The sequence below is a fragment of the Chiloscyllium plagiosum genome, unplaced genomic scaffold, assembly GCF_037043375.1.
Source record: "Chiloscyllium plagiosum isolate Xiang-an unplaced genomic scaffold, Cpla_swu_hap1 HiC_scaffold_39, whole genome shotgun sequence".
Classification (NCBI taxonomy): domain Eukaryota; kingdom Metazoa; phylum Chordata; class Chondrichthyes; order Orectolobiformes; family Hemiscylliidae; genus Chiloscyllium; species Chiloscyllium plagiosum.
Window position 1 is genome coordinate 37,055,686 of NW_028270177.1, and position 72,089 is coordinate 37,127,774.

General features: G+C 46.2%; 1 protein-coding gene and 3 pseudogenes across 1 annotated transcript; all 4 read right to left on the reverse strand.

Moving 5' to 3' along the window:
• Nucleotides 1–9,585: 9,585 nt before the first annotated feature.
• On the reverse strand, nucleotides 9,586–22,703 carry LOC148138662 (zona pellucida sperm-binding protein 3-like; annotated as a pseudogene).
• Nucleotides 22,704–29,834: 7,131 nt separating this feature from the next.
• Nucleotides 29,835–32,321, reverse strand: LOC148138663 (zona pellucida sperm-binding protein 3-like). The gene is made up of 5 exons (XM_087981224.1): nucleotides 31,920–32,321; nucleotides 30,522–30,637; nucleotides 30,329–30,432; nucleotides 30,063–30,240; nucleotides 29,835–29,979 (listed from the first exon to the last, which is right to left on the reverse strand). The coding sequence occupies exons 1-5, from the start codon at nucleotides 32,319–32,321 to the stop codon at nucleotides 29,835–29,837; spliced, it is 945 nt and encodes a 314-aa protein (XP_087837350.1).
• Nucleotides 32,322–52,238: 19,917 nt separating this feature from the next.
• LOC148138664 (zona pellucida sperm-binding protein 3-like) lies at nucleotides 52,239–54,548 on the reverse strand (annotated as a pseudogene).
• A 12,262-nt stretch (nucleotides 54,549–66,810) lies between these two features.
• Nucleotides 66,811–68,976, reverse strand: LOC122545706 (zona pellucida sperm-binding protein 3-like; annotated as a pseudogene).
• Nucleotides 68,977–72,089: the final 3,113 nt, after the last annotated feature.

Sequence of the window (72,089 nt, forward strand, 5' to 3'; positions counted from 1 at the left end):
CTGGAGATCACAGTCAAAGTGTGTGGCCCTGGAAAAGCACAGCAGGTCATGCAGCATCTGAGGAGCAGGAGAGTCGGTTTCGGGTATAAGCCCTTCATCAGGATTGTGGATTGGGAAAGGGGGCTTAGAGATAAATAGAAGGTTAGGGGTGGGGGCAAGGAAGCTCGGATTGTGATAGATAGATGCCTTGGGGATGGGGGCAAGGCAGCTGGGTTGGTGATAGGCAGATGCAGGTGCGGGGTGTTCAGAGAATTTTACATTCACTCTAAAAGGGAAGATGGGGCAGCATGGTGGCACATTGGTTAGCAGTGCACCAGGGACATGGGTTCCATTCCAGTCTCGGGCGACTCTCCGTGTGGAGTTTGCACACTCTCCTTGTGTCTGTGTGGGATTACTCTGGGTGCTCTGGTTTCCTGCCGCTGTCTAAAGATGTGCAGGTTCGGTGGATTGGCCATGCAAACTTTCCTCAGGGATATGTAAGTTAGATGCATTAGTGCGGGGACATGTAGAGTAATAGGGGAGTAGCGGAGTAGGGGAGTAGGAGAAGGGAATGAGTCTGGGTGGGTTATCTTTCAGAAGGTCAGTGGAGTTGTTGGGCCAAATGGCCTGTTTCCATTTTGTAGGGATTGTATGATTCTAGATAAAGATGGATAAATCCCTAGGAGCTAATCAGGTATCCCTTCGATCTCGGAGAAGCTAGGGAAATGGTTACTGGTCCCCTTACTGAGATATTTCTATCATTGATAGTTGCAGGTGAGGTACTGGAAGATTGGAGGTTGGCTAACACGTTGTCATGATTTAAGAAAGTTGCTAAGGAAAATCAGGGAATATAGACCGGTGAGCCTGACATCAGTGGTGGGCAAGTTGTTGGAGGGAATTACGAGGGACAGGATTCACATGTATTTGGTAAGCCAAAGACTGATTATGGATAGTTAGCATGGCTTTGTGCATGGGAAATCATGTCTCATGTACTTGATTGAGTTATTTGAAGAAGTAACAAAGAGGATTGATGAGGGCAGAGTAGTGGGCATGATTGATATGAATTTCAGTAAGGCATTCAACAAGGTTCCTCATGGATGACTGGTCAGCAAGGTTAGATCTCATAGAATACAGAGATTTGGATACAGAACTGGCTGGAAAGTAGAAAACATAGGGTAGTGGTGGAGGATGGCTTTTCAGAGTGGAGGTCTGTGACCAATGGTGTGCCATAAGGATCGGTGCTGGGTCCACTACTTTTCATCATTTGTATAGATGATTTGAATGTGAACATAGGAAGTATTGTTAGTAAGTTTGCAGATGACACCAAAATTGGTGGTGTAGTGGAGAGCGAAGGAGGTGACCATGATCCAATGTGATTGGGCCATGTCGATTTCACCAGTTTCCTCATTTCCCCTCCTCCCAGCTCTACCCCATCCCATTTATCTTGAGGGCATCCCCTCATTCCTGATGAAGAGCTTGTGCATGAAGCATTGTCTCTCTTGTTCCTCAGATGCTGCCTGACCGGCTGTACCTTTCCAGCAACTCACTTTCTGACTCTGATCTCCAGCATCTGCAGTCCTCACTTTCTCCCAACTGAGCACGTGCACCGAGAAATTGCAAATGGAGTTCAATGTAGATCAGTATGAGGTGTTACGTATTGGGAAGTCACATCAAGGTAGGAGTTTCATGATGAATGTTCGGGCCTTAAGGAGTGTAGTGGAACAGAGGGACCTTGGAGTTCAGGTGTATGGTTCTCTGAAAGTGGAGTCACGGGTAGACAGGGCAGTGAAGGCAGCTTTTGACACACTGGCCTTCATCAGTCAGGGCATTGAGTAGAGACGTTGGGAAGTTATGTTGCAATTATACAGAATGGTGACGAGGCCTGCACTTGGAGTATTGTGTTCAGTTTCGGTCACCTTGCTGTAGGAAAGATGTTATTAAACAGGATAGAGTGCAGAAGGAACTTACAAGGATGTTGCCAGGACTCAGGGTCTGAGTTGGAGGGAGAGGTTGCACAAGCTCAGACGTTTTTCTTTAGAGCAAAGGAGCCTGGGGTGGGAATCTTATGGAAGTGTAAAAGATCAAGAAAGGCAGGGATGGGATGAATGTGCTCAGTCTTTTTCCCGGGGTTGAGGAGTCAAGGACTAGAGGGCACCAGTTTAAGGTTAGAGGGGAGAGAATGAAAGGGAATTGAGGGGCAATGATTTCACACAGAGGGAGGTCCGCATATGGAATAGGAAGCCAGCAGAGGTGGTTGAGGCAGGTACATAAACAACGTTCAAAGTGCATTTGGACAAATTCATGGATAGGAAAGGATTAGAAGGCTGTGGGCCATGTACAGGGAAATGGGGTTACTGGGGATGGACATTTTCATAGGCAAGGACCAATTTGCCAAGGGGAGGAGGTTCCACAATTTCCCCACCCTCAATGATGGGGGAACCCAGCACAAAGGATAAAGCTGAAGCATTTGCAACAACCTGCAGCCAGTAATCTCCAAAGGGACAATCCATTGTCGTCCCCTGCATCACCGATACCTGTCTTCAGTCAGTACTATTGACTCCATGTGACAGAGAAACAGCTGCAGACATTGGATACTGTGAAGCCAATGCACCCTGACTAACATTGTGGGAATAGGGTGAAAGAGCTGTGATCCTGAACGTGCCGAGTCCCTATCCATTCTGTTCCAGTACAGCTACAACTGCAGCATCTACCTGGAAAAGGAGAAAATTGCCAAGTAGTGTCCTGTTGACAAAATGTGGGATAAATCCAACCTTGCCAATTACTCCCCTATCAATCCACTCTCAATCACAAGCGAAGTGTTGGAAAGTTTTGTCAACAGTGTTATCAAGGCACATGTCCTCCACACTAAACTGTTCACTGATGCTCAGTCTGTGTTCCACCAGGGCTACCCAGCTCCTGATCTCAGTACAGCTTGGTCCAAATGAGTAAAAGAGCTGAACTTAAGAGGGGAAGTGAGGGTGACTGCTTGAAGACCAAGGCAGAATTTGATTGAACAATTTACCAAGGAGTCCTCGGAAAATTGGACTCAGTGGGATTAGAAAAAGCTCTTTGCTGGTTGGAGTCCTGCCCTACACAAAGAAAGATGGTTCAATCACCACATTCCCAGGACATCTCTGCCAGAGTTCCTCAAGGTACTCTCTTAGACACAACCATGTCAACTGCTCCATCAAAGACCTTCCCTCCATCAGAATGTCAGAAGTGGGGATGTTTGCTCATGATTGCCCATTGTTCAGCCCCATTGACAACGTCACAGATACTGAAACAGTCCCTGTTCAAATGCAGCAAGACCTGAACAACATTCTCATTCAGAACACACAACTGTCAGGCAATGACTGTCTCCAACAAGGGAAAATCTCACTGTCATACCATGACAGTCTCCATGACATTCCCATTGCTCAATCCCTCACTATTAACATCCTGTGGCTTCTCTGCCTCGGCTGGGATTTGTTGCCTGTCCCTAATTGCCCTTGATTTGATTGGTTTACTCAGCTATTTCAGAATCAGCGATATTGCTGTGGGTCTGGAGTCACATTTCGGCCAGACCAGGTCAAGATGGTAGATTCCCTTCCCTAATGGGAATTGTGAATGATAAAAGATCAGTTTCACAGTCACAATTACTAAGATTAGATATTCGCAAAAAAGATAGAACACAAAATTCCATCAGTGACTACAATCAGATTGGAGACCCCAGCCTCAGATGATTAACCTGACTCACTGAATTCCTGTCTCAGTAACACTACCATTATGTCACTTGTTCCACCCACCTGTAGACAGAAGCCTGAGCCTGAGACAGATAGCTCAGTGATAGGCGTTAATTAACATAGAATCCCTGCAGTGTGGAAACAGGCCGTTCAGTCCAACAAGTCCATACTGACCCTCTGAAAAGTAAGCCACCCAGACCCATCCCCTTACTTTACATATACCCCTGACTAATGCACCTAACCTAATCATCCCTGAACACAATGGTTCATTTAGCATAGCCAGTTAACTTAACCTGCACATAGAGCCATAGAGATGTACAGCTTGGAAACAGATCCTTCGGTCCAACTCATCCATGCTGAACAGATATCCCAACCCAATCTAGTCCCACCTGCCAGCACCCAGCCCATATCCCTCCAAACCCTTCTTATTTATATACACATCCAAATGCCTTTTAAATGTTACAATTGTACCAGTCTCCACCACTTCCTCTGGCAGCTCATTCCATACATGTACTACCCTCTGCATGGAAACGTTGTCGCTAGGGTCTCCTTTATATCTTTCTCATCTCACCTTAAACCTATGCCCTCTAGTTCTGGACTCCCCACCCCAGGGAAAAGACTTTGTCTATTTACCCTATCCATGCCCCTCATGATTTTATAAACTTCTATAAGGTCGCTCCAGGGAAAACAGTCCCATCCTATTCAGCCTCTCCCTGTCGCTCAAATCCACCAAAGCTGGCAACATCCTTGTAAATCTTTTCTGAACCCTTTCAAGTTTCACAACATCTTTGCGGTAGGAAGGAGACCAGAATTGCACGCAATATTCCAACAGTGGTCTAACCAATGTCCTGTACAGCCGCAACATGATCTCCCAACTCCTGTACTCAATACTCTGACCAATAAAGGAAAGCATATCAAATGCCTTCTTCACTATCCTATTCTACCAAAGACTCCACTTTCAAGGAGCTATAAACCTGCACTCCAAGGTCTCTGTTCAGCAACAATCCCTAGGACCTTACCATTAAGTGTCTAAGTCCTGTTAAAATGTGCTTTGCCAAAATGCATCACCTCACATTTATCTAAATTAAACTCCATCTGCCACTTCTCAGCCCATTGGCCCATCTGATCAAGATCCAGTTGTAATCTGAGGTAACCCTCTTTGCTGTCCACTACACCTCTAATTTTGGAGTCATTAGCAAACTTACTAACTATACCTTGTATGCTCATATTCAAATCATTTATATAAATGACAAAAAGTAGAGGACCCACCACCGATCCTTGTGGCACTCCACTGGTCACAGGCCTCCAGTCTGAAAAACAACCCTCCACCACCCTCTGTCTTCTACCTTTGAGCCAGTTCTGTATCCAAATGGTGAGTTCTCCCTGTATTCCATGAAATCTAACTTTGCTAACCAGTCTCCCATGGGGAATCTTGTCAAACACCTCACTGAAGTCCATCTCAATCACATCTACTGCTCTGCCCTCATCAATCCTCTTTGTTACTTCTTCAAAAAACTCAATCAAGTTTGTGAGACATGATTTCCCACGCACAAAGCCATGTTGACTATTCCTAATCAGTCCTTGCCTTTCCAAATACATGTACGTCCTGTCCCTTAGGATTCCCTTCAACAACTTGCCTACCACCAATGTCAGGCTCACTGGTCTATAGTTCCTTGGCTGGTCCTTACCACCCTTCTTAAACAGTGGCACCACGTTAGCCAACCTTCAGTCTTCCAGCAACTCACCTGTGACTATTGAGGTTACAAGGTGTCCTGCAATCACTTCCCTAGCTTCCCACAAAATTCTGGGGAACACCTGATCAGGTCCTGGTGATTTATCCATTTCAAGACATCCAGCACTTCTTCCTCTGTAATATGGACATTTTTCAAGTTGTCACCATCTATTTCCCTACATTCTATATCATCCAAGTCCTTTTCCACAGTACATACTGATGCAAAATATTAGTTTAGTATCTCCCCGGTCTCCTGCGGCTCCACACAAAGGTCGCCTTGCTGATCTTTGAGGGGCCCAGTTCTCTCCCGAGATACCCTTTTGTTCTTTATGTATTTGTAAAAACCCTTTGGATTCTCCTTAATTCTATTTGCCAAAGCTAGCTCATGTCCCCTTTTTGCCCTTCTGATTTCTCTCTTAAGTATATTCCTACCACCTTTATACTCTTCTAAGGATTCATTGATCTATCCTATCTATTCCTGACATATGTTTCCTTCTTTTTCTTAACCAAACCTTCAATTTCTTTAGTCATCCAGCATTCCCTACACCTACCAGCCTCCCTTTCACCCTGACAGGAATATACTTTCTCTGGATTCTTGTTATCTCATTTCGGAAGGCTTCCCATTTTCCAGCCGACCCTTTACCTGCAAACATCTGCCCCCAATCGGCTTTTGAAAGTTCTTGCCTAATACCGTCAAAATTGGCCTTTCTCCAATTCAAAACTTCAACATTTAGATATGGTCTATCCTTTTCCATCACTATTAAAAACTTAATAGAATTATGGTCACTGACCCCAAAATGCTCCCCCACTGACACCTCAGTCACCTGCCCTGCCTTATTTCCCAAGAGTAGTCACGTTTTGTAACTTCTCTAGTCGGTTTATCGACATAATGAATCAACAAATTTTCTTGTACACACTTCAAAAATTTCTCTCCATCTAAACCCTTAACACTATGACAGTCTCAGTCTATGTTTGGCAAGTTAAAATCCCCTACCATAACTACCCTATTATTCTTACAGATAACTCAGATCTCCTTACAAGTTTGTTTCTCAATTTCCCTCTGACTATTGGGGGGTCTATAATACAATCCCAATGAGGTGATCATCCCTTTCTTATTTCTCAGTTCAACCCAAACAACTTCCCTGGATGTATTCCCAAGAATACCCTCCCAGAGTACAGCTGCAATGATATCCCTCGTCAAAAACATCACTTCCCCCCCCTCCTCTCTTGCCTCCCTTCCTGTCACGTTTGTATTGTGGAACTTCAAGCTGCCAGTCCAATCTATCACTGAGGCAGGTTTCTGTAATTGCTATGGTATCACAGTCCCATGTTCCTAACCACACCCTGAGGTCATCGGCTTTCCTGTTGTTAGTTGTTGTATTGTGGGAGGAAACCCACACAGATGGAGGGAGAACTCCACACAGATCATTGGCCAATGCTGGGATCAAACCCAGGTCCCTGGTGCGATGATGCAGTAATGCTAACCACTGCACAACTATGCCGCCAGCGAGAATGCAAGAGAAATCTTCGCAGAGTGTGTGGAAACACAGTTCATGTTTTGTGTTGAGTGTGACTTTTGAAAGGTTTGCAGTATCTCTCCTCCAATGCTGCCAGACCATGTTGTTTTTCCCCAGGATTGTGTGGTTTGCTTCAGATTTCCAGGCTGCGCAGTATCTTGCTTTTAGTCCAGAGGGTAAATTCCTTCCAGAGTCTTCAGCATGTGACAGTACTGTCAATGTAAGAATTATATTTTGTCCTGGTTTTTGAAAAGAAACTTGGAGGCAAAGGCAGGTAACTGTCTATTAGTAACCAGTGAAGGAAACAGCTTATGAGGCCTTGGGGTTTGTTTAAGAAATTGGAATAAAAGCAGCAGCCTGAACAGGTGCAGTCCAGCTCTCAGAACCAGAATTAGTAGAGTTAGCTTTCAGTGGTTGTTTTGGAGCCTTGAAATGGAACTTATTTACCCCCCCTCTCCAGGTTTATGCCATTATGACTACTGGTCTCGAGTCAAACCATGTGGTGCTGGAAAAAGTTCAGCCAGTCAGGCAGCATCTGAGGAAAAGGGGAGTCAACATTTCAAGAATAAGCTCAGCATCAGGAATGTGGAAGGAGACTCCAAGGCAACAGACAAATGAGAGGGAGGGAGTGGGGCTGGGTGAAAGGTAGCTGGGAATACAACAGGGAGATGAAGGTGGGGGCAGCTGGTGATAGCTGGGAAAGATAGACATGGACAGTTCAGAAAGGACTGTGCTGAGTTAGCAAGTTGGATCTGGGATGGGAGGGGAAGAACACGAGATCAGAACTGGCAAAGTCCACATTGATCTCATCAGGTTGGAGGGTCTGAAAGATCCTAAAGGTGGAAGATGAGGTGTCCTTCCCCCAGTTGTGGGTGGCTAGAATTTGGTAGCAGAAGTAGTCCAGGACTTGCATGTCCTTAGAATAGGAGGGGATTTGGAATGTTCAGCCACAGGGTGGTGGGGTTGGTTGGTGGAACCAACTGTCAGACCAAAGGGGTAGCCATGGGCACCTGCATGGACCACAGCTATGCCTGCCTCTGTCTGGTACATGGAACAGATCCTCTTCCACAGCTACACTGCCACCATTACACATCTTGCCCTCCATTTCATTGATGACTATTGTTAACATGTTGTACTCCCATGTGGAGCAAGAACAGTTCAGTGTTTACTGTGGAGGACAAGATGGAAGGTGGAAAATGGGGAACGAGATGGTGACATCTTGAAAAATTTCAAGATTAAAGAGCAGGTAGTCCTAGATGGCTGAAACTACATCCCCTGTTCTAGATGAGAGAGCACAGTCGAACAAATTCACCTCAAAGAATAGAACAAGAGTAATCAATATTCCAAATGGGGTTCTCAGCATTTGACTGAGCAGATACCTTTCCGGACATTTAGTTTGATGATTTAGGGACAGGATAACATTCAGCCCATCAGTTTGAAAACTGAATACTGTAGATTTCAGTATTCCGAGGGAAAACAGGACACTGACAACAGGACTGGCCACACACCGGGAGATGGTAACATTGGGAACGCACCTGGACACTGCTGAAGAGAATCTAAACAGACTAGAAACACCAGCTGTTCCTCCCTCAGACACTGCCACATCTGAGCAGTTCTTCCAGCACATTCTGCAAACAGTGATTTAATCAGAATGGAAAGCCCCTTTCCAAGGTGGTCATCAATCCCCTGTACTCCCTGAAAGCAGCAAACATATCTTGCATAACCCAATCAATCAGAAAGCTCAGTTCAGGGATTGGAGAGGCTCAACTCAGGGATTGTACCCAGGGATGGTTTAAACTAAGAATGATGAAACAAACCAGGTCCAGAGAGAAGACACCATGAATCACTGCTTTATTGTCTATTCCAATCACCAGTTGATGGGTGTTTGCTTGTGTCTCCTGTACAGGAACAAGGCCAGCAATGAAGCAGAGATCAGACAGACAGCTGTCACAGTCAGGACCACCATCAAAACCAGCACTGACTCCACACCTACAAAACAAGGAGAAACCAATGGTTACAGAGGGAAAACAGGGACAGAAAGGGAAACTAGCAGGCAGCCAACTCACCGCTTGGAGACCTCTCCTGCAACTTTCTGTCACCCTCAGTCAGGGGCTGAGTTGGCAGGTTGGTCAGCTCAGTATCCAGGATGATCAGGGGGCCAAGTGAGGCCTCCCCCTCCCACTTCAATCCAGCTTCACTCTCTGAAACATCAAACAGCCCAGTCAAGGAAGGGAGGGGGGTGAGGGGAGATCCCCAACATCTAGAGGGTCACTGTCCTACCAGGTTCAGCACCAAGGTCTCTCCTTCCTCTGAAAGGGATCAGGATCTCTCTTGTGCTCCCACAATTCCCCACATGGCAACAGGCACAAATGTCACTGTCTGACTCCTCCAATGGGGTCCAACTAAACAAGAGAAACAGCCCATCAACCACATGGTGCATCACCTCTCCCAACAACAACATCCCTGAGGGACAGGGAGAGGGAACTTACATATTCTGCAGCTTCTGGAAAGTACAAGCTTTATTCCTGGAATCTCCCTGATCCACTGCAGCAACTCTCAGGTGACAGGTGATGAACATCTGAGGGACAGAACAAGTCAGTGTTTAGTGACTCCCTCTCCAGGGTGGAGAAGCACATCAGCAGCTTCATCTTACCAAGGATCGCTCATCTCCATAGAAACGGAAGGCATCCAGGTCAAACCGGAGCTTGTCTGGCTCCCACCCGTCTCTCGGCAACACAAAGGTTGAAAAGGAGTCCTCAGCTTTGCTGTCCAGGAGGCAACTGCAGATGGACAAAGGGCCATGAAGTGAATGGAGTGAAGTCATTGAGGTGGGAGCAGCTGGAGAAAGCAGAGAGCTCCTTACCCATTGTAGTCAATGATGCTGTATCTCGGGGTGGAGTCCTTGTCTGGGCTCAGTGTAGCTACACAGCGATCAATGTACAGCTTCAGGGGCACATGGTTGGCCATTGAAACAGATGCCTCAATGTGAATGAGGTCTCCGAGGGAGTAGACAGTGGAAGTGCGCTCTGTCAGCCAGTCACCTGAAGTACAGCGAGACAAGGGTTGGAGCCAGTGGGTACAACTCAGAGAGAGACACCAGGAGATCCCTCCCCAGCCACCCATCACATACCATTCATTAGACGCAGGGAAAATGACAGATGCCCTTCTCCAGACCTGGTGGAGCTGAACGGGATCCAGGTGGGCTTGATGGGATTGCTGCTCACATTGCCCTTCCTGGGGGAGGGAGACAGGGCAGCCATTTTAGGACAGTGTCAGACAACAGCAGGGGATCGTACTGACAATCGAGTAAAGAGTCTCACCTCAAATAACGACATTCAATGGGAACAACAGCACCATTGGTTCTCACAATGACAGATCCAGGATAGTTTGGGATGTGGGTCAGGTGGGTTGTGTAGACCAGGAAATCTTCAGTCATCTGTAAGACACCAGGTTAAAGAATGAGAGGCTAATCTGAAATGAGAAGGATCGACAGTGTTTACAATGACACCGTCCCATTGTGACAACGCTTTAGGGAGCGCGACAGGCTCAGGACCAGGAGACTGCTTTCCCACACCAAGCTGGAGAGACCAGTATTCAAGTGCAAGAGTTCAGGGGTTAGTCATTTAGGATCAACTTAATGTATTACATAATGCCAAATATCAGGATGGGAATTCCTGATGCGAATGTTGGTTAAAGAGATGTGTTGGGCTCCCAGGCAGAGTTAGAGATAAATATTGATGGAACAGGGACATGGTGGTTAGCACTGCTGCCTCACAGCACCAAAGACCCAGGTTCAATTCCCACCTCAGGCAACTGAGTTTGCTCCTTCTCCCTGTGTCTGCGTGGGTTTCCTCCCACAATCCCAAAAGTGTGCAGGTTAGGTGAATTGGCCATGCTAAATTGCCCCGAATGTTAGGTGAAGGGGTAAATGTAGGGGAATGGGTCTGGGTACATCACCCTTCAACATGGACTTGTTGGGCCCAAGGGCCTGTTTCCACACTAAGTAATCTAATTTTAAAAAATGGTGATTGTTAACACAGGAACAAGGCTGCAGGGATCTTTCCGACATCAACTCTCGATGTTATCAGGAAACCTCCAGATTGTGAGCAGAGATTGCTAGCAGAATACCGAGAGATTAATAGAAAGGAGACACAAGAGTAGAGGAAACAACAATTTACTAGTATTAAATAAAAAAGACTTTCCAACAGGTCAAATGTAGAGCTCAAGGAGGAGAGTCAGTTTATTCATAAACTAGCCCCCAGTGGGAGGGAATCAAGTCAATTTGCCTTATGGGAATGGAACTACTTTCCCCTCAAACTAGCCACACGCCATGCTGCGATGAGTTATGTTCCTGTGACCTCACTATTGGAGAAGAGAATCACTATCACAAAAAGAAATCACACTTTAGAAGGTCACAACTAAACTTGGAGAATGTTCATAGTATCAAAACATCACCCACAAATCACCACATGATACCCAATTCATACTGACAAAACATACATTGTAACAGAACAACCCCTGTAATCAGGGGATTCTAAACCAATGAGAATGGAGCACAAGGCTAGAGATAGAGAACAGTTCAGGTACAGACAATCCAGGAGAGGAACCTGGACTGAGGATTTGAGAAAGCAGGAGAATGGTCCTTCTCAAGATTAATGGTCTCTCAGCCAGGAACCTTCTGCAGCCCAAGCTTCCAACAAGTTTAAACAACCCCCATTACCTGTAATCTGCTGCCGCACTCATGCAGCCCATAGTCAAAGAGGACAGTCTGGTTCTCAGGGAACACTCTGGTTGGACGACAACCTGCTCTCCCCAGGGTCAGGTCAGCAGCTTTAACCAGGTGCCTGGTTCCAAATAAATCCAGCTGGGCCCTAACCAGCAGGTTGTGCTCTCCACACTGCACCATCACAGTCTGCAGTGGGGACACACTCCCAACCTCAGACATTCGGAAACTAGAACCAATGGGACCCCCATGAGGAGGCACTCTCTCAGGAACAGGGCTGGCTCTCACTATTGTCCGTGGAAAGCTCTGGCTCAGAAACTGTTGCCATGTTTCAGAGCAACAAACAGCTCCAACTAACACCAACAAAGGGAACAAACCCCTCACTACAAAATCACCCATGATCCTAAACAACACAACCATCCCCACACACCCCCAACCAGCTCCTTTTATACACACAACCTGCACTCACCTGACACCAATGTGACCAGACGCTGCAACATTGAACCAATCAACCAGCCCCAATCTCTACAATTTCCACCAATGACTGAACTCATTGAGTTATTACCACGAGGGCCTATTTCATTTGGACCAATAGGAGTGGCTGTGAGCTGCTGTGCTGTCAGCTGACTGAATTCAGCTCCACAAGGTCTCATGGTGAAGGCCCCATGGATAGAGGTGGGCGCCGCAGGGACTGGAGTGCATCATTTCTCCCTCCAATTCTATTTTGATTTAGTCCCTACCCTCCCCTTCACTGTTTTGATCACACAGCACTGTCCCTTGATGTGAAGGGCAGTGCTTGACACTGGCCACCCTGGTGTTTTCCTATCTTCCTGGTGGTGGAAATTGAATAAAGATTGGTGCACTTTGTGTCTCCCACCTGCACACACACCATGGGTGCTGGGGATAAAATTTAAAAAAAAAAAAAAAAAATTAAAAAAAAATATATAACCATATAGTTGGGGAAAAAATAAGCACTACCGCACTTAGGTGGTAGTGTGGGGGTTAGAAGAAGAAAAAAAAAAAATGGATAGAGGTGGGCGCCGCAGGGACTGGAGTGCATCATTTCTCCCTCCAATTCTATTTTGATTTAGTCCCTACCCTCCCCTTCACTGTTTTGATCACACAGCACTGCCCACTGATGTGAAGGGCAGTGTTTGTCACTGGCCACCCTGGTGTTTTCCTATCTTCCTGGTGGTGGGAATTGAATAAAGATTCGTGCACTTTGTGTCTCTCACTGTGTCTCACAGCTGCACACACACACCATGGGTGCTGGGGATAAAATAAGCACTACCACACTTAGGTGGTAGTGTGGGGGAAGAAATAAAAAGAAAAAAAAAATAAAAAAAAATAAAAAAAAGATAAACAGAAGATCCATCACTGTTTTTGATCACACAGCACTGCCCTTTGATGTGAAGGGCAGTGCTTGTCACTGGCCACCCGGGTGTTTTCCTATCCTCCTGGTGGTGGAATTTGAATAAAGATTGGTGCACTTTGTGTCCTTCACTAAAAAAAAAAGGAATGGACAGAGGTGGGCACCGCAGGGACTGGAGTGCATCATTTCTCCCTCCAATTCTATTTTGATTTAGTCCCTACCCTCCCCTTCACTGTTTTGATCACACAGCACTGCCCACTGATGTGAAGGGCAGTGCTTGTCACTGGCCACCCGGGTGTTTTCCTATCTTCCTGGTGGTGGAAATTGAATAAAGATTCGTGCACTTTGTGTCTTTCACTGTGTCTCCCACCTGCACACACACACCATGGGTGCTGGGGATAAAATAAGCACTACCGCACTTAGGTGGTAGTGTGGGGGTTAAAAAAAGAAAGGAGGGGGGAAAAAATACACAGGAGGGAGCACTTTGTGTCTAAGAAAAAGAAAAAAAAGAAAAAGAAAAAAAAACACAGGAGGGAGCACTTTGTGAAAAAAAAGGCCCCATGGATACAAGTAGCTCATTGATCCAGGGGGTGTCTGCTGGGTCCTGCCTCCCTCCCTCACCCGAGGGACTGATAGTGAGACCCACGGAGAGATTGTCTGAGGATGGGGTTTGGGTAGAACAAAGGGATTGACCTTATACTACACCTCCCCCTGTAAGTGTTTGATGGAGTCAATATGGAAGATGCATTATTCTGCATGTTAACTTGTCATGTCCCTGTCTGGGGAGTGTTTGATCGGGACAATGCAGGGACAGCTTTACTTTCAATTTCCTTTTCATTCATAGACTCGAGGCAGTTTTACTCTGTATTTCACCGCGTGCTGTCTCTGTCCTGGGAACCTTTGATGGGGACAGCTTTCCTTCCCGTTTTCAAGAAAAGAGGAAGATTTTGTTTCAGTTGGAAAGAGTAGAATCTTTTACTCTGTTTCTAACTCAGGGATGTCCCTGGATTGAAAGTGTTTGATGTAAACAGTGTAGCTATACATTTAGTTTAAAAGTGTAGAGACAGCAGTCTGTTCAGTGACAATGAGCAGAGGAAGCTCATGTCGCGTCCCACACTGACCTTGCTCTGGTGGAGTTTGTTGGGGGATGGTGTTGAGGGAGAAAGTGAGGGCTGCAGATTCTGGAGGTCACAGTCAAAGTGTGTGGCCCTGGAAAAGCACAGCAGGTCATGCAGCATCTGAGGAGCAGGAGAGTCGGTTTCAGGTATAAGCCCTTCATCAGGATTGTGGATTGGGAAAGGGGGCTTAGAGATAAATAGAAGGTTAGGGGTGGGGGCAAGGAAGCTCGGATTGCGATAGATAGATGCCTTGGGGTTGGGGGCAAGGCAGCTGGGTTGGTGATGGGTAGATGCAGGTGTGGGGTGTTCAGAGAATTTTACATTCACTCTAAAAGGGAAGATGGGGCAGCATGGTGGCACATTGGTTAGCACTACACCAGGGACAGGGGTTTGATTCCAGTCTCGGGCACCTCTCTGTGTGGGGTTTGCACACTCTCCTTGTGTCTGTGTGGGATTACTCTGGGTGCTCTGGTTTCCTGCCACTGTCTAAAGATGTGCAGGTTCGGTGGATTGGCCATGCAAACTTTCCTCAGGGATGTGTAAGTTAGATGCATTAGTGAGGGGACTTGTAGAGTAATAGGGGAGTAGGGGAGGGGAATGAGTCTGGGTGGGTTATCTTTCAGAAGGTCAGTGTGGACTTGTTGGGCCAAATGGCCTGTTTCCATTTTGTAGGGATTGTATGATTCTAGATAAAGATGGATAAATCCCTAGGAGCTAATCAGGTGTCCCTTCGATCTCGGAGAAGCTAGGGAAATGATTACTGGGCCCCTTACTGAGATATTTCTATCATTGATAGTTGCAGGTGAGGTACTGGAAGATTGGAGGTTGGCTAACACATTGTCATGATTTAAGAAAGGTGCGAAGGAAAACCCAGGGAATATAGACCGGTGAGCCTGACATCAGTGGTGGGCAAGTTGTTGGAGGGAATCCTGAGGGACAGGATTCACATGTATTTGGTAAGCCAAAGACTGATTATGGATAGTTAGCATGGCTTTGTGCGTGGGAAATCATGTCTCATGTACTTGATTGAGTTTGTTGAAGAAGTAACAAAGAGGATTGATGAGGGCAGAGTAGTGGGCATGATTGATATGAACTTCAGTAAGGCATTCAACAAGGTTCCTCATGGATGACTGGTCAGCAAGGTTAGATCTCATAGAATACAGAGATTTGGATACAGAACTGGCTGGAAAGTAGAAAACATAGGGTAGTGGTGGAGGATTGCTTTTCAGAGTGGAGGTCTGTGACCAATGGTGTGCCATAAGGATCGATGCTGGGTCCACTACTTTTCATCATTTGTATAAATGATTTGAATGTGAGCATACAAGGTATAGTTAGTAAGTTTGCAGATGACACCAAAATTGGAGGTGTAGTGGACAGCAAAGAGGGTTACCTCAGATTACAACGGGATCTTGATCAGATGGGCCAATGGGCTGAGAAGTGGCAGATGGAGTTTAATTTAGATAAATGTGAGGTGATGCATTTTGGCAAAGCAAATTTTAACAGGACTTAGACACTTAATGGTAAGGTCCGAGGGAGTGTTGCTGAACAGAGACCTTGGAGTGCAGGTTCATAGCTCCTTGAAAGTGGAGTCTTCGGTAGAATAGGATAGTGAAGAAGGCGTTTGGTATGCTTTCCTTTATTGGTCAGAGTATTGAGTACAGGAGTTGGGAGGTCATGTTGCGGCTGTACAGGACATTGGTTAGGCCACTGTTGGAATATTGCGTGCAATTCTGGTCTCCTTCCGACCGCAAAGATGTTGTGAAACTTGAAAGGGTTCAGAAAAGATTTACAAGGATGTTGCCAGCTTTGGTGGATTTGAGCTACAGGGAGAGGCTGAATAGGATGGGACTGTTTTCCCTGGAGCGACCTTATAGAAGTTTATAAAATCATGAGGGGCATGGATAGGGTAAATAGACAAAGTCTTTTCCCTGGGGTGGGGAGTCCAGAACTAGAGGGCATAGGTTTAAGGTGAGATGGGAAAGATATAAAGGAGACCCTAGCGACAACGTTTCCACACAGAGGGTAGTACATGTATGGAATGAGCTGCCAGAGGAAGTGGTGGAGACTGGTACAATTGTAACATTTAAAAGGCATTTGGATGTGTATATGAATAAGAAGGGTTTGGAGGGATATGGGCTGGGTGCTGGCAGGTGGGACTAGATTGGGTTGGGATATCTGGTCAGCATGGATGAGTTGGACCGAAGGATCTGTTTCCAAGCTGTACATCTCTATGACTCGATGTGCAGGTTAAGTTAACTGGCTATGCTAAATGGACCATTGTGTTCAGGGATGATTAGGTTAGGTGCATTAGTCATGGGTAAATGTAAAGTAAGGGGATGGGTCTGGGTGGCTTACTTTTCAGAGGGTCAGTATGGACTTGTTGGACTGAACGGCCTGTTTCCACACTGCAGGGATTCTATGTTAATTAAACTCCTGATTCCTTGACACTAATGGCTATCACTGAGCTATCTGTCTCAGGCTCAGGCTTCTGTCTACAGATGGGTGGACATAATGGTAGAGTTACTGAGACAGGAATTCAGTGAGTCAGGTTAATCATCTGAGGCTGGGGCTCAAATCTCATTGTAGTCACTGATGGAATTTTGTGTTCTATCTTTTTTGCGAATATCTAATCTTAGTAATTGTGACTGTGAAACTAATCTTTTATCATTCACAATTCCCATTAGGGAAGGGAATCTACCATCTTGACATGGTCTGGCCGAAATGTGACTCCAGACCCACAGCAATATCGCTGATTCTGAAATAGCTGAGTAAACCAATCAAATCAAGGGCAATTAGGGACAGGCAACAAATCCCAGCCGAGGCAGAGAAGCCACAGGATGTTTAATAGTGAGGGATTGTGCAATGGGAATGTCATGGAGACTGTCATGGTATGACAGTGAGATTTTCCCTTGTTGGAGACGGTCATTGCCTGACAGTTGTGTGTTCTGAATGTGAATGTTGTTCAGGTCTTGCTGCATTTGAACAGGGACTGTTTCAGTATCTGTGACGTTGTCAATGGGGCTGAACAATGGGCAATCATGAGCAAACATCCCCACTTCTGACATTCTGATGGAGGGAAGGTCTTTGATGGAGCAGTTGACATGGTTGTTTCTAAGAGAGTACCTTGAGGAACTCTGGCAGAGATGTCCTGGGAATGTGGTGATTGAGCATTGATAACCAGAACCATCTTTCTTTGTGCAGGGCAGGACTCCAACCAGCAAAGAGCTTTTTCTAATCCCACTGAGTCCAATTTTCTGAGGACTCCTTGGTAAATTGTTCAATCAAATTCTGCTTGGTCTTCAAGCAGTCACCTTCACTTCCCCTCTTAAGTTCAGCTCTTTTACTCATTTTGACCAAGCTGTACTGAGATCGGGAGCTGGGTAGCCCTGGTGGAACACAGACTGAGCATCAGTGAACAGTTTAGTGTGGAGGACATGTGCCTTGATAACACTGTTGACAAAACTTTCCAACACTTCGCTTGTGATTGAGAGTGGATTGGTGGGGGAGTAATTGGCAAGGTTGGATTTATCCCACATTTTGTCAACAGGACACTACTGGGCAATTTTCTCCATTTCCAGGTAGATGCTGCAGTTGTAGCTGTACTGGAACAATGGATAGGGACATGGCACGTTCAGGATCACAGCTCTTTTCACCTTATTCCCACAATGTTAGTCAGGGTGCATTGGCGTCACAGTATCTAATGTCTGCAGCTGTTTGTCACATGGAGTCAATAGTTCTGACTGAAGACAGGTATCGGTGATGCTGGGGACTACAATGGATTGGCCCTTTGGAGATTACTGGCTGCAGGTTGTTGCAAATGTTTCAGCCTTATCCTTTGTGCTGGGTTCCCCCATCATTGAGGGTGGGGAAATTGTGGAACCTACTCCCCTTGGCAAATTGGTCCTTGCCTATGAAAATGTCCATCCCCAGTAACCCCATTTCCCTGTACATGGCCCACAGCCTTCTAATCCTTTCCTATCCATGAATTTGTCCAAATGCACTTTGAACGTTGTTTATGTACCTGCCTCAACCACCTCTGCTCGCTTCCTATTCCATATGCGGACCTCCCTCTGTGTGAAATCATTGCCCCTCAATTCCCTTTCATTCTCTCCCCTCTAACCTTAAACTGGTGCCCTCTAGTCCTTGACTCCTCAACCCCGGGAAAAAGACTGAGCACATTCATCCCATCCATGCCTTTCTTGATCTTTTACACTTCCATAAGATTCCCACCCCAGGCTCCTTTGCTCTAAAGAAAAACGTCTGAGCTTGTGTAACCTCTCACTCCAACTCAGACCCGGAGTCCTGGCAACATCCTTGTAAATTCCTTCTGCACTCTATCCTGTTTAATAACATCTTTCCTACAGCAAGGTGACCAAAACTGAACACAATACTCCAAGTGCAGGCCTCGTCACCATTCTGTATAACTGCAACATAACTTCCCAACATCTCTACTCAATGCCCTGACTGATGAAGGCCAGTGTGTCAAAAGCTGCCTTCACCGCCCTGTCTACCCGTGACTCCACTTTCAGAGAACCATACACCTGAACTCCAAGGTCCCTCTGTTCCACTACACTCCTTAAGGCCCGAACATTCATCATGAAACTCCTACCTTGATGTGACTTCCCAATAAGTAACACCTCATTCTGATCTACATTGAACTCCATTTACAATTTCTCGGTGCACGTGCTCAGTTGGGAGAAAGTGAGGACTGCAGATGCTGGAGATCAGAGTCAGAAAGTGAGTTGCTGGAAAGGTACAGCCGGTCAGGCAGCATCTGAGGAACAAGAGAGACAATGCTTCATGCACAAGCTCTTCATCAGGAATGAGGGGATGCCCTCAAGATAAATGGGATGGGGTAGAGCTGGGAGGAGGGGAAATGAGGAAACTGGTGAAATCGACATGACCCAATCACATTGGATCATGGTAACCTCCTCCGCAGCTCACTACACCACCAATTTTGGTGTCATCTGCAAACTTACTAACGATACCTCCTATGTTCACATTCAAATCATTTATATAAAAATGACAAAAAGTAGAGGACCCACCACTGATCCTTGTGGCACTCCACTGGTCACAGGCCGCCAGTCTGAAAAACAACGCTCCACCACCCTCTGTCTTCTACCTTTGAGCCAGTTCTGTATCCAAATGGCGAGTTCTCCCTGTATTCCATGAGATCTAACTTTGCTAACCAGTCTCCCATGGGGAATCTTGTCAAACACCTCAGTGAAGTCCATCTCAATCACATCTACTGCTCTGCCCTCATCAATCCTCTTTGTTACTTCTTCAAAAAACTCAATCAAGTTTGTGAGACATGATTCCCCACGCACAAAGCCATGTTGACTATTCCTAATCAGTCCTTGCCTTTCCAAATACATGTACGTCCTGTCCCTTAGGATTCCCTCCAACAACCTGCCCACCACCAACATCAGGCTCACTGGTCTATAGTTCCTTGGCTTGTCCTTACCACCCTTCTTAAACAGTGGCACCACGTTAGCCAACCTTCAGTCTTCCAGCAACTCACCTGTGACTATTGAGGTTACAAGGTGTCCAGCAATCACTTCCCTAGCTTCCCACAAAATTCTGGGGAACACCTGATCAGGTCCTGGTGATTTATCCATTTCAAGACATCCAGCACTTCTTCCTCTGTAATATGGACATTTTTCAAGATGTCACCATCTATTTCCCTATATTCTATATCATCCAAGTCCTTTTCCACAGTACATACTGATGCAAAATATTAGTTTAGTATCTCCCCGGTCTCCTGCGGCTCCACACAAAGGTCGCCTTGCTGTACTTTGAGGGGCCCAGTTCTCTCCCTAGATACCCTTTTGTCCTTTATGTATTTGTAAAAACTCTTTGGATTCTCCTTAATTCTATTTGCCAAAGCTAGCTCATGTCGCCTTTTTGCCCTCCTGATTTCTCTCTTAAGTATATTCCTACCACCTTTATACTCTTCTAAGTATTCATTAATCTCTCCTGTCTATTCCTGACATATGCTTCCTTCTTTTTCTTAACCAAACCCACAATTTCTTTAGTCATCCAGCATTCCCTACACCGACCAGCCTTCCCTTTCACCCTGACAGGAATATACTTTCTCTGGATTCGTGTTATCTCATTTCTGAAGGCTTCCCATTTTCCAGCCGTCCCTTTACCTGCAAACATCTGCCTCCAATCGGCTTTTGAAAGTTCTTGCCTAATACCGTCAAAATTGGCCTTTCTCCAATTTAGAACTTCAACATTTAGATATGGTCTATCCTTTTCTATCACTATTAAAAACTTAATAGAATTATCATCGCTGGCCCCAAAATGCTCCCCCACTGACACCTCAGTCACCTGCCCTGCCTTATTTCCCAAGAGTAGTCACGTTTTGCAACTTCTCTAGTCGGTTCATCGACATAATGAATCAACAAATTTTCTTGTACACACTTCAAAAATTTCTCTCCATCTAAACCCTTAACACTATGACAGTCTCAGTCTATGTTTGGCAAGTTAAGATCCCCTACCATAACTACCCTATTATTCTTACAGATAACTCAGATCTCCTTACAAGTTTGTTTCTCAATTTCCCTCTGACTATTGGGGGGTCTATAATACAATCCCAATGAGGTGATCATCCCTTCCTTATTTCTCAGTTCAACCCAAACAACTTCCCTGGATGTATTCCCAAGAATACCCTCCCAGAGTACAGCTGCAACGATATCCCTCGTCAAAAACATCACTCCCCCTCCTCTCTTGCCTCCCTTCCTGTCACGTTTGTATTGTGGAACTTCAAGCTGCCAGTCCAATCTATCACAGGCAGGTTTCTGTAATTGCTATGGTATCCCAGTCCCATGTTCCTAACCACACCCTGAGGTCATCTGCTTTCATGTTAGTTGTTGTATTGTGGGAGGAAACCCAGACAGATGGAGGGAGAACTCCACACAGATCATTGGCCAATGCGGGGATCGAACCCAGGTCCCTGGTGCGATGATGCAGTAATGCTAACCACTGCTCTGCTATGCCGCCAGCGAGAATGCAAGAGAATGTGTTGTGACTTTTGTAAGGTTTACAGTATCTCCTGAAGAAGGGCCTGTGCCCAAAACGTCGAATCTCCTGTTCCCTGGATGCTGCCTGACCTGCTGCGCTGTTCCAGCAATAAAGTTTCAATTTACAGTATCTCCTCCAATGCTGCCAGACCACTTTGTTTTACCCCAGGATTGTGTGGTTTGCTTCAGATTTACAGGCTACACAGTATCTTGCTTTTAGTCCAGAGGGTAAATTCCATCCAGGGTCTCCAGCATGTGACAGTACTGTCAATGTAAGAATTATATTTTGTCCTGGTTTTTGAAAAGAAACTTGGAGGCAAAGGCAGGTAACTGTCTATTAGTAACCAGTGAAGTAAACAGCTTATGAGGCCTTGGGGTTTGTTTAAGAAATTGGAATAAAAGCAGCAGCCTGAACGGGTGCAGTCCAGCTCACAGAACCAGAATTAGTAGAGTTAGCTTTCAGTGGTTGTTTTGGAGCCTTGAAATGGAACTTATTTACCCCCCTCAGGGTTAATGCCATTATGACTACTGGTCTCAAGTCAAACCATGTGGTGCTGGAAAAGTACAACCAGTCAGGCAGCATCTGAGGAACAGGGGAGTCAACATTTCAAGAATAAGCTCAGCATCAGGAATGTGGGAGGAGACTCCAAGGCAACAGACAGATAAGTGGGAGGGAGTGGGGCTGGGTGAAAGGTAGCTGAGAATACAACAGGGAGATGAAGGTGGGGGCTGCTGGTGATAGGTGGGAAAGATGATAGACATGTTGGACAGTTCAGAAAGGACTGTGCTGAGTTAGAAAGTTGGATCTGGGATGGGAGGGGAAGAACACGAGATCAGAACTGGCAAAGACCACATTGATCTCATCAGGTTGGAGGGTCCGAAAGATCCTAAAGGTGGAAGATGAGGTGTCCTTCCTCCAGTTGTGGGTGGCTAGAATTTGATATCAGAAGCAGTCCAGGACTTGCAGGTCCTTAGAATAGGAGGGGCAGGGGGATCCAAGATGGCGGCGACCCAGTAAGACTGAGTCTATAGTGCTCCTCCCAAGACTTGGGCACAGTGGGTCACCTACCCCCTACCAAGCTCACCAAATCATTTATAAATCATTTATAATAGTTTAGTAACTGAATTAGTGGTGTAATATTATATTTAAGCAACTCTATCCTAAGTTAAAATGACTAAAGGGAAGGGAGCCCGCAGCTCTCAGCAAGCAGGAACCCCTCCCCCACACGCTCCAGCTGCAGCAGAGGCGTCCACAGCCGCCCCGGGGGACTTACCAACAGTAACAAGCCTTGCAGAAATGCTTTCCAAGCTTGACTCGAAGATTGATGCCTTTATCGTCGAATCCAGGAATCGTTGGGAGTCGCTCTCGGCCGCGCTGCAGAAGCACGACCGTGAAATTGAAGAAATTCAACGCCGAGTCGGAGGGGCGGAGCTAAAGGCCGCGACCTCGGAGACAACCGCTCAATCGGCCGTGGATCAGGTCCGGACTCTCGAGCAGCGAGTCCGGACCTTGGAAAATCATATTGACAACCTCGATAATCGAGGTCGTCGAAAAAATATTCGTTTGCTGGGCCTTCCTGAACGGGAAGAGGAAGGCCAGCTTACAGCATTCCTGGAGCAGTGGCTGCCACAACTTTTAAATCTGCAAGCTGGATCAGGCCAGGTAAGGGTGGAATGGGCCTACCGGGTAGCAATACGCGGGCCCGGCTCGAACCAGCGCCCACGCCCGGTCCTGTTCCGGCTGCAGAGCTACAGGGAGAGGCAGATACTCCTAGAAGCCTCTAGAAATCTCGGAAAAGACCCCCAAGCTATGATCTACAAAGGATCCAAGATCATGCTATTTCAGGACTTTTCCCCGGCTCTGGTTCGAAAGAGGAAGGCATTCGACGAGGCGAAGAAGCGTTTAAGGGACTTAAATGTACAGTACTCCTTACGCTACCCAGCGATGTTACGCTTTAACCATGAAGGATCTGTATATAACTTTGGATCACCAGAAAAGGCTAAGGAATTCTTGGACTCTCTTAGATAAACTGTAGGACATAATGGATGTTGGTCTGCCTTCCCCCCCCGTTTTGGTTTATATCCCCTCCCTTTTTTTTTCTTACCTTATTGCTTAATATTATTATGGGGGGTGGGGAGAGGGATTTAATTTTCTCCCCCCCCCCCCCTTGGAGTTGTTTTCTGTTATTATTTTATGTATATATGAGGGGTGTATGTATATGTGTGTGTGTGTGTATGTATGTATATATATATATGTATGTGTATGTATATATATATATGTATATATAAGCTGGGGGATTTGGTTAATGTTGGTGGGGGGAGGTGGTTACCTTATTCGATTTTACCTCTGTCTTTAGGAGCGGGGTTGTTTTTCCCTTCGTTATTTTGTATTATCATATTTAATTATTATTTGTTGAACTGGTAATTTTATAGTTATATGTTTATATATGGTATTAACATTACCAAATATACCCAGGTGTTGGTAGGGGTGGGGGTGGGGTGCTCACTGTTAACTCTAGCTTTGTATTATATTTGAATTTTCCTCACTTTATTGAGGAGTGCCTGGGTCAAGGGTGGGGCATTGGTTGGGAGAGGATATGAGGGATTTTTGGAGAGGAAGTGATGCCCCCTGGGAACAAGGGGGAAAGTCTCCACTTAGATACGTTTTATATTTTTTTTATTTAGAAATAGTTTTTTACTGTATTGTTGTGGGTGTATTAAAGAGGGTTTATTTTTGTAAATTTTACATGTTCCATGCCCGGGATGTTCTGGATAGGGTTCCCCCTCCCGAGGGGTCTCGGATTGGCCCAGAGGATTATGGTTGATCAATCGGTTAAGTGGTGCACCTGGAATGTCAAAGGGAGTAATTCGCCACTTAAAAGGAAGAAAATATTATCAAATCTTAAGAAGGAAAGAGTTGATATAGCTCTCCTACAGGAGACGCATCTGTCAGATAAAGAACACTTGAAATTACGACAGGGCGGATTTGATCAGGCCTTTTTTTCTTCTTTTAGCTCAAAAAGCAGGGGAGTTGTTATTCTTGTTCGGAAGAATTTCCCTTTCAAAATCCTAAAGCAGATAAAAGACGAATCTGGACGATATATCTTGATTAAAGCTCTCATAAATGGAGAGGAATATGGGATTTTAAATTTGTACTGCCCCCCGGCACACCCCTTTAAATTTATAACGGAAGCCTTCTCAAAATTGATGGCTTTTGATGCCCGTCATATAATTATAGGGGGAGACTTTAATTGTATTATGGATCCGGAAATAGACAGGATTCCCAAGAGTCCTGCAGGAGTATCTCCCAGATCAAGACAATTGATGGATCTGAACAAAGAATTAGGATTAGTAGATGTATGGAGATGTCTTCATCCACAGGGTAGAGATTTTTCTTTCTACTCTAATCCACATAAATGTCATACCAGAATTGATATGTTTTTTGCCCCCTCAATTTTTTTAAATTCCATATCATCCTGTAAAATAGGTAATATAGCAATTTCTGACCACGCTGCTGTATATATGGAAACTAAGGCGAAGAACAGTGGGACATCCCCTCGGCATTGGCGTATGGACCCCTTCTTAATGAAAGATAGTAAATTTGTAAAGTACTTCTCTCAAGAATTTAAAACTTTTTTAGAAATTAATTCAGGTACAGCTAGCAACCCGTCAATGATGTGGGAGACCATCAAAGCTTACACGCGAGGCTTGATCATCTCCTACTCAGCGACCCAGAAGAAATTAAAAGGAGAACAACAGCGTTTGCTTGAAACCCGCTTAAAAGCGGCTGAAACAGCATACATTGATAGACCCTCTATTATTAAATTGCAAAGGATTACAGCTCTTAGGACAGCTCTAAATACTACACTTACTCAAACGGCTAAGAGGGAAATATTATTTGCAAAGCAAAGATTATATGAATATGGCGACAAACCGGGTAGATACTTAGCATTTCTTGCAAAGAAAAAAAAGGCCCCTCAGACTATTATGTCTATCAAGGAAAGTACGGGTATTTTGACTCATGATCATAAAAAGATTAATGCGACCTTTAGAAAATTCTATTCTGAGTTATATAAATCACAGGATTGTGAAGATAGGGCGAAGAGGATGCAGTCATTTTTTAAAAATTTGACTTTTCCAGACCTAACTCCGGAACAAGTATCGGTCCTAAATGCTCCTCTTACACCCCAAGAAATAGTTGATGCAATTAGGCACCTTCAAAATGGTAAGACGCCGGGCCCAGATGGCTTTCAAGCTGAATTCTATAAAGAATTTACAGAAATACTGGTTGGTCCACTTATGGACATGTATAACTATGCATATAGTCAGGGCTGTCTCCCGCCTTCGCTGAAAGAGGCAAATATCTCTCTTATCCTCAAAAAAGGAAAGGACCCAGAAGATTGTACATCATACAGACCAATATCCTTGCTAAATGTAGATTTTAAAATCCTCTCTAAAACGTTAGCACTGAGATTAGAAAGGATACTGCCACATATTATAAAGGAGGATCAGACGGGGTTTATTAAGGGCCGTAGATCATCCAATAATGTTAGAAGGGCTCTGAATATGATTCAAGCTCGTCATCAGGGAAAGATACCAGGAGTAGTGGTCTCATTAGACGCGGAAAAGGCATTTGATAGGGTCGAATGGTCATATTTGTTTTACACATTGGAGAGGTTTGGTGTTGGACAGGTGTTTACCAAATGGATCTCAACATTGTATAGTGATCCCAAAGCAGTTGTGGTTACCAATGGATTAGGCTCGGATAGCTTCAGTGTGGGTAGGGGCTGCCGTCAGGGATGTCCCCTCTCACCATTGTTATTCACGCTAATAATTGAACCACTAGCAGAAGCTATACGAGCTGATCCTAATATAGTGGCCCCAAGGATTGGTACAGGTAAACATAAAATTACCCTTTATGCAGATGATGTTCTTCTATTCCTCAGTAACCCTTTGATGTCCATACCTCGCTTAATCCAAGTTATTAATACATTTAGTGCATTCTCAGGCTATAAAATTAATTTTTCAAAATCGGAGGCTATGCCAATGGGTGGCCTTGCTGTGATACCCCGCTTAGCGGACGGTTCCCTTTTTCCCTTTCGCTGGTCCCTGGAGGGTTTCTTATATTTAGGCATTTTTATTACTCCAGTATTTGGTCAGTTGTATAAGGCTAATTTTGTGTATTTATTGGAAAGGATAAGGCAGGACCTCCAGCGATGGGGAGACCTGCCAATTTCCTGGCTGGGTAGAATAGCATTAATCAAAATGAATATCCTGCCCCGTCTCCTATATCCTATGAGAATGCTTCCGGTGATGCTGCCGAGGACAGCTTTATGTAAATTATACGGCTGGCTGAGTTCCTTTATCTGGAACCATAGGCGGCCCCTCATTAAGCTGAAGAAGCTACAGCTTCCACAGGCAAGGGGTGGATTGGACTTCCCAGATTTTAGGAAATATCAATTAAGTTCCCTATTAAGTTATATAGCTGATTGGGTCTTGTCTGATCCACAATCAATCTGGTTGGACATCGAGGCTTCTCAAGTAAAATACCCACTTATTAACCTTTTATTCTCAGACAAGAGGAAAATCATTACAGATCACTGTAAAAACCCTATAATACTGAATACAATCAAGGCTTGGAATATAATGCAGCAAAATGAGGGTAATTCACATAAAACATCCCCCTATGCACCGATAGTGGGAGCATGGGGATTCCAACCGGGGCTAACAGATGCCACTTTTAAACTCTGGAGAGCCAGGGGTATCTCATGTCACGGGGATTTATTTAAAGATGGGGTCCTGATGTCTTTCGGACAGCTGCGTCAGAAATTCGGATTACCCAATGGAGACCTCTTTCGATACTTCCAAATACGAGATTTTATACAGAAGAAGACTACGTTATTAGATAGTCTTTATAAATCCGATAGAGAATGTAGTGTCCTACGACCAGTGAGGGTATCTTCCGTCAGTAATATTTATCATTTGCTACATGATGAAGTATCGGGAGATATGGATAATCTGCTTAAAACATGGGATCAGGATCTGGGACTAGAAATCTCCACAGAAACGTGGAACGATATCTGGGAAAATGCTAGAAGAATTACTATTTGTAACAGAACCCAGGCTATCCAGCTGAAGATACTTCATAGGGCCCATATAGCACCGGTTCGATTGGCAAAATTTAAGGCAGGAGCATCTCCAATGTGTCCTAAATGCAAAATAGAGGTGGGCACTCTTGTACATTGCTTGTGGACCTGTCATAAGATCCGTGGATATTGGACTAAAGTAGCAAGTACCCTGACAGAAATTTTAGGAACGGAAATAAAAGTGGACCCCGTATCTCTCCTCTTGGGCTTTTCGAACTTTCCCTCCCTGGACACGTACGGGAAGAGACTATTTTCTATTCTTTCTGTGCAAGGAAAAATATTTTGATGAACTGGGTGGCGGAGGGCCCCCCTGGACTTTCAAATTGGCACAGACTAATTATGGAATGTATTCCCCTTGACTTCCTTACAAATATGGTGCACCGAAAGACCGAATTATTTTATAAAATATGGCAGCCCTTTTTGAATTACATAAATACAAATATTTTGGCTATCCTAACAAGGGCTTTTATTTAATTGAGACTACAAACCTGGCTGGTCCGCGGCCCCTCGGGGGAGGAATCCCGCACGAATATGGGTTTTATTATATCTGATGCTAACACATCCCGAGCATGTAAGAGACTTAAATATACACCCTGGTTAGTTGTAGGTTAGATTAGTAGATAGTTGAGTTTTGTCGGTTTGTTTTTTTTTGTGGTTTTGTTTTTTTTTGTCAAATTTTGGCTATTGTATATTTGAGCTAATTGTATATCAATGTTTATATCTGAGAGTTTTGTTTATTTTTGTAAACTTGTAAAAATGTTAAATTTCTAATAAAAAATCTATAAAAAAAAGAATAGGAGGGGCAGTTGGAGTGTTCAGCCACAGGGTGGTGGGGTTGGTTGATGGAACCAACTATCAGACCAAAGGGGTAGCCATGGGCACCTGCATGGACCACAGCTATGCCTGCCTCTGTCTGGTACATGGAACAGTTCCTCTTCCATAGCTACACTGCCACCATTACACATCTTGCCCTCCATTTCATTGATGACTATTGTTAACATGTTGTACTCCCATGTGGAGCAAGAACAGTTCAGTGTTTACTGTGGAGGACAATATGGAAGGTGGAAAATGGGGAACGAGATGGTGATATCTTGAAAATTCTCAATATTAAAGAGCAGGTGGTCCTAGATGGCTGAAACCACATCCCCTGTTCTAGATGAGAGAGCACAGTCGAACAAATTCACCTCAAAGAATAGAACAAGAGTAATCAATATTCCAAATGGGGTTCTCAGCATTTGACTGAGCAGATACCTTTCCGGACATTTAGTTTGATGGTTTAGGGACAGGATAACATTCAGCCCATCAGTTTGAAAACTGAATACTGTAGATTTCAGTATTCCGAGGGAAAACAGGACACTGACAATAGGACTGGCCACACACTGGGAGATTGTAACATTGGGAACGCACCTGGACACTGCTGAAGAGAATCTAAACAGACTGGAAACACCAGCTGTTCCTCCCTCAGACACTGCCACATCTGAGCAGTTCTTCCAGCACATTCTGCAAACAGTGATTTAATCAGAATGGAAAGCCCCTTTCCAAGGTGGTCATCAATCCCCTGTACTCCCTGGAAGCAGCAAACATATCTTCCATAACCCAATCAGAAAGCTCAGTTCAGGGATTGGAGAGGCTCAACTCAGGGATTGTACCCAGGGATGGTTTAAACCAAGAATGATGAAACAAACCAGGTCCAGAGAGAAGACACCATGAATCACTGCTTTATTGTCTATTCCAATCACCAGTTGATGGGTGTTTGCTTGTGTCTCCTGTACAGGAACAAGGCCAGCAATGAAGCAGAGATCAGACAGACAGCTGTCACAGTCAGGACCACCATCAAAACCAGCATGTACTCCACACCTACAAAACAAGGAGAAACCAATGGTTACAGAGGGAAAACAGGGACAGAAAGGGAAACTAGCAGGCAGCCAACTCACCGCTTGGAGACCTCTCCTGCAACTTTCCGTCACCCTCAGTCAGGGGCTGATTTGCCAGGTTGTTCAGCTCAGTATCCAGGATGATCAGGGGGCCAAGTGAGGCCTCCCCCTCCCACTTCAATCCAGCTTCACTCTCTGAAACATCAAACATCCCAGTCAGAGAGGGGGGAGTGGGGTGGGGATTCCCAACATCTAGAGGTTCAATGTCCTACCAGGTTCAGCACCAAGGTCTCTCCTTCCTCTGAAAGGGATCAGGAGCTCTCTTGTGCTCCCACAATTCCCCACATGGCAACAGGCACAAATGTCACTGTCTGACTCCTCCAATGGGGTCCAACTAAACAAGAGAAACAGCCCATCAACCACATGGTGCATCACCTCTCCCAACAACATCCCTGAGGGACAGGGAGAGGGAACTTACATATTCTGCAGCTTCTGGAAAGTACAAGCTTTATTCCTGGAATCTCCCTGATCCACTGCAGCAACTCTCAGGTGACAGGTGATGAACATCTGAGGGACACAGAACAAGTCAGTGTTTAGTGACTCCCTCCCAAGGGTGGAGAAGCACATCAGCAGCTTCCTCTTACCAAGGATCGCTCATCTCCATAGAAACGGAAGGCATCCAGGTCAAACCGGAGTTTGTCCGGCTCCCGCCCGTCTCTCGGCAACACAAAGGTTGAAAAGGAGTCCTCAGCTTTGCTGTCCAGGAGGCAACTGCAGATGGACAAAGGGCCATGAAGTGAATGGAGTGAAGCCATTGAGATGGGAGCAGCTGGAGAAAGCAGAGAGCTCCTTACCCATTGTAGTCAATGATGCTGTATCTCGGGGTGGAGTCCTTGTCTGGGCTCAGTGTAGCTACACAGCGATCAATGTACAGCTTCAGGGGCATGTGGTTGGCCATTGAAACCGATGCCTCAATGTGAATGAGGTCACCCAGGGAGTAGACAGTGGAAGTGCGCTCGGTCAGCCAGTCACCTGAAGTACAGCAAGACAAGGGTTGGAGCCAGTGGGTACAACTCCAGAGAGACACCAGGAGATCCCACCCCAGCCACCCATCACATACCATTCATTAGACGCAGGGAAAATGACAGATGCCCTTCTCCAGACCTGGTGGAGCTGAACGGGATCCAGGTGGGCTTGATGGGATTGCTGCTCACATTGCCCTTCCTGGGGGAGGGAGACAGGGCAGCCATTTTAGGATAGTGTCAGACAACAACAGCAGGGGATCGTACTGACAATCAAGTAAAGAGTCTCACCTCAAATAACGACATTCAATGGGAACAACAGCACCATTGGTTCTCACAATGACAGATCCAGGATAGTTTGGGATGTGGGTCAGGTGGGTTGTGTAGACCAGGAAATCTTCAGTCATCTGAAAGACAAGGTTAAAGAATGAGAGGCTGATCTGAAATGAGAAGGATCTACAGTGTTTACAATGACACCGTCCCATTGTGACAATTCTTTAGGGAGCGCGACAGGCTCAGGGCCAGGAGACTGCTTTCCCACACCAAGCTGGAGAGACCAGTATTCAAGTGCAAGAGTTCAGGGGTTAGTCATTTAGGATCAACTTGATGTATTACATAATGCCAAATATCACGATGGGAATTCCTGATGCAAATGTTGGTTAAAGAGATGTGTTGGGCTCCCAGGCAGAGTTAGAGATAAATATTGATGGAACAGGGACATGGTGGTTAGCACTGCTGCCTCACAGCACCAGAGACCCAGGTTCAATTCCCACCTCAGGCAACTGAGTTTGCTCCTTCTCCCTGTGTCTGCATGGGTTTCCTCCCACAATCCCAAAAATGTGCAGGTTAGGTGAATTGGCCATGCTAAATTGCTCCGAATGTTAGGTGAAGGGGTAAATGTAGGGGAATGGGTCTGGGTGCGTCACCCTTCAACATGGACTTGTTGGGCTAAAGGGCCTGTTTCCACACTATGTAAATCTAATTTTAAAAAATGGTGATTGTTAACACAGGAACAAGGCTGCAGGGATCTTTCCGACATCAACTCGATGTTATCAGGAAACCTCCAGATTGTGAGCAGAGATTGCTAGCAGAATACCGAGAGATTAATAGCAAGAGAACACAAGAGTAGAGGAAACAACAATTTACTAGTATTAAATAAAAGACTTTTACCAACAGGTCAAATGTAGAGCTCAAGGAGGAGAGTCAGTTTATTCATAAAATAGGCCCCAGTGGGAGGGAATCAAGTCAATTTGCCTTATGGGAATGGAACTACTTTCCCCTCAAACTAGCCACACGCCATGCTGCGATGAGTTATGTTCCTGTGACCTCACTATTGGAGAAAAGAATCACTATCAAAAAAAGAAATCACACTTTAGAAGGTCACAACCAAATTTGGAGAATGTTCATAGTATCAAAACATCACCCACAAATCACCACATGATACCCAATTCATACTGACAAAACATACATTGTAATAGAACAACCCCTGTAATCAGGGGATTCTAAACCATTGAGAATGGGAGCACAAGGCTAGAGATAGAGAACAGTTCAGGTACAGACAACCCAGGAGAGGAACCTGGACTGAGGATTTGAGAAAGCAGGAGAATGGTCCTTCTCAAGATTAATGGTCTCTCAGCCAGGAACCTTCTGCAGCCCAAGCTTCCAGCAAGTGTAGACAACCCCCATTACCTGTAATCTGCTGCCACACTCATGCAGCCCATAGTCAAAGAGGACAGTCTGGTTCTCAGGGTAGACCCTGGTTGGACGACAACCTGCTGTCCCCAAGGTCAGGTCAGCAGCTTTAATCAGGTGCTTGGTTCCAAATAAATCCAGCTGGGCCCTGACCAGCAGGTTGTACTCTCCACACTGCACCATCACAGTCTGCAGTGGGGACACACTCCCAACCTCAGACATTCGGAAACTAGAACCAATAGGACCCCCTTGAGGAGGCACTCTCTCAGGAACAGGGCTGGCTCTCACTATTGTCCATGGAAAGCTCTGGCTCAGAAACTGTTGCCATGTTTCAGAGCAACAAACAGCTCCAACTAACACCAACAGAGGGAACAAGCCCCTCACTACACAATCACCCATGATCCTAAACAACTCAACCATCCCCACACACCCCCAACCAGCTCCTTTTATACACACAACCTGCACTCACCTGACACCAATGTGACCAGACGCTGCAACATTGAACCAATCAACCAGCCCCAATCTCTACAATTTCCACCAATGACTGAACTCATTGAGTTATTACCAGGAGGGCCTATTTCATTTGGACCAATAGGAGTGGCTGTGAGCTGCTGTGCTGTCACCTGACTGAATTCAGCTCCACAAGGTCTCATGGTGAAGGCCCCATGGATAGAGGTGGGTGCCGCAGGGAGTCGAGTGCATCATTTCTCCCTCCAACTCTATTTTGATTTAGTCCCTACCCTCCCCTTCACTGTTTTGATCACACAGCACTGTCCCTTGCTGTGAAGGGCAGTGTTTGTCACTGGCCACCCGGGTGTTTTCCTATCTTCCTGGTTGTGGAAATTGAATAAAGATTCGTGCACTTTGTGTCTTTCACTGTGTCTCACCCCTGCACACACACACCATGGGTGCTGGGGATAAAATAAGCACTACCGCATTTAGGTGGTAGTGTGGGGATTAAATTAAAAGAAAAAAAAAACAGGAGTATTCCCCCAGCCATTCGTATTCCTGGAAAGGCTGGGGGGAGGGACCCAAAAAAAAAAAAAAAAAAAATGGATAGAGGTGGGTGCCGCAGGGAGTCGAGTGCATCATTTCTCCCTCCAATTTTATTTTGATTTAGTCCCTACCCTCCCCTTCACTGTTTTGATCACACAGCACTGCCCACTGATGTGAAGGGCAGTGTTTGTCACTGGCCACCCGGGTGTTTTCCTATCTTCCTGGTGGTGGAAATTGAATAAAGATTCTGTGCACTTTGTGTCTTTCACTGTGTCTCACACCTGCGCACACACACACCATGGGTGCTAGGGATAAAATAAGCACTACCGCACTTAGGTGGTAGTGTGGGGGTTAAAAAAAGAAAGGGGGGGGAAAAAAAAATACACAGGAGGGAGCACTTTGTGTCTAAGAAAAAGAAAAAGAAAAAAAAGAAAAAGAAAAAAAAACACAGGAGGGAGCACTTTGTGAAAAAAAAGGCCCCATGGATACAAGTAGCTCATTGATCCAGGGGGGTGTCTGCTGGGTCCTGCCTCCCTCCCTCACCCGAGGGACTGATAGTGAGACCCACGGAGAGATTGTCTGAGGATGGCGTTTGGGTAGAACAAAGGGATTGACCTTATACTACACCTCCCCCTGTAAGTGTTTGATGGAGTCAATATGGAAGATGCATTATTCTGTATGTTAACTTGTCATGTCCCTGTCTGGGGAGTGTTTGATCAGGACAATGCAGGGAGAGCTTTACTTTCAATTTCCTTTTCATTCATAGACTCGAGGCAGTTTTACTCTGTATTTCACCGCGTGCTGTCTCTGTCCTGGGGGCCTTTGATGGGGACAGCTTACCTTCCAGTTTTCAAGAAAAGAGGAAGATTTTGTTTCAGTTGGAAAGAGTAGAATCTTTTACTCTGTTTCTAACTCAGGGATGTCCCTGGATTGAAAGTGTTTGATGTAGACAGTGTAGCTATACATTTAGTTCAAAGGTGTAGAGACAGCTGTCTGTTCAGTGACAATGAGCAGAGGAAGCTCATGTATCGTGTCCCACACTGACCTTGCTCTGGTGGAGTTTGTTGGGGGATGGTGTTGAGGGAGAAAGTGAGGACTGCAGATTCTGGAGGTCACAGTCAAAGTGTGTGGCCCTGGAAAAGCACAGCAGGTCATGCAGCATCTGAGGAGCAGGAGAGTTGGTTTCGGGTATAAGCCCTTCATCAGGATTGTGGATTGGGAAAGGGGGCTTAGAGATAAATAGAAGGTTAGGGGTGGGGGCAAGGAAGCTCGGATTGCGATAGATAGATGCCTTGGGGATGGGGGCAAGGCAGCTGGGTTGGTGATGGGTAGATGCAGGTGTGGGGTGTTCAGAGAATTTTACATTCACTCTAAAAGGGAAGATGGGGCAGCATGGTGGCACATTGGTTAGCACTACACCAGGGACAGGGGTTTGATTCCAGTCTCGGGCACCTCTCTGTGTGGGGTTTGCACACTCTCCTTGTGTCTGTGTGGGATTACTCTGGGTGCTCTGGTTTCCTGCCACTGTCTAAAGATGTGCAGGTTCGGTGGATTGGCCATGCAAACTTTCCTCAGGGATGTGTAAGTTAGATGCATTAGTGAGGGGACATGTAGAGTAATAGGGGAGTAGGGGAGGGGAATGAGTCTGGGTGGGTTATCTTTCAGAAGGTCAGTGTGGACTTGTTGGGCCAAATGGCCTGTTTCCATTTTGTAGGGATTGTATGATTCTAGATAAAGATGGATAAATCCCTAGGAGCTAATCAGGTGTCCCTTCGATCTCGGAGAAGCTAGGGAAATGATTACTGGGCCCCTTACTGAGATATTTCTATCATTGATAGTTGCAGGTGAGGTGCTGGAAGATTGGAGGTTGGCTAACACATTGTCATGATTTAAGAAAGGTGCGAAGGAAAACCCAGGGAATATAGACCGGTCAGCCTGACATCAGTGGTGGGCAAGTTGTTGGAGGGAATCCCAGGGATAGGATTCACATGTATTTGGTAAACCAAAGACTGATTATGGATAGTTAGCATGGCTTTGTGCATGGGAAATCATGTGTCATGTACTTGATTGAGTTTTTTGAAGAAGTAACAAAGAGGATTGATGAGGGCAGAGTAGTGGGCATGATTGATATGAATTTCAGTAAGGCATTCAACAAGGTTCCTCATGGATGACTGGTCAGCAAGTTAGATCTCATAGAATACAGAGATTTGGATACAGAACTGGCTGGAAAGTAGAAAACATAGGGTAGTGGTGGAGGATGGCTTTTCAGAGTGGAGGTCTGTGACCAATGGTGTGCCATAAGGATCGGTGCTGGGTCCACTACTTTTCATCATTTGTATAGATGATTTGAATGTTAACATAGGAAGTATCGTTAGTAAGTTTGCAGATGACACCAAAATTGGTGGTGTAGTGGAGAGCGAAGGAGGTGACCATGATCCAATGTGATTGGGTCATGTCGATTTCACCAGTTTCCTCATTTCCCCTCCTCCCAGCTCTACCCCATCCCATTTATCTTGAGGGCATCCCCTCATTCCTGATGAAGAGCTTGTGCATGAAGCATTGTCTCTCTTGTTCCTCAGATGCTGCCTGACCGGCTGTACCTTTCCAGCAACTCACTTTCTGACTCTGATCTCCAGCATCTGCAGTCCTCACTTTCTCCCAACTGAGCACGTGCACGTGTATGAGGTGTTACGTATTGGGAAGTCACATCAAGGTAGGAGTTTCATGATGAATGTTCAGGCCTTAAGTAGTGTAGTGGAACAGAGGGACCTTGGAGTTCAGGTGTATGGTTCTCTGAAAGTGGAGTCACGGGTAGACAGGGCAGTGAAGGAGGCTTTTGACACACTGGCCTTCATCAGTCAGGGCATTGAGTAGAGATGTTGGGAAGTTATGTTGCAATTATACAGAATGGTGACAAGGCCTGCACTTGGAGTATTGTGTTCAGCTTTGGTCACCTTGCTGTAGGAAAGATTTTATTAAACAGGATAGAGTGCAGAAGGAATTTACAAGGATGTTGCCAGGACTCCGGGTCTGAGTTGGAGTGAGAAGTGACACAAGCTCAGACATTTTTCTTTAGAGCAAAGGAGCCTGGGGTAGGAATCTTATGGAAGTGTAAAAGATCAAGAAAGGCATGGATGGGATGAATGTGCTCAGTCTTTTTCCCCAGGGTTGAGGAGTCAAGGACTAGAGGGCACCAGTTTAAGGTTAGAGGGGAGAGAATGAATGGGAATTGAGGGGCAATGATTTCACACACATGGAGGTCCGCATATGGAATAGGAAGCGAGCAGAGGTGGTTGAGGCAGGTACATAAACAACGTTCAAAGTGCATTTGGACAAATTCATGGATAGGAAAGGATTAGAAGGCTGTGGGACACGTACAGGGAAATGGGGTTACTGGGGATGGACATTTTCATAGGCAAGGACCAATTTGCCAAGGGGAGGAGGTTCCACAATTTCCCCACCCTCAATGATGGGGGAACCCAGCACAAAGGATAAGGCTGAAGCATTTGCAACAACCTGCAGCCAGTAATCTCCAAAGGGACAATCCATTGTAGTCCCCAGCATCACCGATACCTGTCTTCAGTCAGTACTATTGACTCCATGTGACAGAGAAACAGCTGCAGACATTGGATACTGTGACGCCAATGCACCCTGACTAACATTGTGGGAATAAGGTGAAAGAGCTGTGATCCTGAATGTGCCGTGTCCCTATCCATTCTGTTCCAGTACAGCTACAACTGCAGCATCTACCTGGAAATGGAGAAAATTGCTGTTAGAAACGAAAATCGCTTCTCAATAATCGCTCTAGACAAATTCAGGAAAACAAAGTTTTATTAACAAGTCAAGTCTGCAGAGTCGGGCACCCTTAAAGAAAAGGCGCGCTGAGGCTTACAAGGTCTCCATTATATATAGCACAAGTCCCTCCTCTCCTTGGCTCCAACAAACCATAAGGTTCACATTCTTAACAACATGATTATTTTTATCACAAAGTCTGCAACAAAAGGCTCCAGAGTCTCCAAAGTTTGTTGTTTTTCTCACCCTGTAGTCTTATCAGTCAAAGGCTTTAATCTGAAACAGATGTCTCAAGTCGTTCCCCCATCCTGGAGTCTTATCAGTCAAGGACTCATCCTTCCCTGCTGTGTGAATGGCTTCATTAATCAAGAGCCTGCTTGTTTTTACTATCGCTCACAAATTGTCAGCATTCTGCACAATTTAAACTACTCTACTTTTGAGTATATAAAATGGTTGTTAGAAAAGAAACAAAGTTTTGTCTTTTATTATAGATCAGTCTGTGGTCCAGGCACATCTTAAAGTTTAAACCGAAATTACCTCTCACAATTCCACCCTTTTCTTCTTTAAGATGTGCCTGACCCAGATAAGCCCCCCTTCCCCTCAAGGGCCCGGGGAATCCTTGGTCTTTCGCAGCAACATCACTTTAAGTTCCCGTGTCCCATGTTGTGGAACCACCACTGCCTGGAGTCGGGAAATATTTTTCTGAATTAAAAACTTAATCTTAGGGAGTTAGGCAGGGTAATACGAGAAGAAGAATCATGCCTCCCCCAACCACCAGCAACGCCGTGCGCCACCAGCTACCACCTAGGAGACCATCCCACCATCCGATGTCACTAAGAGGACGCCAAGATTGTACTGGCACATGGGCCAATCTCCGAATTTCATCGGAAATTTTCAAAACCGCTTTACCATTATCGTCAATTTCTAGACAGCAGTTTGTCAGGTTAAATTTCCCGCACACACCCCCCTCCGAGGCCAACAGATAATCCAAGGCAAGTCGGTTTTGATATATAGCAGCCCTCATCTGATCCTGCTGCTGAGCCAACAGCTCTAGGGCCAGGGCAGTCCGGTTAGTAATGACCTCTACGACTGCTTGGAGCCTGATAATTCGATTTAGCATATAGATAGGAGTGCGATATCCCCATGATCCGTCCTGTGCCCAAGTAGCCGGCCCATAGTATTCAATAATCCGGGCCGGTGGCCACTCATCCCTCCAATCACCGACTTGGATATCCCTTGGCGACCTACGCAGGGAGTCAAAGAGTTTAACTCCCAAATCATCGCCTTCCTCCCGGGGTAATAGGAAGAACGCAGGTCGTATTAGACCCAGGAAGCATACCCCAGCCCATCCCATGGGCAGTTTGGAGTATGCCTGATTACCGCATATCCAAAATAGGCCATCTGGAGCAGGCCCTCCCTGCCTCACAACGTCATCCCACAACTCCTTTACCTCAGGGACGCCCTCATAAGGACCAGGACCACTGCAATTCCAGTATTCGGATTGTTGACCCCGTCGCAGAGTCTGGACAGGATTATTCCAGCATTGATTCCCCTGACAACCACCGTTCCACACTCTTTTCATGCCATCGGAAGGGTCAGCACTTAGCTCGTAAGAGGAGGAATCAGAACGTAACCGAATGCAATTTTGATGATCTCGGTTTGCAATGTACCAAGCAATATTCTCAGGCCACCATACTCGCGTGGTTGCATCCAATATATTCTGACAGGGGCTAATCCCTACCTTCACGGTCCCCTTGCCTTCAATACAGAACTGGCCCTCAGGGCTGTTTGTCAGTCTCCACCCCTGGCTTTTTCTGTCGTTGTCATGAGTCCAAGTGGTTTGCAGCAATTCCCCTATGTCTAAGCTTTGACCAGTCCACGGCCATTGTTTCGACATATGCGGCCCCCCACAGACCCAGCAATTGCTAACATTTAAAACAGTGGCTATTCTAGAGGTGAGATCAATAAACAGGTTTTGTGTAACATCAGGGAGTTCAATCTGTCCTTCTACCTCTTCGTATACAGATGGCACTTTAGGGAGCACGACCGTTCCCTGACGGTCTTGCTCTTTCCCCAACCCCCGATCAGGGATCTGTATCTTGGTCTCCTTGACTCTGTCAACCTGCTCCCTGAGCAACACGGAGGATAGGTCCCACCTCCCAGTTTTGCTAATACACACCCAGCGGTCATTTATAGGGCATCCATGGATTTTGCCACCGTATCCTTTATTATATACCTGATAATAGGGTCTCCCATCCTCCCAACATTCGTGGCGTGCACTCACATCGTAACACCTATCGTCCACATAGGAATGGGACACAAATGATCCCGAATAGATTCGAATCCCAAGTCTTACTGTAGTTCGACATTTGTCACATCTCCCCTCACCCTCCCCCACATACAGGAGTAAACTGATCAATATCCCCACCAATACAGTCCAAGTAGAGTTCATTATTGCTGTCTTTTCAGTTTTACCGACAACGGCTTGTCCCCTTGCTCGCATGTCCAGGTGCTTTCTTCTTCAGGCGGAACGGGCCCCTTTATCCTTGATGCGTGGACCCACCCTTTTTCTTTCGTCCGAACAGCTGCCTCAGTTGTTAACAGAACCAGGAACGGTCCTTCCCACCGCGGCTGGAGCTTTTCGGCCTTCCAGGTCTTAACAAATATCCAATCTCCGGGCTCCACCTTATGCAGGAGGAAGTCGAGCGGCGGAGTCTGAGCCAGGAGACCTTTCCTCCGGAGTTCTGCAAAAGAACGGGATAAGGCCAGTAAATAGGTTCGGATAAATACATCCCCCCCTTGTAGAGTGGGACATCCATCAACCTTACTCCAATACGGTAATCCGAAGAGCATTTCATAGGGGGAAACCCCGACATCTCGGCGAGGTGCCGTACGTATCCTCATTAGGGCAATGGGCAGGCACTTTGACCAGGGTAACTTAGTTTCTAACATCAGCTTAGTCAATTGGGTCTTGAGCGTGCCATTCATTCTCTCAACTCGACCCGAACTCTGAGGATGCCAGGGTGTGTGGAATTTCCATTGGATACCCAGGGCACTACAGATCAAATGGTGTAGCTTAGAAATAAAATGCGTCCCGCAATCGGAGTCAATAGATTCCATTATGCCATATCTCGGGATTATGTTCTCTAACAACAGTCGGGCCACGGTTGGTGCATCGTCTTTGGCAGTTGGGAAAGCCTCTACCCAGTGAGTGAAATGGTCTACTATTACTAGCAGATATTTCCATCTCTGTACTGGGGGTAATTCTGTAAAGTCGACTTGGATCCTCTGAAATGGCCTAATCGCTAGGGGCTGACTACCAGCTGGCATAGAACGCATGGCTTTCTGATTAATACGCCGGCAAGTGGGGCATCCGACTACCTCTTGTTGGGCTAATGTGTATATCCCCCTACATACATAGTCTCTCAGGATTGTGTCACACATGGCTTGCACCCCCCAGTGGGTCTGATGGTGTAATCGGCGCAGAATACCCCGGGTGATCTGTTTGTTCAGTACTTGTCTCCCATCAGGAACCGTCCACTTCCCGTTAGTATCTAGCCGGGCACCCAATTGATCCATTTTATCAATCTCCCCCTGGGTGAAGACGGGTTGTTTAGCGAGCCCTTCCCTCAACGGTATTAACGTTAACAATTGGACGGATTTTTCGACCGCTGCCCGCTTGGCTTCCTCGTCTGCCAGCCGGTTTCCCACCGCTTCCGGTGTCGACCCCTTCTGGTGACCGGGTACATGGACTACTGCAAGTTCCGTAGGTAACGCCAGGGCTTCCAACATTAGGCTGATCATTTGTTCGTGAGCTAATTCTTTTCCCCGGGAAGTTATCAATCCTCGCTCTTTCCAGATTTTCCCGAAAGTATGAACGACTCCGTATGCATACTTTGAGTCAGTATATATGGTCCCCACTTTCCCTTCCAACAACTTCAGGGCCCTCTGGAGGGCATACAACTCACAGGATTGGGCTGACCACTTCCCGGGCAGTCGTCCAGACTCAATCGTCCGTTTCGTTGCACCATCTATAACAGCATAGCCACTGTATCGTACTCCACTGATGCACCGGGAGGACCCGTCGATATACAGTTCCTGTCCCTCACCCAGCGGGGCTTCTTGCAGGTCCTCTCGGCTTTTGGTCTGCAAGTCCACAAATTCCACACAATCATGCTCCTGTTCCCCGTCTGCAGGACGTCCGTACAGAAACTGGGCTGGGTTGCAACTGAGACCTTTTGCAAAATTGAGATCGTTCCCGGTCATCAAAATCGTCTCATACTTTAGGATGCGAGAGTCTGTTAACCAGCGGTGAGCCTTTTGAGCCAGTATGGCACTAACCGAATGTGGGGAGTATACTGTGATCCTTCCTCCAAAGGTAAGTTTTCGGGCCTCTTCTACTAACATTGCCGTAGCTGCCACTGCCTGTATACAGGTCGGCCATCCACGTGACACAGGGTCTAACATTTTTGACAAAAATGCAACCGGCTGACGTTTCCCTGCCCGCAGCTGAGTAAGCACACCCTGGGCAATTCCGCCGGCGCTATTAACATATAACTGGAACGGTTCCTTCAGGGTGGGTAAAGCCAATACCGGAGCTCGAATCAGTTTATTTTTAATAATATTAAATCGCTGCTCCTCCTCATCTGACCAGTCCACCTTTTGTCCTGCTTGTCCCAGTTTGTCATACAAAAATTTTACTAAAGTGGTGTAACTTTCAATCCATATCCGGCAATACCCTACTCGTCCCAGGAATTGTCTGACTTCCTTCTTCGTCCTGGGTATTGGCATACCCGTAATTCCTGATATTCGTTCTGGCGTGATACGGCGGTGCCCCTTACTGACTTGATGGCCCAGATATCTTACTTCTCGCTCCACAAACTGGAGTTTTGTCCTGGAGACGCGTAGACCCTGTTTCCCCAGGAGGTTCAACAGGGCAACGGTGTCTGCTCGTACCTCCTCTTCTCTTGGTCCTGAGAGTAAGAGATCATCGACATATTGGAGCAATTGATTCTCCGCGTTACACTGAAATCCTCCTAAGATCTGCTCCAGTATTTGTCCAAACAAATTGGGTGACTCCGTGAATCCCTGCGGCAAGACCGTCCATCTTAACTGTCGCTTTCATCCTGTGAAGGGATTCTCCCATTCAAAGGCAAAAAGGTTCCGACTTTCTTCGTCAAGGGGGCAACTCCAGAAAGCATCCTTCAGATCTATTACGCTGAACCATTCATGTTCGGGGGGAATTTTACTCATTAACGTGTAGGGATTAGGTACCACCGGGTATCTAGCCTGGACTACTTCATTCAACCCCCGCAGGTCTTGCACCAGCCTATATGTCCCGTCCGGCTTCCTCACAGGGAGTATTGGAGTATTGAAAGGGGACATGCATTCCTCCAGTAGTCCATCTGTGATTAATCTTTCTATCACAGGTTGTAACCCCTCCCGTCCTTCCATAGCAATCGGGTATTGTTTCCTTCTTACCGGGCCTCTTCCTGGTAACATGGTGATTTGGAGAGGTTTGATGTTTAGACCCCCTCTGTTCCCCTCTCGGTACCAAACTCCCGGGTCTATTTGTTGATCATCATCTTCGGTGAGGGCGAACAACCTTACCACCATTTCCCCGTTACTTGGTACCGTTCCGATCCCTAGTTTGACCTGCAAGTCTCTTCCTAACAAATTAAACCCCGCCGATGGCAGTAGAAGGAGGTCTCGTTTAGTAGTTCTGTTTTCATATCCAATTTCCACATCCTCCACCACTGGGACTTGTAATTTATGTCCTCCAATTCCAGATACCCCCATAACTTTTCCTCCTGCTCGGGTGCCGGGGGGTATTTGGATTATACTTGATCTTTCGGCTCCCGAGTCCACCATAAATGTGATCTCCGATCCTTGGGACCCTACTTTCAAGTTTACCAGGGGTTCCTGTCGATAATCCTTTTGCCCCAAGGGTAGGAACCCCCGACCTCCCTAATCTTCCTCCATCAGGGCGTACGACCTCACCTCCCGCTTGTAGCGGGAGCACTCCCGTTTAAAATGTCCCTCTTCATTACAATAGTAACATCTGAGTGTCCTCTTCGTTTCCCTGTCGCGGTCTCGCGTTCCTCCACTCTTCCTTTGTTCCGGCCATGGTTCTCTTTTCCTCTGCTCTTGCCACGACTCTCCCCTTTCCTGTTTCTGCCACGGCTCTCCCTTTTCCTTTCTTCCAGCTGTCATTTGTTGCACCGTTTGCATCATTATCTTTGTCGCCTTCCTTTGCTTCTCATCGTCCCTTCTCACAAACACCTTTTGCGCCTCTCGTAGTAATTCACTTAAAGATTTACTATCCCAATCATCCATTTTCTCTAACTTCTTTCGTATGTCCGGCCAGGCCTTTGATACAAACTCTACCCGTATGAGTTGTTGCCCCATGTCCGTCTCAGGGTCCACCCCAGCAAACTGCTGCAAATTCTTCCTAATCCTGTCTAGGAAGTCCGTAGGGGTTTCCTCCGGGTTTTGATGATTACCAAAGGCCTTGGTAAAATTGTGCCCCTTCGGGGCTGCGTGTCTTATTCCTTTTATCCAATATTCCCGCATGTCTCTCATGTTGCGCCGTCCTCCCTCCGTGTTCTTATCCCACTCGGGGTCGGTGAGGGGAAACTTCTGCTCCCCTCCTTCTCCCCCCTCTCTCTCCCAGACCAAGAGCGCAGCTTGTCGTATCATCTGACGCTCCTGGCTAGAGAACAATGTTTTCATGATGGAACACATCTCTTCCCACGTGTAAGTATTCGGACCCAGGAACTGATCCAATTGTTCAGCAAGTCCCATGGGGTCCTCTAGTAGACCCTTCATCTCCCTCCTGAAATTCCGTACTTCAGTACTCGTCAAGGGAACGTTCACATATCCCGTCCTTCCTTCCTCGCCCCCCATGGGCACTTCCCGGAGTGGATTCATTCTTGCAATCGAGACAGGGTTTTGTCTGTGACCCTTTTCAGCTTGAGATCTGGTCTGTACCCCTGAGGGGTACAGGACTTTACAGAATTACCCCCAGTGATTCCTCCCCATTTTCTTCCCCTTCCCCTGAATCGTCGTCACCCGAAGGAACATTTTGTGGGGCAGACGGGGTCACGTAGGGCGGTGGTAAGTGATCTAAAGGGTCCCATTCTTTCTGCCCTTTCGAGTCTTTATTAGTTACCTGCATTTGGCAAGATATCGTAACCGGCAGCCAACAAAGGGCATAATCACTTTCTTCCAGATTAACATCAGGTTTTGAATTGACATATAAAATGAGGGCTTGCCGGACCCAGTCTTCGTCAGTACCGAGTCTAGGCCACCACACTGAGTCGCCCTGAATAGGTTTCTGGGACCACTTTTGACAGTATTTTACCATCTTCCTTTTAGATTTTCCCTTTCTTCCACCCTGATCCCAATTATTTAGCATTTTCCCTAACGGACTATCGTCAGGTACCCCGGGGTATGTGTCATTGTCCCTGTTTAAGCCTACCTTTCCCTTAATCACCTTAGATCCCTTATTTCCCATTTCCGAGGACTTTGTATTTTTCCCGTGATAATCTATCACAATGTAGCCAATTCCCGGACCTTCAGTCCCGTGATCGCCCAGGTTCCTTTGCAGGCACCCCCGGTCTTTGGATTCCTGTGTCCTACGTCTCTGTGACACAAATCACAGGCACCCTGTAGATACACGTTCCTCCTCAAACACGGTCTCTGCAAATTCCCTCACAGGCGAGCCCCGGTCTCTAGATTCCGGAGTCCCACGTCTCTGTAGAAAAAAATCCACAGGCACCCCGTAGGTACACAGTCCTCCGGAAACACGGCCCCCGCAAGTTTTTTTCTTACCTGGGTTCGGTGCACCGAAATTACTCGATCGTTAACCGTCCCCACTGCCTCGGGTACACCCCTCCTTTGTTTTCCTGAGCCTCCCAGATATCACTCGCTCAAGCCGCGCGGGGCGACAAGCAAGGAATCAGGGACTGCTGAACTCAGCAGGGTGCACCTTCTCCGATATCCTTACTCAACTCCCCTTGCGGCCGGAGTGTTGATCCCGGACGAGCCCCCAAGTTGTTAAAAAACAAAAATCGCTTCTCAATAATCACTCTAGACAAATTCAGGAAAACAAAGTTTTATTAACAAGTCAAGTCTGCAGAGTCGGGCACCCTTAAAGAAAAGGCGCGCTGAGGCTTACAAAGTCTCCATTATATATAGCACAAGTCCCTCCTCTCCTTGGCTCCAACAAGCCATAAGGTTCACATTCTTAAAAACATCATTATTTTTATCACAAAGTCTGCAACAAAAGGCTCCAGAGTCTCCAAAGTTTGTTGTTTTTCGCACCCTGTAGTCTTATCAGTCAAAGGCTTTAATCTGAAACAGATGTCTCAAGTCGTTCCCCCATCCTGGAGTCTTATCAGTCAAGGACTCATCCTTCCCTGCTGTGTGAATGGCTTCATTAATCAAGAGCCTGCTTGTTTTTACTATCGCTCACAAATTGTCAGCATTCTGCACAATTTAAACTACTCTACTTTTGAGTATATAAAATGGTTGTTAGAAAAGAAACAAAAGTTTTGTCTTTTATTATAGATCAGTCTGTGGTCCAGGCACATCTTAAAGTTTAAACCGAAATTACCTCTCACAATTGCCCAGTAGTGTCCTGTTGACAAAATGTGGGATAAATCCAACCTTGCAAATTACTCCCCCACCAATCCACTCTCAATCACAAGCAAAGTGTTGGAAAGTTTTGTCAACAGTGTTATCAAGGCACATGTCCTCCACACTAAACTGTTCACTGATGCTCAGTCTGTGTTCCACCAGGGCTACCCAGCTCCTGATCTCAGTACAGCTTGGTCCAAATGAGTAAAAGAGCTGAACTTAAGAGGGGAAGTGAGGGTGACTGCTTGAAGACCAAGGCAGAATTTGATTGAACAATTTACCAAGGAGTCCTCGGAAAATTGGACTCAGTGGGATTAGAAAAAGCTCTTTGCTGTTTGGAGTCCTGCCCTGCACAAAGAAAGATGGTTCTAGTTATCAATGTTCAATCACCACATTCCCAGGACATCTCTGCCAGAGTTCCTCAAGGTACTCTCTTAGACACAACCATGTCAACTGCTCCATCAAAGACCTTCCTTCCACCAGAATGTCAGAAGTGGGGATGTTTGCTCATGATTGCCCAATGTTCAGCCCCATTGACAACGTCACAGATACTGAAACAGCCCCTGTTCAAATGCAGCAAGACCTGAACAACATTCACATTCAGAACACACAACTGTCAGGCAATGACTGTCTCCAACAAGGGAAAATCTCACTGTCACACCATGACAGTCTCCATGACATTCCCATTGCTCAATCCCTCACTATTAACATCCTGTGGCTTCTCTGCCTCGGCTGGGATTTGTTGCCTGTCCCTAATTGCCCTTGATTTGATTGGTTTACTCAGCTATTTCAGAATCAGCGATATTGCTGTGGGTCTGGAGTCACATTTAGGCCAGACCAGGTCAAGATGGTAGATTCCCTTCCCTAATGGGAATTGTGAATGATAAAAGATTGGTTTCACAGTCACAATTACTAAGATTAGATATTCGCAAAAAAGATAGAACACAAAATCCATCAGCGACTACAATCAGATTGGAGACCCCAGCCTCAGATGATTAACCTGACCCACTGAATTCCTGTCTCAGTAACACTACCATTATGTCACTTGTTCCACCCACCTGTAGACAGAAGCCTGAGCCTGAGACAGATAGCTCAGTGATAGCCATTAGTGTCAAGGAATCAGGAGTTTAATTAACATAGAATCCCTGTAGTGTGGAAGCAGGCCGTTCAGTCCAATAAGTCCATACTGACCCTCTGAAAAGTAAGCCACCCAGACCCATCGCCTTACTTTACATTTACCCCTGACTAATGCACCTAACCTAATCATCCCTGAACACAATGGTCCATTTAGCATAGCCAGTTAACTTAACCTGCACATAGAGCCATAGAGATGTACAGCTTGGAAACAGATCCTTCGGTCCAACTCATCCATGCTGACCAGATATCCCAACCCAATCTAGTCCCACCTGCCAGCACCCAGCCCATATCCCTCCAAACCCTTCTTATTCATATACACATCCAAATGCCTTTTAAATGTTACAATTGTACCAGTCTCCACCACTTCCTCTGGCAGCTCATTCCATACAAGTACTACCCTCTGCGTGGAAACGTTGTCGCTAGGGCCTCCTTTATATCTTTCCCATCTCACCTTAAACCTATGCCCTCTAGTTCTGGACTCCCCACCCCAGGAAAAGACTTTGTCTATTTATCCTATCCATGCCCCTCATGATTTTATAAACTTCTATAAGGTCGCTCCAGGGAAAACAGTCCCATCCTATTCAGCCTCTCCCTGTAGCTCAAATCCACCAAAGCTGGCAACATCCTTGTAAATCTTTTCTGAACCCTTTCAAGTTTCACAACATCTTTGCGGTAGGAAGGAGACCAGAATTGCACGCAATATTCCAACAGTGGCCTAACCAATGTCCTGTACAGCCGCAACATGACCTCCCAACTCCTGTACTCAATACTCTGACCAAAAAAGGAAAGCATACCAAACGCCTTCTTCACTATCCTATTCTACCGAAGACTCCACTTTCAAGGAGCTATGAACTTGCACTCCAAGGTCTCTGTTCAGCAACACTCCCTCGGACTTTACCATTAAGTGTCTAAGTCCTGTTAAAATTTGCTTTGCCAAAATGCATCACCTCACATTTATCTAAATTAAACTCCATCTGCCACTTCTCAGCCCATTGGCCCATCTGATCAAGATCCCGTTGCAATCTGAGGTAACCCTCTTTGCTGTCCACTACACCTCCAATTTTGGTGTCATATGCAAACTTACTAACTATACCTTGTATGCTCACATTCAAATCATTTATATAAATGACAAAAAGTAGAGGACCCACCACCGATCCTTGTGGCACTCCACTGGTCACAGGCCTCCAGTCTGAAAAACAACCCTCCACCACCCTCTGTCTTCTACCTTTGAGCCAGTTCTGTATCCAAATGGCGAGTTCTCCCTGTATTCCATGAGATCTAACTTTGCTAAACAGTCTCCCATGGGGAATCTTGTCAAACACCTCACTGAAGTCCATCTCAATCACATCTACTGCTCTGCCCTCATCAATCCTCTTTGTTACTTCTTCAAAAAACTCAATCAAGTTTGTGAGACATGATTTCCCACGCACAAAGCCATGTTGACTATTCCTAATCAGTCCTTGCCTTTCCAAATACATGTACGTCCTGTCCCTTAGGATTCTCCAACAACTTGCCTACCACCAACGTCAGGCTCACTGGTCTATCGTTCCTTGGCTTGTCCTTACCACCCTTCTTAAACAGTGGCACCACGTTAGCCAACCTTCAGTCTTCCAGCAACTCACCTGTGACTATTGAGGTTACAAGGTGTCCAGCAATCACTTCCCTAGCTTCCCACAAAATTCTGGGAAACACCTGATCAGGTCCTGGTGATTTATCCATTTCAAGACATCCAGCACTTCTTCCTCTGTAATATGGACATTTTTCAAGATGTCACCATCTATTTCCCTATATTCTGTATCATCCAAGTCCTTTTCCGCAGTACATACTGATGCAAAATATTAGTTTAGTATATCCCCGGTCTCCTGCGGCTTCACACAAAGGTCGCCTTGCTGTACTTTGAGGGGCCCAGTTCTCTCCCTAGATACCCTTTTGTTCTTTATGTATTTGTAAAAACCCTTTGGATTCTCCTTAATTCTATTTGCCAAAGCTAGCTCATGTCCCCTTTTTGCCCTTCTGATTTCTCTCTTAAGTATATTCCTACCACCTTTATACTCTTCTAAGGATTCATTGATCTATCCTATCTATTCCTGACATATGTTTCCTTCTTTTTCTTCACCAAACCTTCAATTTCTTTAGTCATCCAGCATTCCCTGCACCTACCAGCCTCCCTTTCACCCTGACAGGAATATACTTTCTCTGGATTCTTGTTATCTCATTTCTGAAGGCTTCCCATTTTCCAGCCGACCCTTTACCTGCAAACATCTGCCCCCAATCGGCTTTTGAAAGTTCTTGCCTAATACTGTCAAAATTGGCCTTTCTCCAATTCAAAACTTCAACATTTAGATATGGTCTCTCCTTTTCCATCACTATTAAAAACTTAATAGAATTATGGTCACTGACCCCAAAATGCTCCCCCACTGACACCTCAGTCACCTGCCCTGCCTTATTTCCCAAGAGTAGTCACGTTTTGCAACTTCTCTAGTCGGTTCATCGACATAATGAATCAACAAATTTTCTTGTACACACTTAGAAAATTCCTCTCCATCTAAACCCTTAACACTATGACAGTCTCAGTCTATGTTTGGCAAGTTAAAATCCCCTACCATAACTACCCTATTATTCTTACAGATAACTCAGATCTCCTTACAAGTTTGTTTCTCAATTTCCCTCTGACTATTGGGGGGTCTATAATACAATCCCAATGAGGTGATCATCCCTTTCTTATTTCTCAGTTCAACCCAAACAACTTCCCTGGATGTATTCCCAAGAATACCCTCCCAGAGTACAGCTGCAACGATATCCCTCGTCAAAAACATCACTCCCCCCTCCACTCTTGCCTCCCTTCCTGTCACGTTTGTATTGTGGAACTTCAAGCTGCCAGTCCAATCTATCACAGGCAGGTTTCTGTAATTGCTATGGTATCCCAGTCCCAAGTTCCTAACCACACCCTGAGTTCATCGGCTTTCCTGTTGTTAGTTGTTGTATTGTGGGAGGAAACCCACACAGATGGAGGGAGAACTCCACACAGATCATTGGCCAATGCTGGGATCAAACCCAGGTCCCTGGTGCGATGATGCAGTAATGCTAACCACTGCACAACTATGCCGCCAGCGAGAATGCAAGAGAAATCTTCGCAGAGTGTGTGGAAACACAGTTCATGTTTTGTGTTGAGTGTGACTTTTGAAAGGTTTGCAGTATCTCTCCTCCAATGCTGCCAGACCACGTTGTTTTTCCCCAGGATTGTGTGGTTTGCTTCAGATTTACAGGCTGCGCAGTATCTTGCTTTTAGTCCAGAGGGTAAATTCCTTCCAGAGTCTTCAGCATGTGACAGTACTGTCAATGTAAGAATTATATTTTGTCTGGGTTTTTGAAAAGAAACTTGGAGGCAAAGGCAGGTAACTGTCTATTAGTAACCAGTGAAGGAAACAGCTTATGAGGCCTTGGGGTTTGTTTAAGAAATTGGAATAAAAGCAGCAGCCTGAACGGGTGCAGTCCAGCTCTCAGAACCAGAATTAGTAGAGTTAGCTTTCAGTGGTTGTTTTGGAGCCTTGAAATGGAACTTATTTACCCCCCCTCTCCAGGTTTATGCCATTATGACTACTGGTCTCGAGTCAAACCATGTGGTGCTGGAAAAGTTCAGCCAGTCAGGCAGCATCTGAGGAAAAGGGGAGTCAACATTTCAAGAATAAGCTCAGCATCAGGAATGTGGAAGGAGACTCCAAGGCAACAGACAAATGAGAGGGAGGGAGTGGGGCTGGGTGAAAGGTAGCTGGGAATACAACAGGGAGATGAAGGTGGGGGCAGCTGGTGATAGCTGGGAAAGATAGACATGGACAGTTCAGAAAGGACTGTGCTGAGTTAGCAAGTTGGATCTGGGATGGGAGGGGAAGAACACGAGATCAGAACTGGCAAAGTCCACATTGATCTCATCAGGTTGGAGGGTCTGAAAGATCCTAAAGGTGGAAGATGAGGTGTCCTTCCCCCAGTTGTGGGTGGCTAGAATTTGGTAGCAGAAGTAGTCCAGGACTTGCATGTCCTTAGAATAGGAGGGGATTTGGAATGTTCAGCCACAGGGTGGTGGGGTTGGTTGGTGGAACCAACTGTCAGACCAAAGGGGTAGCCATGGGCACCTGCATGGACCACAGCTATGCCTGCCTCTGTCTGGTACATGGAAGTTACTCTTCCATAGCTACACTGCCACCATTACACATCTTGCCCTCCATTTCATTGATGACTATTGTTAACATGTTGTACTCCCATGTGGAGCAAGAACAGTTCAGTGTTTACTGTGGAGGACAAGATGGAAGGTGGAAAATGGGGAACGAGATGGTGACATCTTGAAAAATTTCAAGATTAAAGAGCAGGTAGTCCTAGATGGCTGAAACTACATCCCCTGTTCTAGATGAGAGAGCACAGTCGAACAAATTCACCTCAAAGAATAGAACAAGAGTAATCAATATTCCAAATGGGGTTCTCAGCATTTGACTGAGCAGATACCTTTCTGGACGTTTAGTTTGATGATTTAGGGACAGGATAACATTCAGCCCATCAGTTTGAAAACTGAATACTGTAGATTTCAGTATTCCGAGGGAAAACAGGACACTGACAACAGGACTGGCCACACACCGGGAGATGGTAACATTGGGAACGCACCTGGACACTGCTGAAGAGAATCTAAACAGACTAGAAACACCAGCTGTTCCTCCCTCAGACACTGCCACATCTGAGCAGTTCTTCCAGCACATTCTGCAAACAGTGATTTAATCAGAATGGAAAGCCCCTTTCCAAGGTGGTCATCAATCCCCTGTACTCCCTGAAAGCAGCAAACATATCTTGCATAACCCAATCAATCAGAAAGCTCAGTTCAGGGATTGGAGAGGCTCAACTCAGGGATTGTACCCAGGGATGGTTTAAACTAAGAATGATGAAACAAACCAGGTCCAGAGAGAAGACACCATGAATCACTGCTTTATTGACTATTCCAATCACCAGTTGATGGGTGTTTGCTTGTGTCTCCTGTACAGGAACAAGGCCAGCAATGAAGCAGAGATCAGACAGACAGCTGTCACAGTCAGGACCACCATCAAAACCAGCACTGACTCCACACCTACAAAACAAGGAGAAACCAATGGTTACAGAGGGAAAACAGGGACAGAAAGGGAAACTAGCAGGCAGCCAACTCACCGCTTGGAGACCTCTCCTGCAACTTTCTGTCACCCTCAGTCAGGGGCTGAGTTGGCAGGTTGGTCAGCTCAGTATCCAGGATGATCAGGGGGCCAAGTGAGGCCTCCCCCTCCCACTTCAATCCAGCTTCACTCTCTGAAACATCAAACAGCCCAGTCAAGGAAGGGAGGGGGGTGAGGGGAGATCCCCAACATCTAGAGGGTCACTGTCCTACCAGGTTCAGCACCAAGGTCTCTCCTTCCTCTGAAAGGGATCAGGATCTCTCTTGTGCTCCCACAATTCCCCACATGGCAACAGGCACAAATGTCACTGTCTGACTCCTCCAATGGGGTCCAACTAAACGAGAAACAGCCCATCAACCACATGGTGCATCACCTCTCCCAACAACAACATCCCTGAGGGACAGGGAGAGGGAACTTACATATTCTGCAGCTTCTGGAAAGTACAAGCTTTATTCCTGGAATCTCCCTGATCCACTGCAGCAACTCAGGTGACAGGTGATGAACATCTGAGGGACACAGAACAAGTCAGTGTTTAGTGACTCCCTCTCCAGGGTGGAGAAGCACATCAGCAGCTTCATCTTACCAAGGATCGCTCATCTCCATAGAAACGGAAGGCATCCAGGTCAAACCGGAGCTTGTCTGGCTCCCGCCCGTCTCTCGGCAACACAAAGGTTGAAAAGGAGTCCTCAGCTTTGCTGTCCAGGAGGCAACTGCAGATGGACAAAGGGCCATGAAGTGAATGGAGTGAAGTCATTGAGGTGGGAGCAGCTGGAGAAAGCAGAGAGCTCCTTACCCATTGTAGTCAATGATGCTGTATCTCGGGGTGGAGTCCTTGTCTGGGCTCAGTGTAGCTACACAGCGATCAATGTACAGCTTCAGGGGCACATGGTTGGCCATTGAAACAGATGCCTCAATGTGAATGAGGTCTCCCAGGGAGTAGACAGTGGAAGTGCGCTCTGTCAGCCAGTCACCTGAAGTACAGCGAGACAAGGGTTGGAGCCAGTGGGTACAACTCAGAGAGAGACACCAGGAGATCCCTCCCCAGCCACCCATCACATACCATTCATTAGACGCAGGGAAAATGACAGATGCCCTTCTCCAGACCTGGTGGAGCTGAAAGGGATCCAGGTGGGCTTGATGGGATTGCTGCTCACATTGCCCTTCCTGGGGGAGGGAGACAGGGCAGCCATTTTAGGACAGTGTCAGACAACAACAGCAGGGGATCGTACTGACAATCAAGTAAAGAGTCTCACCTCAAATAACGACATTCAATGGGAACAACAGCACCATTGGTTCTCACAATGACAGATCCAGGATAGTTTGGGATGTGGGTCAGGTGGGTTGTGTAGACCAGGAAATCTTCAGTCATCTGAAAGACACCAGGTTAAAGAATGAGAGGCTGATCTGAAATGAGAAAGATCTACAGTGTTTACAATGACACCGTCCCATTGTGACAAGTCTTTAGGGAGCGCGACAGGCTCAGGACCAGGAGACTGCTTTCCCACACCAAGCTGGAGAGACCAGTATTCAAGTGCAAGAGTTCAGGGGTTAGTCATTTAGGATCAACTTAACGTATTACATAATGCCAAATATCAGGATGGGAATTCCTGATGCGAATGTTGGTTAAAGAGATGTGTTGGGCTCCCAGGCAGAGTTAGAGATAAATATTGATGGAACAGGGACATGGTGGTAAGCACTGCTGCCTCACAGCACCAGAGACCCAGGTTCAATTCCCACCTCAGGCAACTGAGTTTGCTCCTTCTCCCTGTGTCTGCGTGGGTTTCCTCCCACAATCCCAAAAATGTGCAGGTTAGGTGAATTGGCCATGCTAAATTGCCCCAAATGTTAGGTGAAGGGGTAAATGTAGGGGAATGGGTCTGGGTACGTCACCCTTCAACATGGACTTGTTGGGCCCAAGGGCCTGTTTCCACACTAAGTAATCTAATTTTAAAAAATGGTGATTGTTAACACAGGAACAAGGCTGCAGGGATCTTTCCGACATCAACTCTCGATGTTATCAGGAAACCTCCAGATTGTGAGCAGAGATTGCTAGCAGAATACCGAGAGATTAATAGCAAGGAGACAAGATTAGAGGAAACAACAATTTACTAGTATTAAATAAAAGACTTTCCAACAGGTCAAATGTAGAGCTCAAGGAGGAGAGTCAGTTTATTCATAAACTAGCCCCCAGTGGGAGGGAATCAAGTCAATTTGTCTTGTGGGAATGGAACTACTTTCCCCTCAAACTAGCCACAGGCCATGCTGCGATGAGTTATGTTCCTGTGACCTCACTATTGGAGAAGAGAGTCCCTATCACAAAACGAAATCACACTTTAGAAGGTCACAACTAAACTTGGAGAATGTTCATAGTATCAAAACATCACCCACAAATCACCACATGATACCCAATTCATACTGACAAAACATACATTGTAACAGAACAACTCCTGTAATCAGGGGATTCCAAACCAATGAGAATGGGAGCACAAGGCTAGAGATAGAGAACAGTTCAGGCACAGACAATCCAGGAGAGGAACCTGGACTGAGGATTTGAGAAAGCAGGAGAATGGTCCTTCTCAAGATTAATGGTCTCTCAGCCAGGAACCTTCTGCAGCCCAAGCTTCCAACAAGTTTAAACAACCCCCATTACCTGTAATCTGCTGCCGCACTCATGCAGCCCATAGTCAAAGAGGACAGTCTGGTTCTCAGGGAACACTCTGGTTGGACGACAACCTGCTCTCCCCAGGGTCAGGTCAGCAGCTTTAACCAGGTGCCTGGTTCCAAATAAATCCAGCTGGGCCCTAACCAGCAGGTTGTGCTCTCCACACTGCACCATCACAGTCTGCAGTGGGGACACACTCCCAACCTCAGACATTCGGAAACTAGAACCAATGGGACCCCCATGAGGAGGCACTCTCTCAGGAACAGGGCTGGCTCTCACTATTGTCCATGGAAAGCTCTGGCTCAGAAACTGTTGCCATGTTTCAGAGCAACAAACAGCTCCAACTAACACCAACAGAGGGAACAAACCCCTCACTACACAATCACCCATGATCCTAAACAACTCAACCATCCCCCCACACCCCCAACCAGCTCCTTTTATACACACAACCTGCACTCACCTGACACCAATGTGACCAGACGCTGCAACATTGAACCAATCAACCAGCCCCAATCTCTACAATTTCCACCAATGACTGAACTCATTGAGTTATTATCAGGAGGGCCTATTTCATTTGGATCAATAGGAGTGGCTGTGAGCTGCTGTGCTGTCACCTGACTGAATTCAGCTCCACAAGGTCTCATGGTGAAGGCCCCATGGATAGAGGTGGGCGCCGCAGGGAGTGGAGTGCATCATTTCTCCCTCCAATTCTATTTTGATTTAGTCCCTACCCTCCCCCCTCACTGTTTGATCACACAGCACTGTCCTTTGATGTGAAGGGCAGTGCTTGTCACTGGCCACCCGGGTGTTTTCCTATCTTCCTGGTGGTGGGAATTGAATAAAGATTCGTGCACTTTGTGTCTCTCACTGTGTCTCACAGCTGCACACACACACCATGGGTGCTGGGGATAAAATAAGCACTACCACACTTAGGTGGTAGTGCGGGGGAAGAAATAAAAAAAAGAAAACAAAATATAAACAGAAAAAAAAAAAGAGGTGGGCGCCGCAGGGAGTGGAGTGCATCATTTCTCCCTCCAATTCTATTTTGATTTAGTCCCTACCCTCCCCTTCACTGTTTTGATCACACAGCACTGCCCTTTGATGTGAGGGGCAGTGCTTGTCACTGGCCACCCGGGTGTTTTCCTATCTTCCTGGTGGTGGAAATTGAATAAAGATTCGTGCACTTTGTGTCTCTCACTGTGTCTCACACCTGCACACACACACACCATGGGTGCTGGGGATAAAATAAACACTACCGCACTTAGGTGGTAGTGTGGGGGTTTAAAAAAAAAAAGAAAAAAAAAGAAAAAAAAAACAAAAAAAAAAAACAAAAAAACAGGAGTGTTAGGGCAGGTCTGAAGACCTCCTCGTGGGTCTGCTCCTAGGCCTGGCCAAACTGGCCATTAACAGGTCCAGGCAGCGGGCCGTGGAGGGGGTCGTTAGGGCCGACTGCCTGCCCCTCTTCCGCGGTTATGAAAAAAAAAGAAAAAAAAAAGAAGGAAAAAAAAAAATAAAAATAAACAGCATTAAGTATATTGGGTGTGGGCGTTTGCACTCCCTTTTTGAAAAAATAGAGGTGGGCGCCGCAGGGAGTGGAGTGCATCATTTCTCCCTCCAATTCTATTTTGATTTAGTCCCTACCCTCCCCCCTCACTGTTTGATCACACAGCACTGTCCTTTGATGTGAAGGGCAGTGCTTGTCACTGGCCACCCGGGTGTTTTCCTATCTTCCTGGTGGTGGGAATTGAATAAAGATTCGTGCACTTTGTGTCTCTCACTGTGTCTCACAGCTGCACACACACACCATGGGTGCTGGGGATAAAATAAGCACTACCACACTTAGGTGGTAGTGCGGGGGAAGAAATAAAAAAAAGAAAACAAAATATAAACAGAAAAAAAAAAAGAGGTGGGCGCCGCAGGGAGTGGAGTGCATCATTTCTCCCTCCAATTCTATTTTGATTTAGTCCCTACACTCCCCTTCACTGTTTTGATCACACAGCACTGCCCACTGATGTGAAGGGCAGTGTTTGTCACTGGCCACCCGGGTGTTTTCCTATCATCCTGGTGGTGGAAATTGAATAAAGATTCGTGCACTTTGTGTCTTACACTGTGTCTCACACCTGCGCACACACACACCATGGGTGCTGAGGATAAAATAAGCACTACCGCACTTAGGTGGTAGTGTGGGGTTAAAAAAAGAAAGCGGGGAGGAAAAAAAAATACACAGGAGGGAGCACTTTGTGTCTAAGAAAAAGAAAAAGAAAAAAAAGAAAAAGAAAAAAAAAACACAGGAGGGAGCACTTTGTGAAAAAAAAGGCCCCATGGATACAAGTAGCTCATTGATCCAGGGGGGTGTCTGCTGGGTCCTGCCTCCCTCCCTCACCCGAGGGACTGATAGTGAGACCCACGGAGAGATTGTCTGAGGATGGGGTTTGGGTAGAACAAAGGGAATGACCTTATACTACACCTCCCCCTGTAAGTGTTTGATGGAGTCAATATGGAAGATGCATTATTCTGTATGTTAACTTGTCATGTCCCTGTCTGGGGAGTGTTTGATCGGGACAATGCAGGGAGAGCTTTACTTTCACTTTCCTTTTCATTCATAGACTCGAGGCAGTTTTACTCTGTATTTCACCGCGTGCTGTCTCTGTCCTGGGAACCTTTAATGGGGACAGCTTTCCTTCCAGTTTTCAAGAAAAGAGGAAGATTTTGTTTCAGTTGGAAAGAGTAGAATCTTTTACTCTGTTTCTAACTCAGGGATGTCCCTGGATTGAAAGTGTTTGATGTAGACAGTGTAGCTGTACGTTTAGTTTAAAAGTGTAGAGACAGCTGTCTGTTCAGTGACAATGAGCAGAGGAAGCTCATGTATCGTGTCCCACACTGACCTTGCTCTGGTGGAGTTTGTTGGGGGATGGTGTTGAGGGAGAAAGTGAGGACTGCAGATTCTGGAGATCACAGTCAAAGTGTGTGGCCCTGGAAAAGCACAGCAGGTCATGCAGCATCTGAGGAGCAGGAGAGTCGGTTTCGGGTATAAGCCCTTCATCAGGATTGTGGATTGGGAAAGGGAGCTTAGAGATAAATAGAAGGTTAGGGGTGGGGGCAAGGAAGCTCGGATTGCGATAGATAGATGCCTTGGGGATGGGGGCAAGGCAGCTGGGTTGGTGATGGGTAGATGCAGGTGCGGGGTGTTCAGAGAATTTTACATTCACTCTAAAAGGGAAGATGGGGCAGCATGGTGGCACATTGGTTAGCAGTGCACCAGGGACATGGGTTCAATTCCAGTCTCGGGCGACTCTCCGTGTGGAGTTTGCACACTCTCCTTGTGTCTGTGTGGGATTACTCTGGGTGCTCTGGTTTCCTGCCACTGTCTAAAGATGTGCAGGTTCGGTGGATTGGCCATGCAAACTTTCCTCAGGGATGTGTAAGTTAGATGCATTAGTGAGGCGACATGTAGAGTAATAGGGGAGTAGGGGAGGGGAATGAGTCTGGGTGGGTTATCTTTCAGAAGGTCAGTGTGGACTTGTTGGGCCAAATTGTTTCCATTTTGTAGGGATTGTATGATTCTAGATAAAGATGGATAAATCCCTAGGAGCTAATCAGGTGTCCCTTTGATCTCGGAGAAGCTAGGGAAATGATTACTGGGCCCCTTACTGAGATATTTCTATCATTGATAGTTGCAGGTGAGGTGCTGGAAGATTGGAGGTTGGCTAACACATTGTCATGATTTAAGAAAGGTGCTAAGGAAAAGCCAGGGAATATAGACCGGTCAGCCTGACATCAGTGGTGGGCAAGTTGTTGGAGGGAATCCCGAGGGACAGGATTCACATGTATTTGGTAAGCCAAAGACTGATTATGGATAGTTAGCATGGCTTTGTGCGTGGGAAATCATGTCTCATGTACTTGATTGAGTTTTTTGAAGAAGTAACAAAGAGGATTGATGAGGGCAGAGTAGTGGGCATGATTGATATGAATTTCAGTAAGGCATTCAACAAGGTTCCTCATGGATGACTGGTCAGCAAGGTTAGATCTCATAGAATACAGAGATTTGGATACAGAACTGGCTGAAAGTAGAAAACATAGGGTAGTGGTAGTCGATTGCTTTTCAGAGTGGAGCTCTGTGACCAATGGTGTGCCATAAGAATCGATGCTGGGTCCACTACTTTTCATCATTTGTATAAATGATTTGAATGTGAACATAGGAGGTATAGTTAGTAAGTTTGCAGATGACACCAAAATTGGAGGTGTAGTGGACAACAAAGAGGGTTACCTCAGATTACAACGGGATCTTGATCAGATGGGCCAATGGGCTGAGAAGTGGCAGATGGAGTTTAATTTAGATAAATGTGAGGTGATGCATTTTGGCAAAGCAAATTTTAACAGGACTTAGACACTTAATGGTAAGGTCAGATGGAGTGTTGCTGAACAGAGACCATGTAGTGCAGGTTCATAGCTCCTTGAAAGTGGAGTCTTCGGTAGAATAGGATAGTGAAGAAGGCGTTTGGTATGCTTTCCTTTATTGGTCAGAGTATTGAGTACAGGAGTTGGGAGGTCATGTTGCGGCTGTACAGGACATTGGTTAGGCCACTGTTGGAATATTGCGTGCAATTCTGGTCTCCTTCCTACCGCAAAGATGTTGTGAAACTTGAAAGGGTTCAGAAAAGATTTACAAGGATGTTGCCAGGGTTGGTGGATTTGAGCTACAGGGAGAGGCTGAATAGGATGGGACTGTTTTCCCTGGAGCGACCTTATAGAAGTTTATAAAATCATGAGGGGCATGGATAGGATAAATAGACAAAGTCTTTTCCTGGGGTGGGGAGTCCAGAACTGGAGGGCATAGGTTTAAGGTGAGATGGGAAAGATATAAAGGAGACCCTAGCGACAACGTTTCCACGCAGAGGGTAGTACATGTATGGAATGAGCTGCCAGAGGAAGTGGTGGAGACTGGTACAATTGTAACATTTAAAAGGCATTTGGATGTGTATATGAATAAGAAGGGTTTGGAGGGATATGGGCTGGGTGCTGGCAGGTGGGACTAGATTGGGTTGGGATATCTGGTCAGCATGGATGAGTTGGACCGAAGGATCTGTTTCCAAGCTGTACATCTCTATGACTCTATGTGCAGGTTAAGTTAACTGGCTATGCTAAATGGACCATTGTGTTCAGGAATGATTAGGTTAGGTGCATTAGTCATGGGTAAATGTAAAGTAAGGGGATGGGACTGGGTGGCTTACTTTTCAGAGGGTCAGTATGGACTTGTTGGACTGAACGGCCTGTTTCCACACTGCAGGGATTCTATGTTAATTAAACTCCTGATTCCTTGACACTAATGGCTATCACTGAGCTATCTGTCTCAGGCTCAGGCTTCTGTCTACAGGTGGGTGGAACAAGTGGCATAATGGTAGTGTTACTGAGACAGGAATTCAGTGAGTCAGGTTAATCATCTGAGGCTGGGCTCTCAAATCTCATTGTAGTCACTGATGGAATTTTGTGTTCTATCTTTTTTGCGAATATCTAATCTTAGTAATTCTGACTGTGAAACTAATCTTTTATCATTCACAATTCCCATGAGGGAAGGAACTCTACCATCTTGACCTGGTCTGGCCTAAATGTGACTCCAGACCCACAGCAATATCGCTGATTCTGAAATAGCTGAGTAAACCAATCAAATCAAGGGCAATTAGGGACAGGCAACAAATCCCAGCCGAGGCAGAGAAGCCACAGCATATTTAATAGTGAGGGATTGAGCAATGGGAATGTCATGGAGGCTGTCATGGTATGACAGTGAGATTTTCCCTTGTTGGAGACGGTCATTGCCTGACAGTTGTGTGTTCTGAATGAGAATGTTGTTCAGGTCTTGCTGCATTTGAACAGGGACTGTTTCAGTATCTGTGACGTTGTCAATGGGACTGAACATTGGGCAATCATGAGCAAACATCCCCACTTCTGACATTCTGATGGAGGGAAGGTCTTTGATGGAGCAGTTGACATGATTGTGTCTAAGAGAGTACCTTGAGGAACTCTGGCAGAGATGTCCTGGGAATGTGGTGATTGAACATTGATAACCAGAACCATCTTTCTTTGTGCAGGGCAGGACTCCAACCAGCAAAGAGCTTTTTCTAATCCCACTGAGTCCAATTTTCTGAGGACTCCTTGGTAAATTGTTCAATCAAATTCTGCCTTGGTCTTCAAGCAGTCACCTTCACTTCCCCTCTTAAGTTCAGCTCTTTTACGTATTTGGACCAAGGTGTACTGAGATCAGGAGCTGGGTAGCCCTGGTGGAACACAGACTGAGCATCAGTGAACAGTTTAGTGTGGAGGACATGTGCCTTGATAACACTGTTGACAAAACTTTCCAACACTTCGCTTGTGGTTGAGAGTGGATTGGTGGGGGAGTAATTGGCAAGGTTGGATTTATCCCACTTTTTGTCAACAGGACACTACTGGGCAATTTTCTCCATTTCCAGGTAGATGCTGCAGTTGTAGCTGTACTGGAACAATGGATAGGGACACGGCACGTTCAGGATCACAGCTCTTTCACCTTATTCCCACAATGTTAGTCAGGGTGCATTGGCGTCACAGTATCTAATGTCTGCAGCTGTTTGTCACATGGAGTCAATAGTGCTGACTGAAGACAGGTATCGGTGATGCTGGGGACTACAATGGATTGGCCCTTTGGAGATTACTGGCTGCAGGTTGTTGCAAATGTTTCAGCCTTATCCTTTGTGCTGGGTTCCCCCATCATTGAGGGTGGGGAAATTGTGGAACCTACTCCCCTTGGCAAATTGGTCCTTGCCTATGAAAATGTCCATCCCCACTAACCCCATTTCCCTGTACATGGCCCACAGCCTTCTAATCCTTTCCTATCCATGAATTTGTCCAAATGCACTTTGAACGTTGTTTATGTACCTGCCTCAACCACCTCTGCTCGCTTCCTATTCCATATGCGGACCTCCCTGTGTGTGAAATCATTGCCCCTCAATTCCCTTTCATTCTCTCCCCTTAACCTTAAACTGGTGCCCTCTAGTCCTTGACTCCTCAACCCCGGGAAAAAGACTGAGCACATTCATCCCATCCATGCCTTTCTTGATCTTTTACACTTCCATGAGATTCCCACCCCAGGCTCCTTTGCTCGAAAGAAAAACATCTGAGCTTGTGTAACCTCTCACTCCAACTCAGACCCGGAGTCCTGGCAACATCCTTGTAAATTCCTTCTGCACTCTATCCTGTTTAATAACACCTTTCCTACAGCAAGGTGACCAAAACTGAACACAATACTCCAAGTGCAGGCCTCGTCACCATTCTGTATAATTGCAACATAACTTCCCAACATCTCTACTCAATGCCCTGACTGATGAAGGCCAGTGTGTCAAAAGCCTCCTTCACTGCCCTGTCTACCCGTGACTCCACTTTCAGAGAACCATACACCTGAACTCCAAGGTCCCTCTGTTCCACTACACTCCTTAAGGCCCGAACATTCATCATGAAACTCCTACCTTGATGTGACTTCCCAATAAGTAACACCTCATTCTGATCTACATTGAACTCCATTTGCAATTTCTCGGTGCATGTGCTCAGTTGGGAGAAAGTGAGGACTGCAGATGCTGGAGATCAGAGTCAGAAAGTGAGTTGCTGGAAAGGTACAGCCGGTCAGGCAGCATCTGAGGAACAAGAGAGACAATGCTTCATGCACAAGCTCTTCATCAGGAATGAGGGGATGCCCTCAAGATAAATGGGATGGGGTAGAGCTGGGAGGAGGGGAAATGAGGAAACTGGTGAAATCGACATGGCCCAATCACATTGGATCATGGTAATCTCCTCCGCAGCTCACTACACCACCAATTTTGGTGTCATCTGCAAACTTACTAACGATACCTCCTATGTTCACATTCAAATCATTTATATAAATGACAAAAAGTAGAGGACCCACCACTGATCCTTGTGGCACTCCACTGGTCACAGGCCGCCAGTCTGAAAAACAACCCTCCACCACCCTCTGTCTTCTACCTTTGAGCCAGTTCTGTATCCAAATGGCGAGTTCTCCCTGTATTCCATGAGATCTAACTTTGCTAACCAGTCTCCCATGGGGAATCTTGTCAAACACCTCACTGAAGTCCATCTCAATCACATCTACTGCTCTGCCCTCATCAATCCTCTTTGTTACTTCTTCAAAAAACTCAATCAAGTTTGTGAGACATGATTTCCCACGCACAAAGCCATGTTGACTATTCCTAATCAGTCCTTGCCTTTCCAAATACATGTACGTCCTGTCCCTTAGGATTCTCCAACAACTTGCCTACCACCAATGTCAGGCTCACTGGTCTATAGTTCCTTGGCTTGTTCTTACCACCCTTCTTAAACAGTGGCACCACGTTAGCCAACCTTCAGTCTTCCAGCAACTCACCTGTGACTATTGAGGTTACAAGGTGTCCTGCAATCACTTCCCTAGCTTCCCACAAAATTCTGGGGAACACCTGATCAGGTCCTGGTGATTTATCCATTTCAAGACATCCAGCTCTTCTTCCTCTGTCATATGGACATTTTTCAAGTTGTCACCATCTATTTCCCTATATTCTATATCATCCAAGTCCTTTTCCGCAGTACATACTGATGCAAAATATTCGTTTAGTATCTCCCCGGTCTCCTGCGGCTCCACACAAAGGTTGCCTTGCTGTACTTTGAGGGGCCATGTTCTCTCCCTAGTTACCCTTTTGTCCTTTATGTATTTGTAAAAACCCTTTGGATTCTCCTTAATTCTATTTGCCAAAGCTAGCTCATGTCCCCTTTTTGCCCTCCTGATTTCTCTCTTAAGTATATTCCTACCACCTTTATACTCTTCTAAGGATTCATTGATCTATCCTGTCTATTCCTGACATATGCTTCCTTCTTTTCTTAACCAAACCCTCAATTTCTTTAGTCATCCAGCATTCCCTGCACCTACCAGCCTTCCCTTTCACCCTGACAGGAATATACTTTCTCTGGATTCTTGTTATCTCATTTCTGAAGGCTTCCCATTTTCCAGCCGTCCCTTTACCTGCAAACATCTGCCCCCAATCGGCTTTTGAAAGTTCTTGCCTAATACCATCAAAATTGGCCTTTCTCCAAATTAGAACTTCAACATTTAGATATGGTCTATCCTTTTCCATTACTATTAAAAACTTAATAGAATTATGGTCGCTGGCCCCAAAATGCTCCCCCACTAACACCTCAGTCACCTGCCCTGCCTTATTTCCCAAGAATAGTCACGTTTTGCAACTTCTCTAGTCGGTTCATCGACATAATGAATCAACAAATTTCTCTCCATCTAAACCCTTAACACTATGACAGTCTCAGTCTATGTTTGGCAAGTTAAAATCCCCTACCATAACTGCCCTATTATTCTTACAGATAACTCCGATCTCCTTACAAGTTTGTTTCTCAATTTCCCTCTGACTATTGGGGGGGTCTATAATACAATCCCAATGAGGCGATCATCCCTTTCTTATTTCTCAGTTCAACCCAAACAACTTCCCTGGATGTATTCGCAAGAATACCCTCCCAGAGTACAGCTGCAACGATATCCCTCGTCAAAAACATCACTCCCCCCTCCTCTCTTGCCTCCCTTCCTGTCACGTTTGTATTGTGGAACTTCAAGCTGCCAGTCCAATATATCACTGAGGCAGGTTTCTGTAATTGCTAGGGTATCCCAGTCCCATGTTCCTAACCACACCCTGGAGGTCATCTGCTTTCCTGTTGTTAGTTGTTGTATTGTGGGAGAAAACCCAGACAGATGGAGGGAGAACTCCACACAGATCATTGGCCAATGCTGGGATCGAACCCAGGTCCCTGGTGCGATGATGCAGTAATGCTAACCACTGCACTGCTATGCCGCCAGAGAAATCTTTGCAGAGTGTGTGAAAACACAGTTCAAGTTTTGTGTTGAGTCTGACTTTTGAAAGGTTTACAGTATCTCTCAAATGCTGCCAGACCACGTTGTTTTTCCCCAGCATTGTGTGGTTTGCTTCAGATTTACAGGCTGCGCAGTATCTTGCTTTTAGTCCAGAGGGTAAATTCCTTCCAGAGTCTTCAGCGTGTGACAGTACTGTCAATGTAGGAATTATATTTTGTCCTGGTTTTTGAAAAGAAACTTGGAGGCAAAGGCAGGTAACTGTCTATTAGTAACCAGTGAAGTAAACAGCTTATGCGGCCTTGGGGTTTAAGAAATTGGAATAAAAGAAGCAGCCTGAACGGGTGCAGTCCAGCTCGCAGAACCAGAATTAGTAGAGTTAGCTTTCAGTGGTTGTTTTGGAGCTTTGAAATGGAACTTATTTACCCCCCCTCTCCGGGTTTATGCCATTATGACTACTGGTCTCAAGTCAAAACATGTGGTGCTGGAAAAGTACAGCCAGTCAGGGAGCATCTGAGGAATAGGGGAGTCAACATTTCAAGAATAAGCTCAGCATCAGGAATGTGGGAGGAGACACCAAGGCAACAGACAAATGGGAGGGAGGGAGTGGGGCTGGGTGAAAGGTAGCTGGGAATACAACAGGGAGAGGAAGGTGGGGGCTGCTGGTGATAGGTGGGAAGGAGATAGACATGTTGGACAGTTCAGAAAGGACTGTGCTGAGTTAGAAAGTTGGATCTGGGATGGGAGGGGAAGAACACGAGATCAGAACTGGCAAAGTCCACATTGATCTCATCAGGTTGGAGGGTCTGAAAGATCCTAAAGGTGGAAGATGGTGTCCTTCCTCCAGTTGTGGGTGGCTAGAATTTGGTAGCAGAAGCAGTCTAGGACTTGCATGTCCTTAGAATAGGAGGGGCAGTTGGAGTGTTCAGCCACAGGGTGGTGGGTAGAACCACTGTCAGACCAAAGGGGTAGCCATGGGCACCTGCATGGACCACAGCTATGCCTGCCTCTGTCTGGTACATGGAACAGTTCCTCTTCCACAGCTACACTGCCACCATTACACATCTTGCCCTCCATTTCATTGATGACTATTGTTAACATGTTGTACTCCCATGTGGAGCAAGAACAGTTCAGTGTTTACTGTGGAGGACAATATGGAAGGTGGAAAATGGGGAACGAGATGGTGACATCTTGAAAAATTTCATTAAAGAGCTGGTAGTCCTAGATGGCTGAAATCACATCTCCTGTTCTAGATGAGAGAGCACAGTCGAACAAATTCACCTCAAAGAATAGAACAAGAGTAATCAATATTCCAAATGGGGTTCTCAGCACTTGACTGAGCAGATACCTTTCTGGACATTTAGTTTGATGGTTTAGGGACAGGATAACATTCAGCCCATCAGTTTGAAAACTGAATACTGTAGATTTCAGTATTCCGAGGGAAAACAGGACACTGACAATAGGACTGGCCACACACTGGGAGATGGTAACATTGGGAACACACCTGGACACTGCTGAAGAGAATCTAAACAGACTAGAAACACCAGCTGTTCCTCCCTCAGACACTGCCACATCTGAGCAGTTCTTCCAGCACATTTTGCAAACAGTGATTTAATTAGAATGGAAAGCCCCTTTCCAAGGTGGTCATCAATCCCCTGTACTCCCTGAAAGCAGCAAACAATATCTTCCATAACCCAATCAGAAAGCTCAGTTCAGGGATTGGAGAGGCTCAACTCAGGGATTGTACCCAGGGATGGTTTAAACTAAATGAAACAAACCAGGTCCAGAGAGAAGACACCATGAATCACTGCTTTATTGACTATTCCAATCACCAGTTGATGGGTGTTTGCTTGTGTCTCCTGTACAGGAACAAGGCCAGCAATGAAGCAGAGATCAGACAGACAGCTGTCACAGTCAGGACCACCATCACAACCAGCACTGACTCCACACCTACAAAACAAGGAGAAACCAATGGTTACAGAGGGAAAACAGGGACAGAAAGGGAAACTAGCAGGCAGCCAACTCACCGCTCGGAGACCTCTCCTGCAACTTTCCGTCACCCTCAGTCAGGGGCTGAGTTGGCAGGTTGGTCAGCTCAGTATCCAGGATGATCAGGGGGCCAAGTGAGGCCTCCCCCTCCCACTTCAATCCAGCTTCACTCTCTGCAACATCAAACATCACAGTCAAGGAAGGGAGGGGGGGTGAGGGGAGATCCCCAACATCTAGAGGGTCAATGTCCTACCAGGTTCAGCACCAAGGTCTCTCCTTCCTCTGAAAGGGATCAGGATCTCTCTTGTGCTCCCACAATTCCCCACATGGCAACAGGCACAAATGTCACTGTCGGACTCCTCCAATGGGGTCCAACTACATAAGAGAAACAGCCCATCAACCACATGGTGCATCACCTCTCCAACATCCCTGAGGGACAGGGAGAGGGAACTTACATATTCTGCAGCTTCTGGAAAGTACAAGCTTTATTCCTGGAATCTCCCTGATCCACTGCAGCAACTCTCAGGTGACAGGTGATGAACATCTGAGGGACACAGAACAAGTCAGTGTTTAGTGACTCCCTCTCCAGGGTGGAGAAGCACATCAGCAGCTTCATCTTACCAAGGATCGCTCATCTCCATAGAAACGGAAGGCATCCAGGTCAAACCGGAGCTTGTCTGGCTCCCGCACGTCTCTCGGCAACACAAAGGTTGAAAAGGAGTCCTCAGCTTTGCTGTCCAGGAGGCAACTACAGATGGACAAAAGGCCATGAAGTGAATGGAGTGAAGCCATTGAGATGGGAGCAGCTGGAGAAAGCAGAGAGCTCCTTACCCATTGTAGTCAATGATGCTGTATCTCGGGGTGGAGTCCTTGTCTGGGCTCAGTGTAGCTACACAGCGATCAATGTATAGCTTCAGGGGCATGTGGTTGGCCATTGAAACAGAGGCCTCAATGTGAATGAGGTCTCCCAGGGAGTAGACAGTGGAAGTGCGCTCTGTCAGCCAGTCACCTGAAGTACAGCAAGACAAGGGTTGGAGCCGGTGGGTACAACTCCAGAGAGACACCAGGAGATCCCTCCCCAGCCACCCATCACATACCATTCATTAGACGCAGGGAGAATGACAGATGCCCTTCTCCAGACCTGGTGGAGCTGAATGGGATCCAGGTGGGCTTGATGGGATTGCTGCTCACATTGCCCTTCCTGGGGGAGGGAGACAGGGCAGCCATTTTAGGACAGTGTCAGACAACAACAGCAGGGGATTGTACTGACAATCGAGTAAAGAGTCTCACCTCAAATAACGACATTCAATGGGAACAACAGCACCATTGGTTCTCACAATGACAGATCCAGGATAGTTTGGGATGTGGGTCAGGTGGGTTGTGTAGACCAGGAAATCTTCAGTCACCTGAAAGACACCAGGTTAAAGAATGAGGGGCTAATGTGAAATGAGAAGGTTCTACACAGGGTTCAATGATACCATCCCATTGGGACAATTCTTTCAGGGAGAGATAGAAGCAGCCTCCTGAGCCTACCAACAACCACCAACTCCACCCCCACATTCCCTGAGCTAGAGAGACCACTGTTCAAGAGCAATGGGTCACAGGTCAAGGATTAGTCATTTTGGATCAGTTTAACAAGATTGACATCATACCAAAGATCAGATTTGAATTCCTGATGCAAAAGTTGGTTTAAAGGAGGATGGGTGTTGGGCTTCCAGACAGTATTTGCAATAAATATTGAGGGAACAGGGATGTGGTGATTGTTATCACAGAAGGAGGTTGCCAGGATCTTTTGGCCATCTAATTCCAAGTGTAATCAGGAAACCTCTAGATTGGACTAGACCTGACTGATCCAATACCTGGAGGTTTGCAGTAAACTGAGGCAATAAAAGCTGTGTCCAAGAGCTGAGAAAAGTAGAGAAAACAATAGGACACCAGAATGAAATCAAAACAGTTTCACTGACAGGCCAAGTGTGGAACCCCTCAAGTACAGAGCCCCCACCGTAGGAAGGAGGTCAAGTCCATTTACCTGATGAAATGGAAGATACTTTCCCTCAAATTAAACACATCATGCTGCTATCCTGATGAAGGGCTTCTGCCCAAAGTGTCAATGTTCCTGCTCCTCGGATGCTGACTGACCTGCTGTGATTTTGCAGCACCACACTAATCTGTACTGCTATATTATAGACATTCCTGTAACATCTCTATAGAGAAACTGCACAACACAATGATGCACTGTGGAAAGTCACTAAATCAATTCAGGAGAAAGTTCACAGTATCCAAACATCCACAAATCACATGATACCCAATTCACACTGAGAACATTCATTGTAACAGAACATATATAACCAGAAGCTTCCAAACCAGTGAAAATGGCAGCACAAGACAAGAGAAGGAGAACAATTAAGGCAGAGTCCAATCCAGGATAGGAACCTAGTCTGAGTATTTGAGAAAGCAGGAGAATGGTCCTTCCCAATATCAATGATCTCAACCAGGAATCGTTGACAGACCAAGCTTCCAGCAAGTTTAAACAACCCCCATTACCTGTAATCTGCTGCCACACTCATGCAGGCCATAGTCAAAGAGAACAGTCTGGTTCTCAGGGAACACTCTGGTTGGACGACAACCTGCTGTCCCCAGGGTCAGGTCAGCAGCTTTAATCAGGTGCCTGGTTCCAAATAAATCCAGCTGGGCCCTGACCAGCAGGTTGTGCTCTCCACACTGCACCATCACAGTCTGCAGTGGGGACACACTCCCAACCTCAGACATTCGGAAACTAGAACCAATAGGACCCCCATGAGGAGGCACTCTCTCAGGAACAGGGCTGGCTCTCACTATTGTCCATGGAAAGCTCTGGCTCAGAAACTGTTGCCATGTTTCAGAGCAACAAACAGCTCCAACTAACACCAACAAAGGGAACAAACCCCTCACTACACAATCACCCATGATCCTAAACAACTCAACCATCCCCCCACACCCCCAACCAGCTCCTTTTATACACACAACCTGCACTCACCTGACACCAATGTGACCAGAAGCAGCAACATTGAACCAATCAACCAGCCCCAATCTCTACAATTTCCACCAATGATTGAACTCATTGAGTTATTACCAGGAGGGCCTATTTCATTTGGACCAATAGGAGTGGCTGTGAGCTGCTGTGCTGTCACCTGACTGAATTCAGCTCCACAAGGTCTCATGGTGAAGGCCGCATGGATACAATCATCAAACGTAGCTCATTGACCCAGGAGGGTGTCTGCTGGGTCCTGCCTCCCTCCCTCACCTGAGGGACTGATAGTGAGACTCACGGGAGAGATTGTCTGAGGATGGGGTTTGGGTAGAACAAAGGGATTGACCTTATACTACACCTCCCCCTGGAAGTGTTTGATGGAGGCAATATGGAAGAAGCTTTATTCTGTATCTGAATGTGTCATGTCCCTGTCTGGGGAGTGTTTGATCGGGACAATGCAGGGAGAGCTTGACCTTCAGTTTATTTTTAATTCCCAGAGTAGAGGTAGTTTTACTCTGTATTTCACTGCGTGCTGTCTGTGTCCTGGGAACCTTTGATGGGGACAGCTTTCCTTCCAGTTTTCAAGAATATGGGAAGCTTTAGTTTCAGTTACAGAGAGTAGAATCTTTTACTCTGTTTCTAACTCAGTGATGCCCCTGTATTGAAAGTGTTTGATGTAGACAGTGTAGCTGTACATTTAGTTTAAAAGTGTAGAGACAGCTTTCTGTTCAGTGAAAATGAGCAGAGGAAGCTCATGTATCGAGTCCCACGCTGACCTTTCTCTGGCGGAGTTTCATGAGGATGGTGTTGTGGAAGAAAGTGAGGAGTGCAGATGCTGGAGACCAGAGTCGAAACGTGTGGCACTGGAAAAGCACAACAGGTCATGCAGCATCCGAGGAGCATGAGAGGCCACTTTCCCAGTAGGAGCTGTTCCTCAGGATTGTGGATTGGGAAAGGGGGCTGAGAGATAAACAGGAGGTTAGGGGTGGGGGCAAGTTAGCTGGGATGGCGATAGGTAGATGCAGGTGTGGGGTTTTAAGCGAACTGAAATTTCAGTTTGAAAGGGAAGATGGGCTGGCATGTTGGCACAGTGGTTAGCACTGCTGCCTCACAGCGCCAGGGACATGGGTTTGATTCCATTCTCAGGTGACTCTTTGTGTGGACTTTGCACATTCTCCCCGTGTCTGTATGGGATTACTCTGGGTTTTCTGGTCTCCTCCCACTGTTCAAAGATGTGCAGGTTCAGTGAGCTGGCAATTGGAATTCACCCACAGTGTTCTAGGATATGTAGGTTATGTTCATCATTCAAGGGAATGTAGAATAATAGGGTAGGGGAATGGGTCTGGGTAGGTTACTATTCAGAGGGTCAGTTTTTGGTGCCAAATGGCTAGTTTCCACACTGCAGGGATTCTATGATTCAACATCAAGGTAGAAACATGCATTGGAGCTGATCAGGTGTCCCCGAGAACTCTGTGGGAAGCTTCGGAAGTGATTGCTGGGGCCCTTGCTGAGATATTTTGTATCATCGACAGTCACAGGTGAGGTGCTGAAAGACTGGGGTTTGGCAAATGTTTAAGAAAGGTGGTAAAGAAAAGCCAGGGTACTATAGACTGATGAGCCTGACATCAGTGGTGGGTAAGTTGTTGGAGAGAATCCTGAGTGAGAGGATTTACATGAATTTGGTAAGCCAAAGACTGATTAGGGATAGTCAGCATAGCTTTGTGCATGTGGAACCATGTCTCATGTTCCTTGTGGGGCCTTTTGAAGAAGTAACAAAGAGGACTGATGAGGGCAGAGCAGTGGATGTGATCTATGTGGACTTCAGTAAGGCATTTGAAAATGTCCTCATTGGGGCCTGGTTAGCAATGTTAGATCTCATAGTATACAGGGATTTGGATACAGAACTGGTTGGAAGGTAGAAGACACAGGGTAGTGGTGGAGGATTGCTTTTCAGAGTGGAGGCCTGTGACCAGTGTGTGCCATAAGGATTGGTGTTAGGTCCACTGCTTTTTGTCATTTGTATAAATGATTTGGATGTGGACATACAAGGTATTGTTAGTAAGTTTGCAGATGACACCAAACTTGGAGGTGAAGTGGACAGCGAAGGAGGCTACCATGATCCCATGAGTTTGGACCATGTCGATTTTCACCAGCTTCCTTAATTCACCTCCTCCCAGCCCCATTCATGTCCCTTTTATCTTTCAGGCATCTTGGTGGGGGGGGGGGGGGCTCATTCCTGATGAAGAGCTTGTATTTGAACAGTGGGACCTTGATGTTCAGGTGCACCGTTCTCTGAAAGTGGAGTCACAGGTAGACAGGGCAGTGAAGGAGGCTTTTGACACACTGGCCTTCATCAGTCAGGGCACTGAGTACAGACGTTGGGAAGTTATGTTGCAGGTGTATAGAATGTTGTTGTGGCTGCACTTGGAGTATTGTGTTCAGTTTTGGTCACCTTGCTATAGGAAAGATGCTGTTAAACAGGATAGAGTGCCGAAGGAATTTACAAGGATGTTGCCAGGACTCCGGGTCTGAGTTGGAAGGAGAGGTTGCACAAGCTCGGACTTTTTTCTTCATAGCAAAGGAGATTGGGAAAGGGGGCTGAGACATAAACAGGAGGTTAGGGGTGGGAGCAAGTTAGCTAGGATGGCGATAGGTAGATGCAGGTGTGGGGTTTTGAGGGAATTGAAATTTCAGATGGGGTGTCACGCTGGCTCAGTGGTTAGCACTGCTGCCTCACAGCACCAGGGACATGGGTTCGATTCCAGTCTCGGGTGACTCTTTGTGTGGACTTTGCACATTCTCCCAGTGTCTGTGTGGGATTACTCTGGGTTTTCCGGTCTCCTCCCATTGTTCAAAGATGTGCGGGTTCAGT

Coding starts and splice junctions, on each gene's coding strand:
- LOC148138663 (XM_087981224.1), bottom strand. CDS start 32,321: ATGGGTGATTGTGTAGTGAGGGGCTTGTTCCCTCTGTTGGTGTTAGTT. Junction 30,638..31,919: donor AGTGTGGCAGCAGATTACAG/GTAATGGGGGTT, acceptor CTTGTCTTTCAG/ATGACTGAAGATTTCCTGGT. Junction 29,980..30,062: donor AGCATCATTGACTACAATGG/GTAAGGAGCTCT, acceptor GTCCATCTGCAG/TTGCCTCCTGGACAGCAAAG.